The 72,089-nt window shown below is 40.3% G+C and overlaps 2 protein-coding genes across 14 annotated transcripts in view; both read right to left on the bottom strand.

Annotated features, from left to right (window-relative positions):
- Positions 1 to 16,060: 16,060 nt before the first annotated feature.
- LOC122561120 (dihydropyrimidinase-related protein 2-like) lies at positions 16,061 to 53,938 on the bottom strand. Of its 2 annotated transcripts, none has more exons than XM_043712564.1 (14): positions 53,489 to 53,938; positions 43,238 to 43,326; positions 36,070 to 36,254; positions 34,796 to 34,966; positions 30,438 to 30,499; positions 30,269 to 30,349; positions 29,790 to 29,858; positions 28,200 to 28,320; positions 26,116 to 26,272; positions 25,624 to 25,765; positions 23,831 to 24,001; positions 20,959 to 21,138; positions 19,582 to 19,747; positions 16,061 to 18,058 (listed from the first exon to the last, which is right to left on the bottom strand). In XM_043712564.1, exons 1-14 carry the CDS (start codon positions 53,831 to 53,833, stop codon positions 17,967 to 17,969), a joined length of 2,031 nt encoding a protein of 676 aa, XP_043568499.1. In that variant the 5' UTR covers positions 53,834 to 53,938; the 3' UTR covers positions 16,061 to 17,966. The 2 variants fall into 2 exon arrangements, with proteins under 2 accessions (XP_043568499.1, XP_043568500.1); XM_043712565.1 differs by lacking the exon at positions 53,489 to 53,938 and adding an exon at positions 51,796 to 52,114.
- Positions 53,939 to 58,860: 4,922 nt separating this feature from the next.
- Positions 58,861 to 72,089, bottom strand: part of jakmip3 (Janus kinase and microtubule interacting protein 3) — a 379,633-nt gene continuing 366,404 nt past the window's right edge. For 8 of the 12 annotated variants that reach the window (XM_043712579.1, XM_043712578.1, XM_043712577.1 and 5 more), the window contains 3 exons: positions 69,737 to 70,160; positions 64,289 to 64,480; positions 58,861 to 62,692 (listed from right to left, as the gene is read on the bottom strand). The gene's annotated coding sequence lies outside the window, so the exon portion shown is untranslated. Of the gene's footprint in view, positions 62,693 to 64,288; positions 64,481 to 65,232; positions 67,365 to 69,736; positions 70,161 to 72,089 lie in introns of those variants that run through there. The other 4 variants (XM_043712569.1, XM_043712570.1, XM_043712572.1 and 1 more) reach the window with 4 other exon arrangements.

Here is a 72,089-nt window from a genome sequence, read left to right on the forward strand (position 1 = left end):
CTTAGCCTGCTTGGCACACTTTCCTCATTCCTGAAGAAGGGCTTATGCTCAAAACGTCGATTCTCCTGTTCCTTGGATGTTGCCTGACCTGCTGCGCTTTTCCAGCAACACATTTTTCAGCTATGATGTTTCATGCCTTGTTGACCCACTGACTTGATTTTCCTTGTCACCTTTAACAATTTGTGCAAGACAACCTCTAGGTCCCACCTTTCACTCACTTTAGAATTGTATCCTTTATTCTCTGTTGCTTCTTGTTTTTCATCCTACAAGGTATCACCTCACATTTCTCCATATTAAGTCTCATCTTCCATGTATCTGCCCATTCTATCAGCCTGTTCCATATCCTCTTGAAGTCTCTCATGATCTTTCTCACAAGTACAATACTTCTACATTTTGTGGTACCTGAAAATTTTGAAACTGTATCCTATATTCCCAAGTCTAAGTAATTAATATAATCAATGAGTACAGTACTGACACCTTGGGAACCACACTACAATCCTCTGTTTAGACAAACAAAGTCTTATGCCTAAAACATCGATTCTCCTCTCCTCGGATGCTGCCTGACTGGCAGTACTTTTCCAGCACCACACTCTTGATTCTGATCTCCAGCATCTGTAGTCCTCACTTTCTACTAACTATTTATAACTATACTCTTTTCCCTGTCACTCATCAGAGAATTCATGATGCAATTGCTCACTTGTTCTAGGGGCTTCCATTTTACCTGACAACCCTGTTGTGTGACACTAATTCAAATGCATTTTTGAAGTCTATATACACTCCATCAATTGTATTATCCACATCAAAAAAACCTTAATCATGTTAAATAGACATGATTTGCCTTTAAAATGCCTCGCTAGCTTTCTTTAATTCAATCACATTTATCCTTGTGACTTGCTGACTATTTCAAATGTTTTCAGTTTTTATTTCGGATTTCCAGTATGTGCAATATTTTGCTTTTGGTTGTCAAGGTGCAGTATAGAAGGGCAGACAGCTGGGTTGTATCTCTTCCAATGTTTGACAATTCCCAGGAGAGGAAAGCTCCTCTTATTTGCAGAAGCACATACATTTCCTGGAAGTTGGCTGCTGATCAGCGAGGTGTCTCTTTTTTGGTGAAAATGATGTGAGTTTCAATTTTTTCACAAATAATCACCACTTTTTATCCACCAACTCATTTGTTCTCCAATTTAAAGGAAGTACTGTTGACATTCATCAATAGTGTGTTGTATTTTGTTGAAAATGGGGGAAAAAAAGGCTTGTCAAGTCAAAAAAGTGGCTTATTACCTTTGGTACCTAACCTAAAACAGAGTAATCAGCTGATAAAAACAGCAACACAATTTCTCGACCGACTTCTATTGCTAAATCCTAATATTATGTGGAGGTTCATTTCTTGTTCAAAATGATAAAGTCTCTTTTTCAGTGTAACATTGCCTGGTTAGTCATCGAAGCAAATTTAATATAGCTTCGTGACAATTTTTAAAAGTTAGCCTTTCCAGATTTATGATGATTAATCATTGAGGTTGGCACAGTAATAGGAGAGGAATCTAATTCCCACAGTTGAATAAATTATGCAAATCAATGTGTTTTGAATAATTAAACAGATGCAATCATTTGTACTTGGGCTAGTGTAGATATTGGACTAAAAGTTGGTTTATCCCAGTTTTCTTAATTGGGAGCTGTAATTCCAAATCTGCCCAAGATCGCAACATTGAAGGTGACCAGCACCTAATCAGTCGGGGCATTTCATTCCCATGATTGTGTGGTGGGGCTGCAATGCCTGCTGTTATGCTGAGTGCCTGGCTGCACAATAGGGGGCCAGGCAGCATGTGAGGCCAGCATGTGTTGAAGTTAGTCTCCAGCTCTAAAAGGCGGTCTCTGCTACTTAAAGCGAAACTTCATTACCAGCTGACAGAAGACAATTTTGAAACAACATAGACCGACAAATATGGTGAAACAGGCAAAAATGACAGCTCCCAAGATTTAGTAAAACTGCATGGAAGGAATTAGCAGATGGAACTGAGATGAGTATTTGTAGCCCTCACTTCCACTATGGCAATGGTGGCCACCTCCATGACTTCACTCGAAGGCTGACCATGATGAGACATCTGGCAACCACTGCCTCAGCTTCCATTGCTCCAAAGGCAGAAGCTTCACACCATAGGAAGGTCACACTGTAGGCCCACAGCTAGAAATCATTCATTTTTTGCAATTTTATCTTTTGAATCTCATTTCTGTTTTGCTTTTGATCTTTAAGTACTCCTGAACCAGATTCCCACTTTGGTCAGTTTGGTTTAAACCCAAGTGATTGTGCTTCGAGTCAATCAAATTCATCAATTATGTGCTCTGCAGCAACATTGTCTGTTCATTGATTTTAGCCCTATTCCCAAAGCTATCCAGCTGGCCATGCTCATTAGCAAATACAAGGTCCAGAATGGCCCTTCCTCTAGTTGACTATTTACTTACTGTTTCAAGGAACCCTCTTGGATGTACTTAACAAATTCTGCCCCATCTAAACCTCTTGCTCTAAAGATATTGAATTGAATTGTACCGAGGCACAGTGAAAAGCTTTGTCTTGCAAGCAATACAGGCAGATCACAGAGGTAAATTGCATAGATAAGTAAATAATAGGTAAACAGCAGCAAAAACAAAAACACAGGTACAGGTGAATGTTAAGAGTTTGCGAGTCCATTCAGTATTCTAACAACAGTAGGGTAAAAACTGTTTTGAAACCAGCTTGTGCATGTGTTCAGGCTTCTGTACCTTCTTCCCAATGGTAGAGGTTGTAGAAAAGCATTGCCAGGGTGCGATGGATCTTTGAGAATGCTGGCGGCCTTTCATTGACAGCGGGCCTGGTAGATGGGAGGTTGGCCTTTGTGATTGTCCGGGCCGAGTTCACCACTCTCTGTAACCATCTCCGATCTTGAATGGTACAGTTGCCATACCAGGAAGTGATACATCCAGACAGAATACTCTCAATGGAGCACCTATAAAAATTGGCAAGGTATTCACCATCATGTGAAATTTCTTCAGCTGCCTGAGGAAGAAGAGACTGTGTTGGGCCTTTGTAACCAGTGTGTCCACATGAAGAATCCAAGAAAGCCTGTTGTGGATGACCACTCCCAAGAAGCTTGACGCTCTCCACTCATTCCACCTCTGTGTTGTTAATGTGTGGGGGGGCATGTATAACATCCCACCGAAAGTCAATAATGAGTTCCTTGGTTTTGCCGGCATTGAGAGCTTGGTTGTTCTCAGTGCACCTTTTTCCTAGGTCTTCCATCTCCCATCTGTACTCTGTTTCATCACCATCTGAGATTCGACCGACTATGGTAGTGTTATCAGCGAACTTGTAAATGTCATTAGTCTGGTATTTGGTGATGCAGTCATGGGTGTGCAGTGAGTACAGTAGGGGGCTGAGTACGCACCCTGGGGGCTCCAGTGTTGAGTGTTGGTGAGGATGAAATATTGTCCCCAATCTTCACTGACTGTGGCCTATGGATCAGGAAAATGAAGTTGCAGAGAGTGGGGCTCAGTCCTAGATCACCAAATTTAGTAATCAGTCTCAAGAGGATAATAGTGTTGAAAGTTGAACTGTAGTCAATGAGTAGGATTCTTATGTAGCTGCTCTTGGTGTCAAGATTTTCTAGGGAGGAGTGAAAACAAGTGATATGGCATCTGATGTGGATCTGTTCGTCTGATAGGCAAATTGGAGTGGGTCAAGAGTAATGGGAAGGCTGGGGTTGATTAATGCCATGACCAGCATTTCAAAGAACTTCATGACCATCGAAGTTAGGGCCACTGGGCGGTAATCATTGAGACATGCTGCATGAGCCTTTATAGGCACAGGGATGATGTTGGCCCTCTTGAAACAGGCAGAGACAGTGGCCTGCTGCAGGGAGAGGTTGAAGATGTCCGAGAAGACCTTTGCCAGTTGATCTGCACATGTTCTGAGTGCACGGCCTAGTACTCCGTCTGGTCCCATCACTTTCCTTGGAGTCACATGAAGGAAAACTGCTCTGACCTCTGATGCAGTGAATGTTGGGATAGATTTGTCAGGACATGTCGGAATAGGTGTTACCTCTCCGCTGAAATTCTGCTCAAAGTGAGCATTGAAGGCGTTAAGATCAGGGAGGGATGTGTCATTGTCTGCTATCTTGCACTGTCTCTTTTTAGAACCTGTGATGTCATTCAGTCCTTGCCATAGTTGCCGGGTGCCTGTCTGGGTCTCAGGTTTGGATCGGTATTGGTCCTTGGCTGCCTTAATGGCTCTGCGAAGGTCATACTTGGATTCCTTGAGTGGGTGTCTTGATCTGAAGGTCTCACACCTGGTTTTTATCAGGTTCTGTATGTCCTGATTCATCCAGGGCTTCCTGTTGGGGAACACCTGGATTGACTTCCTCAGTATGCAGTCCTCCACACACTTGTTGATAAAGTCTGTGATAGTGGTGGTGTACTCATGCACGATACCTGCGGACTGTTTGAACATGTCCCAATCAGCCAATTCCAGTCAGCACCAGTATTGATCCTCTGTCTCCTCCGAGCAGCACTGGACCTTTATCCGCGAGGGGGTCTCCTTGAGCTTTTGACTGTGAGCTGAGAGAAGAAACACGGCATTGTGGTCGGAGTCCCGGAAATGAGGGCAGGGGACGGACGGGAGGCATCTTTCATAGTGGTGTAGCAGTGGTCTAAAATGTTCGGGCTCCTGGTGGGGCACATAATGTTCTGGTGGTATTTGGGCAACACCTTCCTTGGATTAGCTTGATTGAGGTCGACAGTTACAATAAATAGGGTCTTGGGGTGTTCCGTCTCCAGGGTGTTAGTGGTGGAGTACAGCACATCCAGAACTTCCTCAACCTTTGCTTATGGTGGTATGTACACAGCAGTTAGTATAGCAGCGGTAAATTCCCTTAGTAGATAAAAGAGGCAGCATCTGATGGTGAGGAATTCAAGGTTTGGGGAGCAATGGCTGCCCAGGGTTGCAATGTCTGCGCACCACAAGTTGTTGGTTAAAAGTTCCAGTCAGTATTGGGAAAGTTAAAGTCACCCACTATGACAACCCTGTTGTTCTTAAGGGCCTGTGCCCGAAACGTCGAATCTCCTGTTCCCTGGATGCTGCCTGACCTGCTGTGCTGTTCCAGCAATAAAGTTTCAACTTTGATCTCCAGCATCTGCAGACCTCACTTTCTCCTTGCATCTTTCCATGCTTACATATTTGTTCCTCAAAATCTTGGTGGCTATTCGGGGGCCTAAAGTATCAGCCTATCAGAGTGATTGCACTCATCTTCTTTTTCAGCTGTACCCACATTGCCTTTGTACATGAGCCCTCCAGTATGCCCTCTCTGAGTGCAGATGTGATATTTTCCCTGATTAGTAATGCAAATGCTCCACCTCTTTTACCTTCCTCTCCTTCATCATTTAAGAAATGTACAGTACAACCTTGATTATGCAAACATCAATTATCTGAGTTTTGGATTATCCAAACAAGATCTCAAAGTCCTGTAAAAATGGCAATAGGCATTGGATGTAGGCTTGCTCACTGAGCTGGAAGGTTCATTTCCAGACGTTTCATTACCCTACTAGGTAACATCTTCAGTGGGCCTCAGGCGAAGCAATGCTAAAATTTCCTGCTTTCTATTTATATGTTTGGGTTTCTTTGGGCTGGTGATGTCATTTCCTGTGGTGATGTTATTTCCTATGGGTGAAGTCACTTCCTGTTCCTTTTCTCGGGGGTGGTAGATTAGGGTCTAACTCAATATGTTTCTTGATATCAAAACTTGCTACGGGATTAGGCGACTCAGCAATCTGTTATCAGTTAAACAGCATATGGTGTGCATTGCCGGATAACCGAGAAACGTTTAATAACCGGCATTCAAATTACCTCTTGTTTATGATCAGATCGATTATCCAAACGATCAATTTTCCAAACAAAATACTCCCCACCCATCTCCTTTAGATAATCAAGGTTCTATTGTAATCTGTCCTGTTTCTCTTGCAGAAAGGTATTGTCACAGTGGTGGTAAAATGTCTCTTTCAGACAGGTTGATGAACAGCTTTGAGTGTTTCCTGGATGTATTTTTTTAAAGTGAGACAAAAGCATCATCAGTGGACAGGGTCAAGCTCACAGACTGAGAAGACTTTAGTTTTCTTTTCAGTTAGTTGGCCAGAGTTTTGCTTGCTGCTGGAGGTGAAAGCTTGAGTTCTCTGCTGCTAGAGTGAAGTCTTAGACAGAGAGGCTTCTTCTTAAAAGTCAAAAGGAGCAGCTTGTTTCTTTTGGTGCTTTTGGACTGGAGAGAGACAGCTCGTGAGAATTATGTGTGTTACTGAATTGCCTTTGCCAAGGTTGTGTTTATGGGATGCTGCCTATATTGGAATGGTTAATGATTAGTGGTTAAATAATAGATTATTTTATTAAGTATAGAGTAAAGTTATGCAAATTCTTCTTTCTGCTGTATATTAACTGCGTTGTAAGAATAAAGTGCGTCTTGATTAAAGCTTAGTGGTGGACCAATTGATTCGTAACAGGAACACAGCGCCTTACTCTTGCCTTTTAAAACATAAAATTAGGGTCTGGCCTATCTCCTTAACATATATTGTGAGGGGGAGGGGTGGGTCTGGTCTGGGCCATAAAATCAGACTTAATGCTTATCATACTTTATTTACTTTTCAAGCCACTTCATATAATTCCATATTGGATCAAATACGATCCTTAATTTGTTAGCTATTATCAGGTCATTTTCCTTGTAGTTTTAGAGTCATAGAGTTGTACAGCCATCCATGCTGACCAGATATCCTAAATTAATCTAATCTTTGCACAAAGAATATGTAACTGTTGTAATATAAACATTTGTTCATTAAATATTAACTACTATTTATCTACTGTTATGCCTTTCAATTAAGTTACCCAATTGATTACAACCAACTCAGACTCATATTCATTGTTTATTTATTTATACTTAGGACCCTACCCTCAGATTAGACCACTTCACTTTTTATCCCAGTAAAGAATTATGGTCACTCTTCACTAAAGCACTCACACAAAAGATTAATAGCTAATTCCTTTGCATTGCACAATACCAAATCGAAAATTTTCTGTCGCCTCGTCAATTCATCAATACCTAAAATAAAATCTTGTATTCACTCGAGGAATTCATTGTTCACTGATATTGCAGATGTGGGTTGCCATAATTACAATTATACCATTGCAGTTTACAAATAGAATAGAATAGTGTGGGAGCAGATCATTCAGTCCATCGAGTCCACACAGACCTTCCAAAGAACATTGCACACTTCCCATAACCCTGCATTTCCCATGGCTAATCCACCTAGCCTGCACATCCCTGGATGCTATGAACAATTTAGCATGGCCAATTTAGCGGGAGTAAACCGGAGCACCCAGACAAAACCCACACAGACACAGGGAGAATGTGCAAACTCCACACAGACACTCACCTGAGACAAGAATTGAAGCTGGGCCCCTTGTGCTGTGAGGCAGCAGTGCTAACCACTGAGACAGGGGAGAAAGTGAGGTCTGCAGACGCTGGAGATCAAAGTTGAAACTTTATTGCTGGAACAGCACAGCAGGTCAGGCAGCATTGCCACCCCTATTTGTACTGTTAATTTGTCCACCTTGCTGTAACCGCTCCATGCATTCAGATGCTGACCCTTTAAATTTATCTTTTTAATATTTAATGAGAGAGCAGCTCTATCTTCCTTTAAGACTATGGCTTGCATTGCACTGTAGCTCTTTTGCCACAGTAGTATTATCCCTACCTCCGAATCAGCTGTGCGCAGATCATTCTTCTCTAACATTATGATTGCATTCTCATGAAACCCTGCATTACAGGAAAATCACTGCACTTAAAATATTCGCAACGTAATCATGTTACAGCCAATACATGTGTTAAACAAATGTGCTTTAGAAACTGTGTCCCCAATTTGCATTACAGCGAATTTGCATTAACAAAGTGCGTGTTATTGCAGAACGACCAGTAATAGCGTATCTGAATGGGTTGATAATAAAATATCTGTAGACAGGAGCAAACTGTATTGTTCAATGAAGAGATTCATGTTTGTAATGTACATCTCAGTAATTCAAAGCTTTTAAAGTATGGATAGATTGGGCTCCCAGTTCTATCCCTATCTGAAGTACAGCAACTTTTATTTCAAGTGCTAATAGAGAGGATTTCTTTTCCTCCATGTTCTGCAGCTGCCTCTGAACCTCTCTCACTCACTCATTACTGAAATATTTTCACTCAACCCCTTTACACACTAAATCAAATTTACACTAATGAAAATCATAGGATTCCACAATCTCTTATCACTGAATCAATAAAACGCCAAATCAAGCCACCATCCACTGTTGTGACAACAGATCCTATTCCATTCCCATCTCGAGACCTCACTCAGGCAGAACCAAACTGTTCAGAATCTTTGTTTTCAGTTTCACTCTGATCTGAAATTTACATTCCATCTTCTGTCCATCACCAGCATCACTCACTTCCAACTTCCACTCTATTTTAACCCTCACCTGTTATTTAAATCCCTCTGCACTGCATTTAGTATTTCCAGATGAAATTCCTTGAACACCTTTCTTTAACGTCCTGCCCATTACCCTCAATAAACTTCAACTTTCTCTTGTACTTAACCCACATTGAACCACCCAATCACAAAAGACTGTCATCCTTGCTAATGCAATCTTCCACACTATCTCCTCAATGTATTCAATTCAAAATTAAATTCAATTCAAAACAAATTAAATTTGTTATAAATCCCTTCATGACCTTGTTTACCCCAGAGCCAGAATCTCCTCCAACCTTCTGAATGTCCTATTGCTCAGATGTCCATGTACCCTGCCCTGTAGCATTACTATCAATGGAAAAGTCTCCAGCATTTCTACTCTTTGACATTTCCCCAGCATCAAATGTCTCCTGCCTCCATTAAACATCCTTAAAATCAGACTAGTTTTTATTGACTTTTCCTAATCTCATCCTACCAACCTCCATGTGTGCATTTTAATCATGCCCTTTTGATGAAGTGCCTGAGCTCTTTTTGTGCTAAAGGTCAATTTTTGTTTTAAAGTACATTATTGTTAACTATTAACATACAGAGATACAGAATTGTATTTTATTAAAAGAGAATTTTTCTGCTATGGCAGTTACCTTCCAACATTGAAAGCAACTTGTTTGCAAAAATATGCATGTAAGTTGTGATAGTCCAGAATGATTAAGAAAATAGAAAGTTTCATAAGTTAATGAGAAAATGTAAGCTTTGAAAGATATTAGCAAGTGAAGAAAGCTTTTGTGTCTATGTTGGATATATTTTCAAGTGAGATTGTTGCACTGAATGAATTATCACCATCTGCTGGTGGTCCGTAACAACCATTTGATGTTTATGAACTATTTCAGATGCAGTCTTTGCAACTGTGATTTTGTTAATTTCCTTTTGTAAAATAATTCTAATTGATTCAGATTTGTGGACTTGGATTAGGTTTTGCTTTTTTTTATGTCATATTATTGCACACAACATGATGTAAGGAGGCTAAGTTAGTTCAATGTAACAGACTTAGCCACACAAAACAGTATTTGTCATCCAACAGTAGCATCCACTAACTGAATAACTAATCACTTCTGAGAGTTGTAAAATGTATATAATCTGTCGCCAAGTTATTCATGACTATTTTGAGGATTATATAACTTTATTCTGTGCTTAAAATATTTTGTATTGTTAGTTGGCAATAAAGATCAATAGAATTCATTTTAATTCCTCTTCATTGCTTTTCCATTTTGATATATTGCCACAGGATGCTTTGGAGGCCAGGTCATTAAGTACACTCAAAGACTGAGATAGATAGGTTCTTGATTGTCAAGGGGATCAAGTGGGAGAATGGGGTTGAGAAACTTATCAGCCATGATTGAGTGGTGAAGCAGACTCAATTGGCTGAATGGCCAAATTTCTGCTCCTATGTCTAAAAGTCTCTTATGGTCTTATTTCAAAGCCTGCTTGTTTTGGGGGATCTTTTCCAAGTTCTGAGAGCACTCCTTCACTTGTAGCATTTCAATCTGTCCTCCATTCCTACCCACTACTCCAGTTCAGTCATGTACTGTATTTATGAGCATTCACCCTACCCTTAAATAGGGCCAAAACTCAGCTTTGCCAACTGGTACAGACCCCACACATCATTGAGAACTGCTGGACTAAACTATCCAAGCACTGCTAGATGTCAGTTTAGATTAGATTACTTACAGTGTGGAAACAGGCCCTTCGGCCCAACAAGTCCACACCGACCCACTGAAGCACAACCCACCCAGACCCATTCCCCTACATTTACCCCTTCACTTAACACTACAGACAAATTAGCATGGCCAATTCACCTAAACTGCACATTTTTGGGCTGTGGGAGGAAACCCACGCAGACACGGGGACAACGTGCAAACTCCACACAATCAGTCGCCTGAGGCGGAAGTTGAACCGGGGTCTCTGGCGCTGTGAGGCAGCAGTGCTGACCATCTAACAGATGTAAATTCCCTAATAGCAATTAATACTCTAATTGCCTTTTCTAATCATCTTAGAGATAATGGAAGGAGACCATTAAACAGCAACAATAATCAATTCTTTAATGTTCAGTTTATGCTTCACCAGAACTTCTCCCACCTCTGAACCAGGCATGACCCCAGAGTTTGAATGCCATAAATAACCATCCAATGCCCTCGTGAATACCCGAATTGAATCTGTGGTCAAGGCAGCATTTGACTGAGTATGGCATAAAATACTCCACTTAAAGTTCGGCCAATGTGCGTTGAGGGAATAAATTGCTAGTGATTAGGTTCATATCTGACACAGAGAAAGAAGCTTGAAGTTGTTTGCAGCCAATCAACAAAGACATTATTACAGTAGAGCATTCAGGAAGCTTCAGTAATGATCACCATTTCATCATCAGGTTAGAGTGTTAGAGTGTAGCTGTTTGTTTAAAACCCTCAGTGGGAAATTAATTTTTTTTTGAATTGCATCATTTTAAACATTGCACTAACTTACACAAATTTTCCGAGGATCTGACAGTGTTGCCAGCCACTATCGACACAACTCGCATGTCAATGAAGAATCCCAAAGTGTCACTACGTGAGCAAATTTCTCCCTCTAGTGTTCAACTCAATTGAAAATTTATTTTATATACAAACAACCTATGTTATGCTTGAACAACATCACAGCTTGAGCTGGCAAATGGCAGGAAACAGTCACACCAATATTAACCACATCTAACAATAAAAATCCCAATCATCAACCTCTGCTCCTTGATGGTGCCTTCAATTTACAGTCTCATTAATATTCTGGAATCACATCAACATTTTTCTGAGAAATAGAGAAGAGAGGCTGGGCAGACTGTGCAGCAATTGACCTTCTGACAAATTTCTGACCTTTCCCAGCATTTCTGTCTTCTCAGAGACTCAGGTTAGACACAGAATGGAATTTTCACCATTTGCGTTGTTGATGGAGCTATGTCAACATGATAATCTTGACCGCATCCAGGGCAAGGACATACAGTCATAGTCATAGACATAGAGCTTTACAGCATGTAAATACATCCTTCAGTCCAACTTGTCCATGCTGACCAGATATCTTAAATTAATCTCGTCCCATTTGCCAGCATTTGGCCCATATCCTTCTAAACCCTTCCTATTCATATACTCATCCTTTTAAATGCTGTAATTGTACCAGCCTTTACCATTTCCTCTGGCAGCTCATTCCGTATAAACACCACCCTCTGCGTGAAAAGGTTGCCCCTTAGGTCCCTTTTAAATCTTTCCCCCTCACCTTAAAAGCAATGCCCTCTAGTTTTGGACCTTCCATGGGGAAAGACTTTGCCTACTTATCCTGTCCTTGCCCCTCATGATTTTGTTAGCACTGCTGCCTCATAGCACCAGGGACCCAGGTTCAATTCCCACCTCCGTTGACTGTGTGGAGTTTGCACATTCTCCCCGTGTCTGCATGGGTTTCCACCGGGTGCTCCGGTTTCCTCCCACAGTCCAAAGATGTGCAAGTCAGTTGAATTGGTCATGCTAATTTGCCCAAAGCATTAGGTGTATTAGTCAGGGGTAAATATAGGGTAGGGGAATGGGGCTGGGTGGGTTACTCTTCGTAGGGTCTGTGTGGACTTGTTGGGCCAAAGGGCCTGTTTCCATACTGTAGAGAATCCAATCTAATCTAATCCAATCTATTAAAGTCACCCCTCAATCTCCGACGCTCCAGGAAAAAGAGCCCCAGCCTATTCAGTCTCTCCCTATAGCTCAAATCCTCCAACCCTGGCAACATCCTTGTAAATCTTTTCTGAACCCTTTCAAGTTTTACCTAAATCAGTCACCCCATGACTGGATTCCATCTGACCTGTGCACCATTAAAATTTTGTCAGCTGTTGTGTGAATGTTGTAAATTTTATGTCTTGAATCACTAGAGTTGACACTTGCTTAAAAATATGCAACCAGCTTATTTATAAGAGTTTTAAAACATCTTTGCAATCACAAAATGTCCGTAGTTATGTTTGCAGCTCACCTTCCTGTAGCTTCTGTTTCTTATAGCTGTGAATCATCCCCAAGGCTTAACTAATTATGCATAGTGAACATACATCAGTTATCAGACTCATAATCAAACAACAATTAAACCATTAAACAGTATATCAATATTTTGGAAGCTCAGCAGACACAGGCCTGGTTGATACATGGCTGGGCAAGAAATGCAAAACTTGCGCCCACACCTCCCTCCTTACTTCCCTCCAAGGCCACAAGGGATCCTTCCATATCCGCCACAAATTCACCTGCACCTCCACACACATCATTTACTGCATCCGCTGCATCCGATGTGGCCTCCTCTATATTGGGGAGACAGGCCGCCTACTTGCGGAACGTTTCAGAGAACACCTCTGGGACACCCGGACCAACCAACCCAACCACCCCGTGGCTCAACACTTCAACTCCCCCTCCCACTCCACCAAGGACATGCAGGTCCTTGGACTCCTCCATCGCCAGACCATAGCAACACGACGGCTGGAGGAAGAGCGCCTCATCTCCCGCCTAGGAACCTTCCAACCACAAGGGATGAACTCAGATTTCTCCAGTTTCCTCATTTCCCCTTCCCACACCTTGTCTCAGTCCCAACCCTCGAACTCAACACCACCTTCCTCACCTGCAATCTTCTTCCTGACCTCTCCGCCCCCACCCCCTCTCCGGCCTATCACCCTCACCTTAACCTCCTTCCACCTATCACATTTCCAAAGCCCCTCCCCCAAGTCCCTCCTCCCTACCTTTTATCCTAGCCTGCTTGGCACACTCTCCTTATTCCTGAAGAAGGGCTCATGCCCAAAATGTCGATTCTCCTCCTCCTTGAATGCTGCCTGACCTGCTGCGCTTTTCCAACAACACATTTTCAGCTCAGACCTCCTGGGAATACCAGGTGTAGCAGGGAGGGCTGTTGTGGTGCAGTGGTAGCATCCTTATCTCTGAGCAAAGAGGCCCAAATTCAAGTTGCACCTACTCTGTGTTCTCTGTGTAGAGAAGTGTGTTCTAACATCTCTGAAGTTTGATGGATAAAAGGAGGCTTCTTCTCCTACTGGCAGTGACTTTTGTCACATTGCCAATGTCACTTTAAGATGAGTGAAAGTAAAACATTGCACGCTGAGTTCTCTTATGAAGTGTGGGTCAATTGTAATGGATTCACTACGTACCAGATGATAATATGCTTAACAGTGACATTCTCATCACTGATCTTAGAATATGGAAAATCAGTCCATTGTGCAGTGGCATCCATCAAACTGATAGGTGGCAAGAATGTTATCTTTATTTAATTTTGCATCTGTCTTGATTTTGTCACTGCCACCACCCCAGTTTTGTCTTATTCCATCGCACTCCTTATCAGTCATCACTGGAGAATCTTATATCTTTGGAGTTCACAGTACAACTAGCTTATTCCCAAAGATCCTTTACAATGATCATTCAGCCAACTGCAAGTTCTATAGATAATACAGAAATACATATTTCCCAAGTTGTAATCACACCTTTCATTCCAAGAAACCAACTTTTCTAGTCAAAATGATATTCATTTATGAGAAAATATTTTTGATATAAATGACAGGGTAGACCCTGTGATTTAAAAGTGATGTGAAAAAGAAGCAAGGGTGAAGTGAGAAAAACTGTATTCACTGAGTAGATAGTTAGGGTATGGAATCCACTGCTTGGAAGTGTGGTGGAGGCAGGTTTAATTCAGGTATTCAAGAGGGCATTGGATGGTTATTTAGGTAGAAATGATGTGCCAGGATTTGGGGAAAAGGCAAGAGATTGGCTCTCGCTAATGATACTTGTTTGAACAACCAATGCAGGCATGATGGGCTGAATAGCCTTCTCCTAACACCATAACAATTCTGTGAAAATATCAGTAACCAGAAATTCAATTTGGAAAAACATCTGGTAATGTATTTGGGGAGAGCAACAAAAGGCAAGGAATTAAACAATAAATGATTAAGATAGTAAGTGTTGAGAAAGACAGCGCATGATCATAGATCCCTGAAAGGCAGTAGTTGAAAGTAGATAAGGTATGTAAGAGACCATTTGGGATTGTATCCTTTATTAGTCAAACATTAAATATAAGAGCAGGAAGGTTATCCTAGAACTGCACTAGATAGATCATAGAGACAGTTTTTTTCCCGAGGAATGAAGAATATTAGCTATGAGGATAGACTGGATCAGCTGGAATTCTTTTCCTTGGAACATAAATTTTATTTAATGCATTAAAATGATGAAGGGCCTCGATACAGTTGATAGAAAGGTACCATTTGTAAGAGTGGTTAATAGGCCTGGGGAATGGAGGAGAAACCTTTCAGCAATGTGCTGCTTTGAAGCATGTGAAATGTCGAAACCCTCATTGCATTTTAAAAATATAACTTCGATAAGCACTTTGGATAACGTCACCTTGACATCTGAACGCAGTACTGAGAGGTGGATGAAGCTGGACAGCTCTTCTTCTTCCTGGGTCCAATCTCTTTCTGCTCTCTGTGGATATTCCACATTTCCACGGGTGAAATTTAATGTCCCCTGCATTCACCATAAGGCAAACTGGGAGGTGGAGGGCATTGGTTTGTGAATGAGGCAACTTTCCTAAACCCCCATTCTAATCAAACTCGGGAATGGAGGGGGGGGGCAGAAACTCCCTGCCTGGAGGCCAATTGGCAAAGGACTCTCCATCTGGGGAGGCTTTGCGGCAAATCCTATCAGGTGTGCCAATGGCCTACGTGAATTAGATGGCAGTCCGTGCCCATTCAAGGGAGTGGGGAGTGCCCTTGCAAGCAAACCCCTTGCCCTGCTTCTGACTTCCCAGTATGCTCTTTGTCACTGATTGCCTTTCTGTGACCCCATCCAACCTTTGCTTCAATCTCGGGATCCATTGCTGAACCCTGCTGGTCATGTCTAGTAGTGGCTGTAGCATTGCATACAGTGGAATTACTGGTACTAGAGAGCTGCCAGCCTCTCGCTACCCAGCAACTTTCAGGGATGGAATGGCTCTTGCTTAGGGACCTAATTAAATTGAATGCCCAAAGTAATTTTCCAGGAAGGTACACTTCTTTCATAGAGAAGAGACACAGAGCTCTCACCTCTGCTCCAATAGATAGGTGTAATTCACTTTGCACTCATTAAGTTCCTGCCTACATTTCTAAGTATTGTAATAATACCTGTGGCTTAAAACACGTTAGTGTTGTCTTCAAAAGGCATTCAGAGACAGATCAGATTTTTATTGAGAATGTCTTCCCAATTGTAATTCAGAATAATTATCAATCAGTAAATAAAATGAGATGTCTATATACAAAAAAAAACATGTTTGAGAAACTATTTTCACAAAGCTTGTTTAATGTGTTTACACTGGCTGAAATTAGGTATATGAGAAAAGAGACTGAAGAAACCAATTCCAAATACTTGCCCATTTAAATCAGGACACTGAAACGGATTCAGTCACTTAAAGCACTCTGATGATAAACTATTGGTTCAGTGTCCATTGGTGTGTGTAAAAATGAGGGACATTGAGGCATTCATTTTCCATAACATTTTTATTTGATAAGGATGACCCATTAGATTGAAACAAGAATTTTCAGGCTTTTGTATGTTCTGTAAAATTCATTAGTAACTCTAACTGTTTTTTTAATGAAATTTGAAAGCTTTGGCTTTCTAATCAATGTAGATAAACTATAGATGGTCATCAACGCTAGAATTCAGTTCAAAGCATTTTATTTTCACTTGAATTATCAAATTTAAGTGTAATACTGCGAAATAAGACAAATGTCTGTTTGAGTTGAAAGTAGTTAACTACATGTTTGATAGCAATTGATTAGGTTTTCCATAATCAGATTAAATTTGACTAAATATGAGACAGTTTTGTAAAACATTGCTATTTCCATGCAACAGATCTAATCTGATCATTTCATTCAGCCAGTAAAGGGTTCAACGGTTAATATTTCACACTCTAGCCACCCAATACAAAAAGCTCCCATTTTTGTTACAAGCTACTTTCAAATTATGCTCTGATTCAGTTAAGATCAACCATTTTTTAGAAATCTTAAAATCATAAAACAGTAGAAGCTGCTAATGTCATAATAGCAGAAATGAGCCAAAGTCAATTGAGAAAGAGTTAAAAATGAAGCCTGCACAACATATTGAAACTATTCAAGCCTTCTCAAAAAGTTCAAGGTACTCTAATGACATTCAAGCAAAAAACATGTTAAACATACAAGACAACACCACTGCCATTTTAAGATATTACCATTTGGGGAAATTACCATTTGGGGTTTTGTACAAAGACCAATGTTTTGAAGTTCATGGCATTCTTGACTGTCACTAAGGCTAATAAAAGATGGCGAGCCTGACTCCTCCATTTAGTAAACTAGCACAATGTTTACGACAATTGCACTAGTGATAAATGGCATTTAAATCCTGGTAAAGGGAAAGTTATTAGCTAAGTAAACTTAGATAAATGAGCAAGACTATACTCTTATCTTAAGCATAATTATTTCCATTATACAGAGAAGCAGGAGAAAGGGATGATGTACAAGGGCAATTCAGATTAATTGGAGTTAGGTTTCACTTTCGCTGACTTGGTAGATTGCCATATGTTATAGAAGGTGCCCAATTATCACTGCCATTGATTATAAGGGGCAAAAAAAAGAATGAAGTTCTATAACAGACAGCGGAGCCACTCTGCTACTTTACTTGCCCAAGTGTTCAGGTAGAAACACCCCTCACCATGTCAACCAGGTCACCATCACCAACACTTGACAAACTTTCACAGCCATACTTAAGATCGAACCCCAAAAAATGCACATTTGATGTGAGGAAAGATTATACTTTTTGGTTCACTAAAATGTACATCATGTTAATTGGTAAAAACTTTGAAAGGTTACCCTGTAAACAGTGCGTATATATGAAACACTAAACTGCACCACAGCAGCTTGAATTACAGTTGACATGTGACTGTAGAAAGTTATTAAAATACTTTAGAACCTCAATACTTTTGCAATCAATGTATGTCTTACATTGCTTTAGACTGTCTGACTCCTGTGGTAGTACAAAGGAAATTACACATTACTTTCAATATCACTATCATGCTTTCAAATGAACCACAAATACAACTTTACGTAGTCACAACAATGAAACAACAGTTGTCTCAATGCTTGTTACACACTTCCCAATTAAGTCAAATATTAATATAAATTAACGGGTTTTTTTACAATACAAAAAACTGTACCTCTGAATTATCGGCAGATCAAAAAGTTTTCAAATGCATCATTTATCAGCTAAAGGCAGTGACTTCATGACCATCTTTGCAGCAAATACTGTACTGCACACAGCTGCTTGTGAGAATATATCTGAGCCTCGGATGACAAAACCTGCAGCAATATTAGGGCTCTGAGATTATCATTTTAATCAGGTTGTTCTGGTTGAAGTTCAGCCCAGAGTTGTTATGTTCGAACGGCCACCAGGGGGTGCACTGATACGCTGGGTGGGACGACGAGGAATGTGATCATCGGCCTGCGTCCCTATAATGGATGAAAAAGCAAATTCAGTGTCACAGAGGAGTGATGATTTTAATACTGTTGTGTTAAACCATTTATATGAAAGTTAATCTATTTTAAAGAGGTCATAAGATATAAATTAAGAGAGATCAGTCTCAAACTAGTACTGATTAAATTTAAAATGGTATATTTTCCCATGTAATTCCAATATGCCCAGTCTTTCCATTGTTGCATTCATTTTCTCCAGAAGGTGTAATGCCTCCACTCTGCCAGGAGAGGACACTTACGAGCATTCTTCAGCTGAGCATAAAGGGAACCACAAAGAAAGAAGGAATTTCATTTGTTTATATAGTTTCTTTCTTGTCCTTAAGACATTCTACAGTGCTTCATAGCCAGTGAGATCCTTTTGAAACGTAAAACAGGAAAGGACAGGAGCCAATTCACACACAGTAGGGTCACATAAAAAGCAATGTGCTCAATGACCAGCAACTCTGTTTCAGGGGTAGAAGTGGATGGATAAATACTAGCCAGCCCACCCGCTCTGGTCTCCTCTGAGCGCTACTGTTTTACAATCACCTCAATGGGAAGTTGGGCTTTATTTACTGAGGAGAAAGTAAGGTCTGCAGATGCTGGAGATCAAAGTTGAAACTTTATTGCTGGAACAGCACAGCAGGTCAGGCAGCATCCAGGGAACAGGAGATTCGACGTTTCGGGCACAGGCCCTTCTTCAGGAATGATTCCTGAAGAAGGGCCTGTGCCCGGAGCGTCGAATCTCCTGTTCCCTGGATGCTGCCTGACCTGCTGTGCTGTTCCAGCAATAAAGTTTCAACTTTATTTACTGACCCACATTGAATGTTCTTATTGTGAGGTCACTTTGGTAATTGCTTCAAGTATATTACTCCTTTGGGCTGGACATCACCACATCATCACCAAATGTCAGATCAGTTGGCAATAAAGGTTCTGTCACATGCTGTCCGTGAAACATGTTGAGTGAAGTATTTGATGACATCAAAATGCATTCATTACCTAAAACATCATAGTCGTACAGCATGGAAATGGACACTTTGGTCGAACCAGTCCATGTTAAACATAATCCCAAACTAAACTAGTCCCAACTGCCAGCTCCTGGCCCATAGCTCTTCAAACCTTTCCTATTCATCTTGACAAGTCTGTTTTAACATTCTTTTACAATTTTGATCATATTTTGCATTTTCAACAGTATGATAATGACGGATGGATGAAGCCATAGAATGTATATTTTCAAATGCATTCCAGTAACATAGAACATAGAACATTACAGCGCAGTACAGGCCCTTCGGCCCTCGATGTTGCACTGCTTTCATACTAATCTGAAGCCCATCCCACCTATGCTATTCCATGTACGTCCATTTGCCTGTCCAATTCAACTTGCTTACTTAAGAGGCCATGTTACTGAATTTCATTTGAATCTGCGAACAGTGCAGGAGATTTGTGCAGGAGATCAAATTTGAGAATTAAAGTTGTACCTTAACCATTTGTTTAGAAATTAATGGCAAACACTTTATTACCAGCTAGAGTGAATCCAGATTGGTGAAGGTTTCGTGGTGGTTGAATCGGTTGTTTAGCTGGAGACATCCTAGCTGATGGAATGGGTGTCATAGCTCTTGGAACCACAGTGACATCCTGGACGGGACCATCATAAATCCCCCTGGGAACACCTCGGATTTCAGCCAACTGCAAAAATGGAAGTGATCTTTGATACTGCTCTGCTAATCTCTAACTAATACGACACTTTACAAACACAACACCACATCAGACAATTTTTAAAGGCAAAATCCCGGAGGCTTTTCAGTGTAACCAACAATTCAGATTTCCATTCTAGCATTTAATTAGAAAGTGACTCACTATTCAAGAAAACTCAGTTAATAGTCATCCTGCAGCATGTGAGTAACATTTTGCTGATAACTACTCACTTTTAAAGGGAATGTGTTCGAAATTTGTGTGCAAGCAGATTTAGAATTAATCTCCATTGTTTATTCATTTAGTCATAAGGAAAAAGATGTCAGATTATCCAAATTAATGTGCAGAAGAGGTATTTACAAGATTAATAGCTATTGCAGTTACCATGCAAACTAATATATGGAAATATTGGTGGTCACCAAACCAGATACATTATCTCAGTAATTGTTAGCCATGTTCCTTGGCTTTGCAGAAATGTGCACTCTCAGAATTATAAAGTGATTGCACCTAGGCTGAAAAGATTGATCAGTAGACAGGCAGGAGTCTGGAAGAACAAAACAAGCCAGGCAGAATCAGGAGGTGGAGAAGTTGGCTTCTGCAGCTTCTGGTGCTGCCTGGCTTGCTGTGTTCTTCCATCCTCCTGCCTGTCAACTTTGGATTGTAGCATCTGCAGTTTTTTTTTTGTCTCTATCTGAGAAGATTGATCAGCAATCTCCAAACTAAAGCATGAGATCAGTGGTATACTATATTCTACAAACAAATGAAGTGTAAAATTGGCAGATCTGAAAATTTATGGAAGAAGAATTCTTTCACTGAATTAAATTTTAACTTGAACTAAAATACCCAAATCAGAATCAAAATCAAAGAAAAAAAATATGACAGTTCTAAGTAATGGGGAACTGTATTTATCCTGTCCACTGAGTATAGAACATGTACAAAATGAAATGTAAAATAATTATGCTATTGAGTATTTTTGGATAGATCTTAAAAGGGAATGATTTAATCCCTCCTTATTGAATATTTGATAGTTAATCCAGGTTTCTGGACTATTATGACAGTATCATAGCAATACACTCTCATACCCAAAATAATCCAATGTGCAGAGGTTTTACTTGAGCCAATTGTAGAGCTATCCATTCCAAGCATATATTTGTAATTAACCGTCCTCACATGGCAATACTTTTGCAGAATGATTAAACACGTACCTTGCTTCTTGCTTTTATTCTTTTGTAAACATAGTCTGGGAATGTCTTCTTGGGAATGAAGCGCCCTGAGCCCTCTGTGGCATGAATGGTCCCATACTCGAGTACAATTTTACCTTGACTTACAACAACAGAAGGAGCACCACGGCATTCCATTCCTTCGAATATGTTGTATTCGATTGCCTAAGAGATACAATTCATAAGTGAAGCAAAACCCATCACATTGTAGCCCAAGTGAAACTGCGACTAAACTCCCTATCGCTGCACAAAATTTTTTTTTTCATTTATTTGTAGATTCGGGGTGCTTCTGGCAAGTTCCCATCTCTAATAGGTCTTGAGAAGGTGGAGGTGAATTGCAATCGCTGAAGGGTGCACTCTTAACTTTCAAAGCCAAACCACTCCCTTCTGAACAAAAGAACGGCAATCAATTCCTGCAGCAAAACAGCATGTCCACTAGCTCTGCAACTGCAAAAAGACACAGCAAGTAGTACCTCCTGACAATTGAATGCTGATGTCTTTAAAGAGCACTGCTGGAGTTCTCTCATGCAGTCAAACACAAACTTAGCTTGTGTGTGTGTGTTAAATGGACAGATGGGGTGCCAAATCAGTCTAACTTGCTGACTTGTTACAGTCCATGCTGTCTACATGCATCCACAAAACACACACGTGAGCAAACTTCAATACATTGCAGTTGGCGAAACAGTGAAAAAAATAGGAAGCAGAGACCATGCCATTTTCTCATCAGCCAATTCCCCAACAGCACTGAGACCAGTGGTCCCAGAGAGCCAGATTTTAAAGAGATTCTACCAAGTCGATGACCTTCGGTCAGTTGGGTGTGTTTTCAGCATTTCTGTATTAATTTCAGATTTCCAGTCTTTTGATTCTTTTCTCTTTGTTGTAATTACTGACTGCAGAGGTAGAATACAAATTTCCCTGAGCTTAACGTGAGTTGTATTTTGCTATTCTTGGTGTACCACCCTGAACAATTTTCAAAAAACTGCTCTCAAAGCAATCTAAATGATATACTGACAGGAAATAAATCTTGTATCCAAATGCCATGCCTGAAGGTCTAACAGATATACTCAAATCATCAGGTGAGGAAACTTTCTTCCCAACATATGTACTGAATTCACCTCCTTAAATTGTATCTCTGAGTTCATAGATAGCACAGCAATTAAAGGCAGCGAAAGAGTACTACATCTACGTTATCACATGGCCCAGTGAGAGAAGAACATCCTCAAATATGCATTAATTGTCATGTCAGGAAATGTACTTTCATTTTCCTGGCTTATGCTTTTGATAACACATTGGGTATCATTTTCTGACATCCAATGAACGCATGTCATATTCATTAGTTTTAAGATACAAATTCTGTTGGAAGTGGACAAACATTGGCCAGTGAAGGTGACCTTTTTGTCATTTGGAGGTGGATAAGGATTACCTGACATGTCAAAATAAGTCTGGAAAGTCACTGAAATGTTGAAGGACAATGGGCGATAGATCTTGATTTGAAGGCAATAAAAATGTGAAACTACCTGTGAATTTGCACTTCCACTACTTGGCTATTAACCAAAGCTCAAATTCAATGGTTCCACATCTCCCCTGCCCCAGAGTCACTTTCTGCAAACTTGAAATTTAACTAAGAGAAGTGTGGAGAAATCAATGTATCACAAGCAGGTGTGAACAGCCAACATCCATCATTCACTGCCTGGCAATTGTTTCTAATGTTAAGTCGTGTGTGGACAATGGAGGTAACGATTGTGTGGTCACATGATCCAAACTCAACTCAGAAAGCAAATACTATAACCCCAAGAACCAGCCATAGACAAGTTAGTCTGAAGACCAACAGGACTCATGAAAGACGTTAACTCAAGCAAGGTGACAGAACCCTGCTTAACAATCAGTCAACCAAGACTGTGAGACAGGAGCTAATTTGTCCCCATCTGCAAAAAATGTTTTTCTTGCTTTTTCTACCAAGACTCGGCAACAACTTTGGATGACACCCAGAGACTTCCAAATTCTATTTATCTTTAAAGAATCACTTGAGAAGACCCCACTCATCCTGCATTAAGTCCAACTTAAATAACTAATTTAATGTCATAATGCATTTTCTTGTTATTCCATTAAAAGTTTCATTAGTAATAACGTAAATATTTTGTTGCATTTACATTCTGGGTATGAGTAAATGTCTATCTTTTCTTCTCGCTTGAACACCCTAAAGAATGTTGCATGCTTATTATTAAAGTTCACAACAGGCAAATGGAGTTCAATAACACTGCTTCCAAAAATATACATCATGTTGCAAAAACTGAAAAGTGAGGCAGAAAGGGAAAAGTTATGCTCTTCACACCCAAACAGTGAAACTAATCCCAAACTTCAGGAGAAACACATATTCTTAGATGAGGAAACTGAAAGCACATAGTAGTCGTCAGATTGCCAAAGTGCCAAGAAGCAACACTCTCATTATATTTGAAGCATATAAATGGGGTTTTGGGTTCAATACCCTCAGTTGTCACAGATATTAACCTCCTACTGAAATACACTGCACAGTCAAATTTCTGAATTGATCCTGGATTTGCAATAGCACTTTCGTTCTGAAGAGGAAACCATTTTATACCAAAAGAAAAGCAGGAATAAAACCAGACATTAGAAACCATCAACTGGCAAGTTGAATGTGTTTATAGATGTTGTAAGAAAATGTTATTTTAAGACCTTGTTAATGAATAACTCGCAGCAATGGCTAAGGCAGTCAGCAATTGGGCTTGTCAATAGGTTGAATTCCAATGATGAACAAATTACGAATTCCAATGATTTATAATTATCTGGAAGTTATACCCAGTAAATACAGGATTAATTAGGAAAGAATTAGAATTACCAGATTGTGTGTCTTTGCTGAAATGATTTTGACAGCCTCTGGATCCCAGATCACCAAATCAGCATCAGAACCAACAGCGATTCGTCCCTTTCTTGGGTACAGATTGAAGATCTTTGCAGCATTGGTACTTGTAACTGCTACAAATTCGTTCTCATTCATTTTTCCTGTAGCCTAGAATATAAAAAAATTCAAATAAATCACAGAGGTTATGTTGTTTGAATGTGAGTCTCCAGTTATTTGGTATGTGGCGTTTTCTTTATACATTCCTGGTGAAATATGTCCAGGTGACTGCTGAATAGAGACCAGTTTCAATTTGTGGTCATTTAAAAATCTTCTTTTCTTGGAGTACTGCACAGGAGGAATTATTTTCCAGTTAAACAATGGGAAAACCAAAGTCTTTGTCTTTGGTCCCCACTTTTAAATCCATTGCCTAACCATTGTCTTCAGCCTTCTCCCCGGTGACTGCCTGAGACTAAACCAAGCATTCTGCAATCTTGGTGTCATATCTGACTGCCAAGATCAGCTTCTGAACACATATCCATTTCACCACCAAGATCACTCAGTATCCCTTCTGTAACATTGCCAAATTCCACCTGTGCCTCAGCTAATCTACTGCTGAAAGTCTCCAGCATGCCTGTGCAACCTTTAGATTTGAGTATTTCAATGCTCAATCTTTGATCCTTCACAAATGTGAGTTTATTGAAAACCATGCTGCTTGTAGCCTGAACTGCACCAACTCCTGATCACCCAACGCTGACTTATATTGACTTCCAGTCAGATAATCTCCTCAATGAGATATCATTGCTTTCAAATTCCTTTATCGAATCATCCTCCTTATCTCAGTAACATCCGTCCAGTCTGATAGCCCTCTAAAATCCTTCTGCACTTTTCCAGATCTACAACATGAGCATTCTCAGTTCTTAAGCAGACCACTGTTAATGGGTCTCGCCTTCAGTTTCCTAAGCTTATAGCTCAGGGATTCTCTCTGATTTCTTTACTCTTTTCTTCTCCAATAATGCAGCTTAAATTGCACTTCTTTGATCAAGCTTTTGGTCACAAGTCCTATTATTTGCTTATTTGGCTCAGTGACAAATTAGGTCTGATTCTTGCTCCTGTGTGGTAACTTGGGATGCTTTGTCATATGAATGGTGCTACATGAATAAAATTCATTGTTATTGTATTTGCATGTTTAAATTGTTCTAACAGTTGTGAAGGCAAGGGAATCTCAGAGGTACTGTGTCAACAGATTAGACTCAGTGGAAATTCCAGGGATGGGAATTTTGCATGTTAGCCATGGTCTATAAATTTTCACTAATCTACCCTTGCAAGGCAGAGTAGAGCATCCAAGGTACCAAGTGAAACAAAGGATTCTTTTTAAAAACTCTTTTGATTTTTATGGAATGCCCCACTCCAAATATCAGGTTACTCTAGCAAGGTTTTAAGGACATTAATGGGCCCCAAAGGGAATTTCCCCAGGTCTCAAATGCCTGAGTCATCCTCCATGGGTGTAAAGAAGGAATTTTATCAGAAATGTCAAGGATTACTCCTCAGTAAACCTCCTTGATAAAGGACATGCATATGGAAAATCTGACCATCAACCACTCTTGCCTCACTTTCTCTCTTCCCAGAAATTTTGGATCTCTGTGTAGGTCATTTCAGAATACCATTATATTTGGAGTACTTTGGTGTTCAGCTACCGATAAGCAATAATGTATTGCCATTAACAATATTTCTTAAAAAAAAGTTCAACAGCACATGAGTCTGCAGCAACTACTTTGATAAGATTAACATACCACAGCCTTATCCCAAATAATTGTCATCCTTTCTTCAATACCATTAACTCCCTCCGGGATCAGTCTGAAGTCATCTTTTCCGACTGCTTTCTGTGCAGTAGTGAAGGCACAGTGAGCACTGCCAGTAACCTGCAGATCCCCACTGTATTTAGGAAATAAATCAGACCCATATTATCATGTGTCAGAATGAACAGAATCAATTCAGCACCGTGATTCCAAAGGAACCTTTGTACTTCTTGTAATCAACTCCAATAACATAAAATAGGTTACAATTTCACTACAGTGACTGCCCAAAGGAAATTCTCTTACTTCTTCCCAATGAGTTTCTGTCATTAACGCTTATCCAATAAACAATTAAAGCACAGATTGTAGTTTTTCACTCATCACAAACTTTACAATTTGTCCATTATTATCTTCTACTGTACGATCAGCATTTCTAAGATACTATATCAGAAATATTCGTGAATGGTGATTCAGTCTACATATTCATACCAGGAGAGGAGAGAATTTAGGTAATCAGGGGTAGACGTATCAACGCTGAGTGGAGGAGAAGTGACAAAGGCTGCAGCTTTAGCCCAGTTTTTACTCCAGTAGTGGGATCCGTCAGTCCCAAGACTTGCTGTGACAGGCTCTCCATACACGACTGCACCTGTCAAACCATACAAAGAACTGACTTGTACCATGACCAAATTGGGTCCATTAGGTCATAATTCTCAAGTCACAATGGTTTAACTTAAACAGCTTATTGAAAAAAAAATCTTTTAATGAGACAGTAATCAAACAAAGCATAAGCAAATATTTAGGTAAAAGTGAATTTCTTTGAACATTCTAAAAACACACATTTAAATGACTACTGTAGACACTGTGGAGGTGAACAGTTCAGGTAATCCTGCTAACAAGGCAACTTGCCCACCATCAGGTAGAACATCATTCTCCCTCCTCAATTGCCTCAAATGTACTAGTCAAGAACAATGTCCTGTAGCATTGTGAATACCACAGATCATCCCAGATATATTGCTTTCCTTATGAGCATATCAGTGGGCGGCACGGTGGCACAGTGGTTAGCACTGTTGCCTCACAGCGCCAGAGACCTGGTTTAATTCCCGCCTCAGGCGACTGTCTGTGTGGAATTTGCACATTCTTCCCCTGTCTGCGTGGGTTTCCTCCAGGTGCTCCGGTTTCCTCCCACAATCCAAAAATGTATAGGTTAGGCGAATTTGCCATGCTAAATTGCGCGTAGAGTTAGGGTGAAGGGGTAAATGTAGGGGAATGGGTCTGGGTGGGTTGCGGGTTGGTGTGGACTTGTTGGGCCGAATGGCCTGTTTCCACACTGTAAGTAATCTAATCTTAAAAAAAATGTTCTTCCAGCAGAATTACTTCAAAACTCCAAATTATAATCTTGGAAGGAGCTATGTTTTAAGAAAAATGTAATTGTTTTTAATGAAACATTACGTTTTAAATCACAGAACAGTTAAAGATAATCAAAAGTTTGGGCTTTTCTTGGAAGCAAAGCTAAACCCAAATTAGATTGTGGGACACTAATCAAAGTTGGTGAGTAAAGGTTGGTTTTAACTTATTTTTCTAATCAACATGTTACACCTCTGGAGCAGGTGCACTTGAAGCCGGCCTCCTGGTCCAAGGGTAGGGAAACCACCCCAAAGAGGGCCCCAAAACTTGGCATGAATTATGACTATCAGAATTACTTCTTACAACCTTTAATTAAAGTGATAAATCACAGGAATTCAGAAAGCAGTAAACCTGAGAAATAGTCTAATCGATCTGAAATTGTCTTCAGACCAGTGGTGTCCTCAGAATGGAATTCCAGCAAAAAAATGGTATTAAAATAGAATAGGTCCTTGTAATATTTACTTTCTGTCCAAATAGCTGTGGGGTCGGAGCCAGAGCCATGAACAAGCACCAGGTGCCGGGGTCAGTGAGAAGCTCTGCCTACTCTCTGGAAGTTTGGCATGTAAACAGTGAATCATGGTGTTTCAACCAAATCACCTACTCTAAGCTCCAGCAGACACAAACCCAGTTTATCCAACTTTTACTCATTCAACAACCCACCCATTCCAGGTAGACCTTCTGTAAACTGCTTCATAAAATAAGGAGAGCAATATCCCAGATGTGGTCTCACTGGTGTTCGGTAAAACTGCAAGATAACCTCCTTACTTTTGTATTTGACTTCCCTCACCATAAACAAGAACATTTTATTAGCTTTTCTACTTACTTGCAATATGTGCACCTTGCAGTTAGGACACCCAGATCCCGCGGCATCCTGAGTTTTGCAATCTCTCACCATTTAGATAACATACTTATTTTTTATTCTTCCTGCCGAAATGGACAACTTCACATTTTCCCACATTATGCTCCATGTGCCGGATTTTTGCCCATCATTAAAATATTGATATCCTGACACAGCCTCTTTACATCCTCTTCACAACTTACTTGTTCAGCAACTGTACTTTCAGTTCCTTCATCCAAGTCATTCATATAAATTATTAAAGTGTGAGGCTCAGCACTGATCCCTGTGGCTCATTACATCTTGTCAAGCAGAAACATAATTAGTTGTTTACCTTTCTTCCGAGCTTGTGCAATGATATCTGCAGCACTCTTGCTCATCACTTTGGTGATATACAGAGGGCAGTTGGCTTGACTTGCAATGGTTATTGCACGATACACTGCTTCAGCCTCAACCTTAAAGAAATGTTTTGATTAGGTTTAAACTTAAGTGAAAAATGTCTGCACCATGCCCTCCTACCACCTATATGACAAGCAGTTATAAGTAGCGCCAACCTTTTTTTCTAGATTTTCCACTATTTCAGAGTTCATTAGAAAGAATAAGCACACTTCCCATTTACAGCTCTCTCATCAGTACAATTTTAAAGATGTCCACATATGCAAATATTATCTTTTTCTTTGTTTAAGAATTTTGAATATACAGCAATCATTTGAACACTGAGAATGTCAATGATTAGATTCCAAACAAAGTCAAATATGTGTGCTCTAATACATAGACATTCCAAAGATAAGGTATGGATCTGAAAACACACTAAATATGCTTTGTTTTTAATAATATTGCATTGCTATCTGATATTAATAGAGAAACTAATTTTGTTTATCATTTTCAGTGTTTGTTTTTATTTTAAGCTTCTTTAAAGTTCTCCATGTGCACTCCTAGACAAAATGATAGGTCACTTGCTCCCAACCTATTGGCAGTACTCTGTGGTCTCAAGTAAAGAGATCCTTGATTTCCTTTCAGCAGCTTTTGGTCACCATCCTACTGCCCTTTTGGAAAACCAACTGTCAGCTTTCAACACAGGGATGATTCCAAAAACAAATTTGTAAATCCAGATATGTAAACTTGAAATGATAAGCCACATCTCACACTTCACCACCCAGGTTGGCAGGTGGCAGGGAGTGGTGGTGAGATGCAAAAAATAAGTGCAATGGTAGGAGTGCCTACAAGGAGCTGGGTGGTATTGGATGGCCTGTCCACCATTGGGCTCATGGGATCAATTAACAATCACTTAAGAGACTTTTCTTGCTGCACTGGTATTTTACCAGTGGATGGAGTAGGCCTCAAATCACACATAACCTGGTGCACTGACTATAGTCTTGGGGTAAAGAGGGTCCTTCCTGATTGGGGACTCCGTACTGCACAAGGATGCGTATAATGGGAAAGGCCCTCTCCCATAATCAGTCACCTCTCTTTGAAGCCTACTTGACAGGCTGTAGTTAATTCACAGTCAAAACATGTGGCACTGGAAAAGCACAGCAGGTCAGGCAGCACCCAAGGAGCAGGAGATTAGGGCATATACCTGAAACATTGACTCTCCTGTTCCTCAGATGCTGCCTGACCCACTGTGCTCTTCCAGCGTCACACTTTTCGACTCTGACTCTCCAATAACTGCAGTCTTCACTTTTTCCTTGTGGATAATTCATCCCAATTACCTGCTTCTCTGGCCTCCAGGTGTGGTAAAAGTCGTGACCTCAGGTGAAAAGTAGCATGATAACTGTAAAATCAGGTTGTGGCTCACCTATCCCATCCTTGATGCTCCCAGAGCATGGTCACCATTTCCGTATTCAATTCTAAACGCTTCCTGAATTAGAAAACACAATCTCCTGATACAATCACTTCAAAATGTGACAGAAAATTGTGTTACCTCTTCTGGCCGACTAAGAACATGTCCCTCTGGTCCAGTAATTCCGAGCTCAAGCATCCGTTTCTGCTCCTGAAGAAAGATAGAAGTTTTAAATTTACAAACAGCAGTGCTTTAGTGCTGCGAAAGAACTGATGATCTTGGCAGACTTTCATTTATTCATGGTAAAGCTACAGAAAAATTGCAAGAGTGGTTCCAGGATTGAGGAAAATTAGGTGTGCACATAGATTAGAAAATTTAGCATTATTGATTTCAAAACAACATGTTTGTGCATTCTGCTAATGATTGCAATGTAATGGAAATGTAAGTGCATCCACTTCAACCTCTTCACTAAGAATTGTAAGGTTCTGAAACCAAATACTGTGTGATTGCTGAGTTCTGCTAAGCCATGTCAAATGTGTGCATGGGGACTAAGGAGGAAGGCATAGGAAATTAAGGAACAGTTATGAGGTACTGTATTGATCGTCATATTCTAAATTTACCTCCTGAATGATATCTCCATTCTCGGCATGCACTTGTGCTACAGCACCCAGATCTCGGATGATGCTGAAAATTTCATATATCTGTCACAGAAAACAGACATTGATATTGTAGGGAGCATCCTTAGCCAAATAGTTAGTGCTAATGGTTTAATTATCTCTGAAGCATTACCTGTGAGTCGCTGCACTGATATTGGTCTTTGTAGGCCATGAATACGAGAAATGAATTTATACCTAGATGAAGATAAAATAGTGAAAATGCCATACAGAAGTTATAAGTTGCAATAAGCATTTGATTTCAATATTTCATCACTGAAAACATTTTCACATGATTTCAATATTTCATCACTGAAAACATTTTCACATCCATTACTCGGGTTGGATTTTCAAATTAGTGCAGGATTTGTAGTAATTCCAAAATTGCAGTCACAGAGGTTGTCTCAAGATCCTGACTCTTCTGAGACAATTTGAAATAATCAAATGCTACTTGAGAGATGAGAACACTTACCACAATTAAGGGCTCATTTAGCTCCTTTGGAAACTTGCCAGCATGATGGGGATTGTGATTTTTAAAGGTTTCTTTGCCAAATCTGAACAGTCTCGAGCACATTCATGCCCAGTTGCTGGATTCACTTCAGGACATGAGAATATTTTGTTTCATTTGTGGAGAACTGAAGCTTCATGGGCCAAGTTGTGTTGTTTTGATCGCTGTACTTTCACATTGCGTTCATGGGTGTTGAGCTCACCTCCTGCCCAATTATATTGGGGGCTGCACGGTGGCACAGTGGTTAGCACTGCTGCCTCACAGCGCCAGAGACCCAGGTTCAATTCCCGCCTCAGGCGACTGACTGTGTGGAGTTTGCACGTTCTCCCCGTGTCTGCGTGGGTTTCCTCCGGGTGCTCCAGTTTCCTCCCACAGTCCAAAGATGTGCAGGTCAGGTGAATTGGCCATGCTAAATTGCCCATAGTGTTAGGTAAGGGGTACATGTAGGGGTATGGGTGGGTTGCGCTTCGGCAGGGCGGTGTGGACTTGTTGGGCCGAAGGGCCTGTTTCCACACTGTAAGTAATCTAATCTAATTTAATCTATATTCAGAGATAGTATTGCAAGAATAACACAGTTCAGACATTGGAAAAGAGAAAAATTAATCAGTCCAGAATGAAAGTACATCTATGAGTTCTAATGGTGCATTTAAATGCCGTTTCAGGACAATCAGATTAGTCTCCATTCTGGAAGTGGTTAAAAATGTTGAAATTGCTTCACCAATGGTGTGCAATTTCAATACCTTAGGGGCAGTCGACAGGGCTGTCCCTTAGTACCATTGCTTTTTACATTGGTGATTGAACCGCTGGCAGAGGCAATATGTAGGGATCCCAACATTATCTGCTCCAGAAGTGTGGACAAAGTCTCATAAGATTGCATTGTATGCAGATAATGTTCCTGTCTTTTTATTGAACCCAACAGTTTTGGTATAATGCATTAATTTGTTTGGTGGCTTTTCGGATTACAAGATCAACTTTACAAAATCGGAGGCCACGCCCATGGGAGGTCTCCCAAAAATGCCTGGTCTTAAGGACAAATCTCGATTTTCCTTTAGATGGTCACAGGAGGGCTTTCTCTACTTAGGTATATTCATTACTTCTGTCTTTGATCTGCCTTTTAAAACCAATTCTGCCCATTTATTCGACAAAATCAAACAAGACCTTCGAAGGTGGGAGGTGCTTCTGATCTCTTGGTTAGGTCGGTTAGCCCTCATTAAAATGAACATTCTGCCCTGTCTGCTGTATCCTCTGCGAATTCTTCCTCTGCTCTTTCCTAAACAAGCATTTAGAAGACTGATTGGCTGGTTCAGTTCCTTTATCTGGCATCAAAAGCGACCCTTCGTTAAACTGACTAAACTGCAGCTACCCCACAGATTGGGAGGAGTGGACCACCCAAATATTAAAAACTATCAAAAAAGCTTGTTGCTATCTTACATGAATGACTGGGCCCGGGAGGTCCTGCTTTCATTATGGTTGGATATCAAAGCTTCTCAGGCAATATGCCCCCTTACTAGCTTGCTGTTCTTGGACAGTTAAGGAATATTGCCATAGCCCAGTATTAATTAATACTGTTAAGGTGTGGAGGGCAATGCATCAGAGTGAGGGTAATATTGCCAAAACATCATTTTTTATGCCCATAGGTGGTATGCCAGCTTTTCAGCCAGGGACGATGGACTCGGGGTTTAAATTATGGGCAGCTAAGGGCGTGTCTTGCCTCAGTGACTTATTCAAGGGGGACATACTGATGTCCTTTGACAAGTTGGTTCAGAAATACGAGTTGCCCAGTAGGGGCCTCTTTCATTTCTTTCAAATTAGAAATGTTATACAAAAAGAGACCATGCTTCTAACTGATCCTTATAGATCTGACACAGAGAAGAGGGTGCTGAGTACTGAGATCAGCAATATCTATCACCTATTGAGAGAGGGTCCCTCGGTCTATAAGGTATTGGACAGGGAGCTGGACGCTGAGATCCCTTTTGAAGTATGGGAGGGTATCTAGGAAAATGCAAGGAGGATCTCAATTTGCAACAAGACCTATGCCTTCCAACTGAAAATGTCCACAGGGTCCACTTGGCTCCAGACCCACCTGTCAAAATTTAAAGTGGGAGTATCTTCAATGTGTCCTAAATGCAAAATGAGTATAGGTACTCTTACTTATTGTCTATGGACCTGCCACAGACCATGGGCATACTGGAGCACTGCAGTAGGTGAAATAGAGAAGGTCTTGGGGACGGAGGTGAGACGGACCAGTACCTCTTCTTCTTGGTCTTGTTAACCCACTTCCATTTGATCCACACAAAAAAAAGCTTTTCAGCATCCTCACTTTATGTGCAAGGAAGAACATTCTATTAGGGTGTGCCTGAAAACCCCCTGGGGCTGTCGGGCTGGCATATGCTAGTCATAGAACACAGCCCTTTGGACTTTCTTACAAGTATGGTGCACCATATAACTGAGAATTTTTATAAGACATGGCGGCCCTTTTTGAACTACTTGGGTACAGATTTGTGTGCCATACTAATAAGGGCCTTTATATACAAAGAACAAAGAATATAGAAAATTTACAGCCCAGGAACAGGCCCTTCGGTCTCCAAGCCTGAGCTGATCCAAATCTACTGTCTAAACCTGTAACCCAATTCCTAAGCATCTGTATCCCTCTGCTCTCACCTACTCATGCATCTGTCCAGACACATCTTAAATAAATCTACTATGCCTGCCTCGACTATCTCTGCTGGCAACACGTTCCAGACACCCACCATCCTCTGTGTAAAGTACTTGCCGCATGTATCCCCCTTAAACTTTTCATCTCTCACTTTGAAAGCGTGACCTCTCATTATTGAATCCTTCACCCTGGGAAAAGGCTTATCGCTATCTACCCTGTCTATATCCTTCATGACTTTATAGACCTCAATCAGGTCCCCCCTCAATCTCTTTTTTTCTAATGAAAGCAAACCTAACTTACTCAACCTCTCTTCATAGCTAGCACCTTCCATACCAGGCAACATCTTTGTAAATCTTCTCTGCACTCTCACCAAAGCGTCCACATCCGTTTGATAATTAGCGACCAGAACTGTACACAGTATTCTAAATGCGGCCAAACCAACAATTTTACCATGATCTGCCAGCTCTTATACTCAATCCCCCGTCCGATGAAGGTAAGCATACTATATGCCTTCTTGACCACTTTATCCACTTGTGCAGCAACCTTCAGGGTACAATGGACCTGCACTCCCAGGTCTCTCTGCTCATCAACTTTTCTCAAGGCTCTTCCATTCACTGTATAATTTGCTGCTCTAGAATTAGACTTGCCAAAATGTTTCACCTCACATTTGCCTGGATTGAACTCCATCTGCCACTTTTCCACCCAACTCTCCAGTCTATCTATATTCTCCTGTGTTCTTTGACAGTTCCTTAATGCTTTCTGCTACTCCACCAATCTTTGTGTCATCTGCAAACTTGCTGATCATACCAACAGTGCTCTCTTCCAGATCATTATGTATACCACAAACAACAGTGGCCCCAGCACTGATCCCTGCGGAACACCACTGGCCACCTTTCTCCATTTCGAGAAACTCCCTTTAACTACCACTCTGTGTCTCCTGTTGCTCAATCAGTTCTTTATCCACCTAGCTAGAACACCCTGTACACCATGTGACTTCACTTTCTCTAATGGTTTACCATTGGAAACCTTATCAAACATCTTACTAAAGCTATGATGATTCTGTTTAATGAATCTGATATCCAGAGAGAGGGAACTACAAACACATGAATACGTACAAATTTATGCTCTATTACTATGTTTTATTGAGCTGTATTATTATTATTATTATTATGACTGTCATTTTTTTTGGTTAGTTCCGAGCTATTATTTATTTATTTATATAATTTGTGGGTTTCTTTGTATTGTTTTGTTCTGTATTTGTAGTGATATTTTAAAAATTATTATTTTTTCTTTAATAAATATACATATTCTTTAAAAACTTGCAATTTACCTTTGTCCTTGACCAAGGTTTCCATCTCTTCACGCAGAGCCTCATGCCAACGTGTAATATCTATATGCAAAGAGTAGTCACAACAGGATTTGCTGTCGGCCCATTCTCTCCACTGCTCATAGGCAGAAATCAGGCTTGATCCAGGTTCAGGTTCAGAAAGAACATGATCCACTACATTAGACAGCAAAGATATAAACATATGCAGTTAATTTAAATTACTGTGTATGCTGTGTCTTAATCATGTAATTTCTCATACGAAATAGCCTCATTATCTTTTCCTGTGACTCAGTGTTTCTCAATGCAAGACCTATTCTGTCATTGGATTTGGATTGTCTGTAACATGAACATCTATACAGTTCTGGCTATTATTTTTCTGACCAGCTTATGTAGTCTAATTCCGTTCAATTCAAATATTGTGTTCGTGGAGAGACTTCCTTGTGAAGTTCAGCAGTAGAGTGGATGCATACAGTCTAACCAGCTTTGTCCTAAAAGGATCCTGATTTGTATATTGAAAGCAGTCTTGCATCTGAAATAGGCAGACATTTTAGCCAAGTAGAAATGGATTGAGCCAAGTAGAAATTGAGCCAAGTCTCAAAAAACTGCAGTCGTTTCACCCATTATTAATGTAATAGCAACTCAATTCAATCTATTCCAATATTGGTGGCACAGTGGCTTAATGGTTGGCACTGCTGCCTCACAGCAGCAGGGACCTGGGTTTGATTCCAGCCTTGGGCGACTCTCTGTGTGGAGTTTGCACATTCTCTCTGCGTCTGTGTGGGTTTCCTCCCACAATCCAAAGATGTGCAGGTTAGGTGAATTGGCCATGCTAAATTGTCCATAGTGTTAGGTGCATTAGTGAGGGGGAAATGGGTCTTGGTGGGTTATTCTTTGGAGGGTCAGTGTGGACTTGTTGGGCTGAAAGGCCTGTTTCCACGCTGTAGGGAACCTAATCTAATTACTGTGAGATGTTGATGCTGATTTTGCAAGTTAAAATTGATCTCTTGAGGCTTGGATCAATTGTTAGGCAAGCAATTTCAACAAGGCATCACTGTGCTATCACATCCTCTTTAAATACATGGTGCATTTTTCTTTCCCATTTCTTGTATTGTAACTCATCAACTGTTTGTCATCTATGAAAATATTAATAACACTATTAGACTAAATAATTTAAACCAACAGATGAAAATAAGATTCTTCAATGTATTATTTTTAGTTTTCTTTATATGTCATTTTTTGAATCAATTGCAGTGAGTAGAAAATTATTTGTTTCATACTTATCATTGTGGTTCCCCCAGCCAGTGCAGCTTTTGTTCCTTGGTAGAAGTCATCAGCAGCGGTCATGCCCATGCATGGCATTTGCAGATGAGTGTGGACGTCTATTCCACCAGGTATTACCATCTGTCCATTGGCTTCAATTGTCTTTACACCTCCAGGGACAATCAGATTATCTCCAAGTTGTCTAAGAAGTCATTATTCAAACTGTTAGGCTTTTGACCAGGCTGTACCAAAAGGAGCATTCATTTGTCTTAAGTGTGGCCTTTTACAAACCAAATTTGATTTACAACACCAAGTCTTCATCCTTTCTAGCTTTCTATTAACTGCTTAAATATCTGCTCCTATGACTTAGAAGATAAAGTATCAATTTCAATTATTTCCTTCTTTGTCTTTTTCTTTCATTTTTCCCCTAAACTTTGTCACATTCATCCCTCCCAAAATCGTACTGTTAAAACTGTACTAAATTGTTCAACCTAATGTATGAATGGAACAGTAAATAATCCTCTTTCTCTCCTAACAACCAATGAGTTCTGTGACTCACCGAGTAAGCTAAGCTCAAATCAATGCAGAACTGAAATGAAAACACAGCCACAAGAACTCCAGGGCCAAAGAAACTTTACCATTATATTGTCTGACAGGTCAGGATCAAACCTGATTTGCATGAATTCATGCTTTTTACTGTACATTGTCAGGAAAAACAATTTTTAATTTACTTAGCAGTAGATATTGGGGACAAAAAAATTGTTTCTGGGGTGGATACACCCCTGGAGAGGAGCTCCTTTTACCCATCTTCCTGACCCTGTCCTATTTTCCTGGGCTGGCCCTATCAGCTTTACTGGACAGGCACCCAGATGAACTTCTGCTGTATTAAAGGAACCTGGTGTTATTTTATACTTGGGATTTTAATTATTGCAGTGATTTAAGGCATCAATGCAGTGTAGTTTCTTCACAATACAACGGGTTAGCCACTGCTTTGCCAGCATTGTTAGTAAAACAGATACATAATCACCACAAGAGACTTTCTAATGTTTTCTTTTAGGTCTCAGATAATGCCATGTCTTTTTAAAGGTGTGGGCAGGAATGGAGAAGAGAGACACAAATGACCTGTCCCTCCAAATAGCTACTTAGTGGTTTTTCTGTCACTATTTCAGGGTTATCACCACGCCTTCCTGACAGCCTTCAATGGAAGGTGAGAAGGGGCAGGAAAGGCGAACAGATTCCCAGGCTCAGTCTCTGAACTGTCATCTACACAAAGTGGGTTGCTGACCAAATTTGAGTGCGGGCAGGAGACATCAAGATTCTTGGAAGTGCTAACAAGAGTGAGGATGTGGCTTTAGGCCTCCTTATCCCAACTGCTGAGATTTTTAATTTTGGTTCATACAGCAGAAGAAATTCTAGTCATAAGTCACTGCTGCCTTTGATTTTCCATTGGCATAACTTTAAAAACGAAGAACAGTACAGCACAGGAACAGGCCTTTTGGCCCAACAAGACTACATCTTTTGCCTCTACGTGGTCTGTATCCCTCTATTCCTTGTCTATTCGTGTATCTATCAAGATGCCTCTTAAACGTTGCCATTATATCTGCCTCCACCATCTCCTCTGGCAGCGCATCCCAGACACTTATCAGCCTCTGTGAAAAAAAGTTGCCTGTCACAACTCTATTTTAGCTTAAATCTATGTCCACTAGTAATTGACATTTCTTCCCTGGGAAAAGATTCTGACTATCCATTTTATCCATGCCTCAGAAGTTTACAAAATTATATCAGGTCGCACCTCATCCTTCAACATTCAAGTGAAAATAATGTCCAATCTCTCCTCCCAGCTAATATCCTCCAAACGAGCAACATCCTGTTTCTTTACCCTCCCCAAAGCCTCTACGTCCTTCTACTAGTGTGGCCACCAGAACTGTACACAATATTCCAAATGTGGCCTCACTAAAGTTCTACACAGCTGCAACAAAACTTGCCAATTTTTATACTCTGCGCCCCAACTGCTGAAAGCAAGCATGCTCTTTGACTTCTTGACCACTTTATCCACTTGCGTTGCCAATCTCCAGGAACTGTGGACATGTGCACCTCGATCTCTTCATATGTTGATGCTACTAAGGGTTCTGCAACTTACTGTATACTTCCTTCCTGCATTAGACCTTCCAAAATGCATCACCTCACGTTTGACAGATTAAACTTCACCTGCCATTTCTCTGCCCGTCTCCACCCTATCTACATCCTGCTGTATGAAATGGCAATCCTCTTCACTATCTGCAGCTCCCCAATCTTGGTGTTGTCTGCAAACTTTCTGATCAGGCCACCTACATTCTCCATCAAATCATTTATATATATCGATCACAAACAAAAGGGTTTGTTGACACCACTGGTCACAGATCTCCAATCTGAAAAACACCCTCCCACTGCTATTCGCAGCCAGTTCTATATCCACAGTACCAACTCACTTATGATCCCATGTGACTTCATCTTCTGTATCAGCATGTCTTGAGGAACGTTGTCAAAGACCTTGCTAAAATCCATATAGACAACATCTACTACCATGCCCTCATCAAACATCTTTGTCACTTGCTCAAAAAACTCAATCAAGTTTGTGAGACCTTCATTGCACAAAGCCATGCTGTCTATCACTAATAAGCCCATATTTTTCCAAATGTGAATAAATCCTATCCCTGAGAATCTTCTCTAATAATTCCCCTACAATTGACGTAAGGCTCACTGGCCTGTAATTTCCTGGATTATCCCTGTTGCCCTTCTTAAACAAAGGAACAAAAGTGTCTCTTCTCCATTCTTCTGCAACCTCCTCTGTGACCACACGGGATGCAAAGACTTCGTACAAGACCCCAGCAATTTTCTCACCCGCCTCCCTCAGCATCCTGAGATAGATCCAATCAGGTCCTGGGGACTTGTCTACCGTAAAGCTTGTAAAAACACCCAACATCTCGTTTTTTATGCTGACAAGTCCCATAAAATCAACATACCCCTTCCGAAAATCACAATTCACCATGTCATCCTCCTTTGTAAATACTGATGCAAAGTATTCGTTAAGGACCTCACCTACTTCCTCAGGCTCAATGCATAAATTCCCTCCTTTGTGCTTGAGTGGACCTGCCCTTTTGCTTGTTACCTTCTTGCTCCTTATATACGTATAAAAAGTCTTGGGATTTTCCTTAATCTTGTTTGCAAAAGACATTTCATGGACGCTTTAATTCTGGTGATGCTTTAATTTCATTGTTACTTAATTTAAAATAAATGAGCTAACAATGGTATTCAGTAGAACTGACTGAAAAGAAGGGCTTACAAGTTTTAATAACATATATTTCTCATCATGTCAAATCGGAGGTAAAATGCATTGAAACGACTAATATTCTTGACACTGGAGTTCAAGAAGTTTGCAACATTAGAGCTTGGAGCATAAACAACATGTGCAATTATGTACAATCTAATGACCAAATAGAGGACGTACTTAAGGTGGGAAGGTTTTGGTGAAGAAAAGCAATGCGTATTATGGAAGTCCTAACTTAGTCCTACATGACTAATGAAACACTCCAAAGGAAGCATCTGGCTCTCCTGCAATGCAGCAACTAAAGTGACAAAGTACAAAGTCTCACTGCTGCAATTCTTTTAATGCCAAGATGTGTAAATCACACTGCCAAAATCTCAGGGGAAAGAATGTAAGACGAGACAAGCATGTTATTATAGTCATGGAGACAAAGCAAGATAAAGAAAGAGGTCTTTTAAACACAATGATAACCCATTAATCGTAACAGTCAGTTGTGGAAAATGACATGCCATGAAAGTCACTCCTCATTTTTATGAAGTAGAGAGTAGTAAAAAGAATGGTGAAAATATTTTGAAAAATAAAAGCAGCAAGTTGGATCTAGATTCAAAGAGAGGTACATAATGTTACAGTTCAGTTCAACAAAAGTTACTGACATCATCAACAGATGCCGTGACTTTCAATCAATTATAAACATATACACAGTGATTAACTTCAAGAGGTAGCCCCTTATCATTTGAGCACACAATTGAATTAGGATTCGGACTAAATCATTTTTATGTTGTTTGTGATTTGTGGAGTTAAAATAAAGTCCCTACTTATTGAAGTACATCTACAATAAGAGGATTCATTGTATATCTGTGTACTGATAGAAATATTTCACACTTCAAAGAAACATACTTGCAAGTACTTTTGGTAACTTGTCTTTATAGGTCTTGAAATACTTCAGTCAATTACAGTTTAACTTCAGTCATCTGCAGCTAATTTGTCCAAAATGGGCAGACAAAAGGGAATATTCTGGGTAAATGCCTAACCTCTCATTAATGCCACCCTACTGCAATGTAGCTGAGATCTAAATCCACCAGTTTGAGAAGCTGACAATATAAAACTATCAATTATTTTGTTAATGCTTTGAATTATATAGCAGTAATTCAAACACAACATAGCTTTTAAAATCTATTCAGTTATTTGACTACTGAAAGAACCTATGATTTCAAGCATTTAGCCATTCTCCATTTACATTTCTTCCTCGAATGGTATGACTTAGGATTAAAAGGTCTTTTTTGGGGGGGGAAAATGATATGTTAAAAGACAATCTAGGAATATCAAAATCCACTGATGGGACATGTTGCATTGATGGGCAGCTGAAATTCTCTACTTGCTTGTGCTATTGTAATGACTACTTTCCATTCAGGGAAAAAATGTAGGCAAAAGTGAGTACTACAGGTGCTGGAGATCAGAGTCAAGATTACAGTGGTGCTGGAAAAGCACAGCAGGTCAGGCAGCATCTGAGAAGCAGGTAAATCAATGTTTCTGGCAAGAGCTCTTCAACAGGAATGAGGCTGGGAGCCTCGGGGATGGAAAGATAAATGGAAGGGGAGTAGGGTTGGGTGGAAGGTAGCTGAGAGTGCAATAGGTGGATGGAGGTCGGGGTAAAAGTGATAGGTCGGAGAGGAGGGTGGAGGGTAGATTTGGAGTGGATAGGTGGGAAGGAAGATTGACAGGTGGGACAGGTCATGAGGGCAGTGCTGAGCTGGGAGATTGAAAGTGGGGTAAGGTAGGGGGAGGGGAAATGAGGAAACTGGTGAAGTCCACATTGATGCCATGGGGTTGAAGGGTCCCGAGGCGGAAGATGAGGTGTTCTTCCTCCAGGCGTCGGGTGGTAAATGAGTGGCGATAGAGGAGGCCTCAGACCTGCATGTCCTCGGCAGAGTGGGATGGGAGTTGAAGTGTTCAGCCATGGGGCGGTGGGGTTGATCGGTGTGGGTGTCTCAGAGATGTTCTCTGGAGCACTCTGCCTAGTCACCCCAATGTAGAGGAGACTGCATCGGGAGCAACGGATACAGTAAATGACATGTGTGGAAGTGGAGGTGAAACTTTGATGGATGTGGAAGGCTCCTTTGGGGCCTTGGACAGAGGTCAGGGGGAAGGTGTGGGTGCAGGTTTTACAATTCCTGCGGTGGCAGGCGAAGATGCCAGAAGGGGAGTGTGGGTTGCTAGGGGGCGTGGACCTGACCAGGTAGTTGCAGAGGGAGCGGTCTTTACGGAAAGCGGAAAGGGGTGGAGAGGGAAATATATCTCTGGTGGAGTCTGTTTGTAGGTGTAGAAATGGCAGAGGATGATGCAATGTACGCGGAGGTTGGTGGGACTCTTCTGTCCTTCTCACAGTTGTAGGAGTGGGGTTCGAGGGCAGAGGGGCAGTATGTGAATGAGATGCGCTGGAGGGCATCATCAACCATGTGGGAGGGGAATTGGTGATCTTTAGAGAAAGAGGCCATCTGGTGTGGTCTGTGGTGGAACTGGTCCTCCTAACAGCAGATGTGATAGAGGCGGAGGAATTGGGAATAAGGGATAGTATTTTTGCAGGAAGCAGTGTAATCCAAGTAGCTGTGGGAGTCAGTGGGTTTGTAGAAAATGTCAGTGTTGAGTCAGTCACCGTTGATGGTGATGGAGAGGTCCAGGAAGGGGAGAGAGGTGTCAGAGATGGTCCAGGTGAATTTAAGGTCGGGGTGGAATATGTTGGTGCAGTTAATGAACTGTTCAACCTCCTCGTGGGAGCACGAGGTGGCGCCGATGCAGTCATAAACATAGCAGAGGAAAAGGTGGGGAGTGATGCCAGTGTAACTCCGGAAGATAGACTGTGCCACACAGCCGACAAAGAGACAGGCATAGCTGGGGCCCATGCGGGTACCTGTGGCTACCCCTTTCGGCCAGAGGAAGTGGGAGGATTTGAAGGAGAAATTGTTGAGGGTGAGGACCAGTTCAGCCAAACGAATAAGACTGTTAGTGGAAGGGTGCTGGTGGGGACACTGGGAGAGGAAGAAACTGAGGGTTTGGAGGCCCAAGTCATGGCGGATGGAGGTGTAAAGGGACTGGATGTCCATGATGAATCCATGGAGGTCCATGGGGAAGAAATGTAACCTAGCAAAGAACTGGCAATCTGAAACAAAAGCAGAAATTGATAAGAGAGAAAAAGGAGTTAATGTTTAAGAGTCTTCAGAAGAGCCACTGGACTCAAAACATTAGTTCTGCTTTCTTCCCACAGATGCTGCCAGACCTGCTGAGTTGCTCCAGCGATTTCTGTTTTTGTTTCAGAAAATGTAACTCATACAGGCAATCTGTTGCAGGCACCTCTGGATATATCTCATTATTAATATTATAATCACTTGCACTTTCTTAAAATTGACAATGTTTTGTTCAGGAGTGAAATTATGCAATTTGTTGGCAAACTGGTCATTCGCTGTCAGGTCTGAATTGGTCTTTGTGAAAAAGGATGCAATGCTGAGGGTAAGAATTTCACATCTGAACCTGTGATAAGAAAATTCTGCATAAATCTTGGTGTATTACAGAAACTAACTATTAGTTGTCATGTGGTGTCCCAAGTTTATAAATTCCATTAAAAGAAACCACTGAGTTGAGAAATAAAAGTTGCAGATGTAGAAGAGGGCCTCGAGATCATAACAGATCCTGTTAGGATTAAACTAAGTAATAATTAATTCAGCCACATTGATCTTGGAACTGAAAATACTTGAAACTTAATTGAGTTACATACAAAGATCTCTATTCAAGTCATTCTGTTTAACAATTTAGGACACCATATAACAATTCACCTATTTATTAATTCACATACAGAAACAATTTTAAAGCAATATTCTCAAACTTACTTTATAATCCCATCTTCTAAGTAAATATCAGCAAAAAATGACTGGTCATCGTTGACTATTTTCCCTCCTTTAATCAGTAAGCGATCACTCTGGAAGGAATATTTAAATAATTAAACAGTTAAAATGTGCTTTTACTGAATGATGAAGAAAACATTGTAAACATCAATATTGTGAGTTTACAATGTTCATTAAAGCAGATTATTTGAGTAAGAATACAGTATTAGCATCCAGAGTTTCTTTAATATTGTTATTTACTTTATTCCAGGGATTTGGTTGGCTTGGATGCAGTGTGATGCTAATAACATGCGCTTAATTCCCACATCAGCTGAGTTGACCATGCAGGATTGTCCTTCTCACCCTCTCCCCTCACCTGAGGCGTGGTGAGCCTCAGGTTAAACCACCACCAGGTGTCTCATTCTAATGAGAGAGTGCAGCCTTTTGGTTTGGTAAGACTATGGTGACTTTACCTTTGCATATCTTTATAAATGAGAACATCACTATGAAGATCATTTTCCTTTAGTTTATTCATGGAATGTGGGCACAGGTGAGCTGAGCCAGCATTTATTGCACATCCCTAATTGTTCTTGAAAGGATGGTGATCAAGTTCCTTCTCGAACCACTGCTGTGGTTTAAGTAGACGCATAGTACTGTTAGGAAGCAAGTTCCAGGATTTGAACCAGTAATAAAGAAAGGAACAGTGATACAGTTGCAAATCAAACTGTGTAGTTTGGAGGGAAACATGCAGGTGGTAGAGTTCCCATGTGTCTGCTCCCTTTGTCCTTCCACAAAGTTGAGGGAGTGGAAAATGTTGTTGAACAAGGCTTATAAATGTTGCACACTGCTGCCAGTATGTGTCAGTAGTGCAGAGTATGAATGTTTAAGTGGTTAATGTCAATCAACTGAGCTGTTGCATTCTGGATGGTGTCGAGCTTTTTGGGTGTTGTTGAAGTTGCACTCGTCCGGGCAAGTGGCAAGTATTCCATGACATTCCTGATTTGTGTCATGTAGACAATGAATAGGCATTGGAGAGACAGGAGGTGTGTTACTCATCACAAAATTCACATCTCTATCCTGTTCTTGTAGCCACAATATTTGTAGATATTTTTAAATTAAGCGGTTCCCATGTCTTATGGCATAGAGGTAGAGCCACTACCACTACACCATAAGTACGGTTCATAGTATTTATATGGCTCATCAAATTACGTTTCTAGTGAATAGTAACCCCCAGGATGTTGATGATGAGGGATTCAACAGTGGTAATACCACTGAATATTAAGGGGAGATGGTTAGGTTCTGTCTCGCTGAAGATGGTCAACAACAGGCACTTATCCAGTGTGACTGTTTCTTGTCATTTATCAGTCCAAGACTGCATGTTGTCCAAGTCTTGCTGCTTATGGACACAGAAGGGTCACAAACACTGCAATCATCAGCAAACATGCCTACTTCTGATCTTTTGCTGGAAGGTAGGTCCTTAATTAAGGCACTGAAGTTGGTTGGATCTACAACATATCCTGAGGAACTTTTGAACAATATCCTGGAGCTGAGGTGATTCACCTCCTACAATCATTACCATCCTCCTTGGTGCTAGGTATTACTCCAAACAGCGGAGAGGCTTCCCCCATCTCCAATTCCCATTAATTTCATTTTTGTTCAGAATCCTGAAGTATAACCTAGGGAAAGACTTGTCTCTTAAAAAAGGAACAGTAAAAAAGGGTCCATTTTTGATAGACAATTTTAAGCATATGTTTTTAAATTTCTCATCCTTTCCTTTTTCTATTGCTCTTCTCATGAAGTACTCAAAAATGGTAAGTCCAGATGCATTTTTGGACCTTTAGAAGAACAACACAATAATGAAGATGAAACTACATAATACCTTATCATGGGCACATTCATACTTTTGTAGTACAGGCACTACTGTATGTAGTACCGGCACTATTGTATGTAGTACAGGTACTATTGTATGTAGTACAGGCGCTACTGTTTGTAGTATGGGCACTATTGTATGTAGTACAGGCACTATTATATGTAGTACAGGCACTACTGTATGATGGGCAGATGAGGCTGCCAACCTGTACACAGCAAAATCCACAAACAGAAAATAAATGAATTAAAAAAAATAAAAATGAACTGTGGATGCTGGAATTCAGAAACAAAAACTGAATAAGAACTGAGGAAGAATAACTGGACCTGAATCATTAACGCTACTTTCTCTCCACAGATGATGCCTGAACTGCTGAGTTTCTTCAGCAATTTATGTTTCTGTTTGTGAATAAAAAATTAATCAGTTTTTAATGGTTTTCGTTGAAGAAGGAAAGCTGACCAGGACAACAGAGGAATTTGACACTTTTCTTTGAATAAAATCAAGTGACCTTGAATATTCCCTGAGTTAATAAAAGAGGCTTTGGTTTTATGTGACTTCAGAAATATGGCATCACTGTGGCTCTTACTATTGAGTTTGGTGTTACAATCTACTTTATATGTTTAAATCTCACAATCTTTTCGCTCTGAACGTAGCACTGTTCCAACCAAAACCTGAAGTTTGATGAATACTTATGCAGTGATTTAACTCCAAAGAATTAGAAATGATTCATTCTGAGACTCTATGATTGAATGACCTACACATGGAATCAAAACACATTCTTCTACTGCTCTTCACAGTGGAAAATAAGGCAAGATGCTGGTCTACTGGCTCCCATGACTCACCACTGTTGTATGACTTTCCATTGTATACCAAAGCAAACACTGGTGCATATTCCATTATTAATAGGAGTTGGAATTCCTGTTGGTAGTGGAGATAATTAATTACACATCATTAACATGTCAATTTTATTATCTGAGAAAGGTTTCCAACATTTCCTCTGATGTTGTGGAAGCAGCTAGCTATACCGTCCAGAATAGGGCATTGGTGATACTGTTATTATGATGAGAATACATCAGACTCTTCTACTAACCCAGAGTTGCAGCAGCCAGATCAATGAAAGATATTTGAAATGTCAATGAGTTTAGGGCTGTGAGGAATTGGCATGAAAGAGGAGTTGAGGTCAGGGCAGATCAACCATGATTTTATAGAATGGCAGGACAGGCTTAGAGCTGAACGGCTCACTGCACCCATTTTTTTATATTCTTGTGTTAACCCATTCAAGTCACTAGTCATATAGATGTACAGCACAGAAACAGACCCTTTGGTCCAACTTTGGTCCATGCTGGTCAAATATCCTAACCCAAACTAGAACCATTTGCCAGCACTTGGCCGAAATCCCTCTAAACCCTTCCTATTCATATACACATCCCGATGCCTTTTAAATGTGCAATTGTACCAGCCTCAAGAAGTAGTCACTTTAACCTCAGCAGACTCATATTGATGCTTATGCACAATGCTTGCAGATTACAAAATATGGCTCCTGACAGTTGTTGCTTACACAGACAGCATGCTTGGCATGGTTTGGATGCAGCTTTTATCAGATTGATGCAAATAACAGATTTAAGAGGTTTATTTTGGAATAGTGAAGTCATTATAGCTGAAAGCATTTGTACAGAGGATATGAATTTATCTAGAGACATTTGTTAATGTAAGGAGAGTTTTTTTTGGGTTGAGATCTCTTGTAAAAGCACAGCAAAGAGAAGTTGCAAGCACAATGTTTTCTTCTGCTTCCTTTTCCTGTTTATGAGCTTTTCAGAATGTTTTAGACATTGGGTCTGAGGGCATTCTGCCTTCATAATCTCTATGATGCCTCTTTGCAAGGCAATTTGTGCAACATACAATAGACACTAAAAACCACAAACTATAAGAATATGTTGCCAAAATTGCTGGTTACATCCAGGCGTCAGAGAAAATTAATGAAGGACTGAATAATTAATAACTTGATGAAAGTCAGATTCTTTGGAATCTGTGTCAATATATTGCCGATTAATTAGAATGTTTTCAGTACTGCTTAAGAAAGGTAGAACTGTGAATGAATGAAACTGATTTACTAATTACAAGAAAATTTTAAAAATGAAAATTGAGAAAACCTACAACATGTATCAAGGTATTACGTATTGTTTTGTTTCCCACTGATATGCATACTATATCATGAATGGTTATATTTAGGTAATCAATGCCGAAGTAATTAGTGGAGGTTGGTTTGCTCAGTTATACAGTCATAGAATTATACAGCATAGAAACAGACCCTTTGCTCCAACTCATCCATGCCAACCTCTATTAGGTCACCCAGTTGGCTTAAAATGCAGAGTGATGCTCAACAGTGTGAGTTTAGTGTGTGTATCTGTCTGGGTCTCTATAAAGTTTCTACTTTACCCCACAACTGAGGCACAGTAACTCTCAGGTTAACCTGCCACTAGTCATCTCTCCCTGCTGAGAGAGCAGGAACAGGGTGACTTTGCTTTCACTGATATTTAGGTAGCATGCAAGAAATTCTGACACGAAGTATCTATTACAGTTCTGTTCATTCAATTTTTAGAAATTCCAAGATGTAATCGTCTGCTCATTTTCCACAGATAGTAATGGTTTAACATTATTGGTACGTCTGCACAATATTGTAATCACTTAGTTTTCCCTGTAAATGATATCTGCCAAAGTAGCATATTCAAATTAAAGTACTGCATTTAGAGTAAAATGGCTAATGTTGATTTGAAGGAATGAGTGCTGAAGTTCAGCTAAGTAGTTTTGCAGGGGATGAATTAGAAAAAGGGGGACAAATTTCTGCAGAATCCTTTTGAGCAGGTCCATGGAAGAGTAGATGTCTCCCACCCGTGTAGCTATAGTGTCTGTAAATTCAAAGGGCTCAATTTTAAATTATTAAACAAATGGATTTTGGGAGGGTCAGCATTGGACCCAGAGGCTCTTAAAGGCATAGCAACAATGTTTTAAGACACTATGGGTTTTCTTCTGGTTTTAATGTGCTGGACATAATGAACTCCACACCACTTTGGCACTTGTATTATGGGTTTACCTGTTCATTTATCAGCAGTTGAATTTATGCTATTATCAAATTTGCTTAGATTTGTGATAAGTCCTGGTAGATACAGAATCTTCCCCAAAATTGACTTTTCAGCATCTCATCTCCTGAGCAGGTAATGCAAATGAAAAACATACCAAATGCTCCACACCTTTTAAGACCAATAAAATTCTGGCAGCTTGATTTGGCCATGCAATGAAATATCCCCTTCCCCTCCAGGCAAGCCCTCTCTCGAGACTCCAGTATCATCATGGAGACAAGGTCAATCCTAAATGATTTTTCTCCGACAAACATCTTTCCTTTCCCCATTTTTTGGTTCTTACCTCCAAATCCAAATGCAAGGAGTTCATATATTTCTTTCACTCAAAACCTGTCATTCATCTACTTGGTGGCCCCATCTGGTTCTCCTTTTCCCCCCAACCCATTCTCCTTTGCTCCCCAGTCATACAATTCTCCCTCATTGCTCCTCCTACTCTCATCAGTCTGTTACCATAACCAAATCCTACTCCCATTCCCTTGACCCAATACTGATAAGAGTCCTAACCACTCAATCATCAACTACAATTTTTTTGACATTATAAGATATTCCTTCTCCAATAACCCCCATTTTCCTCATATTTAAAACCACTGCTATTCATTACTTCTCTATGCACTTTGAATACTCCTCCACTATCTTCAATTGAATCCCTATTCCTAACTTTGTTATTCTCTTAAAGAATCTCTAATGAATTAATATCACCTTTCTCAGTGCTTACCTCTCCCTTTGTTTGAATTCCTTCAGTGATATTTCCCATTTGTTGCAGATGTCCGCAATGAAAATCTTTCTGACTTAATTGCAACATTATCTCATTGTGACTCAACTTCTATGTGTTCTTTGTACAACTGACCATTTCAGGCTGATCCTTTGCTTTTCTCTGCAGTATCTCACACACACACACATATTTGCTCCGACTTGTCCTAATGTAACTAGTGTTTTTCTGCAATGTTTTCGCACCATGACCCCTAATAGTTACCCTCAACAGGATCCAGACAATATCCTTATTTTATTACTATTTCTTGGCTAAATGCTTGCACATAAATGGAGGGTAGTGTCCATATATACTTCACCCTTTCTTTTACATAGTTAACTCCAAGATTGTTACGATGCTCTGGGCAACATCTTGGCTGAAATTAAATCATGGGAAGCTAGAAAAATCTCAAACTTTACATCTGCAAAATTATCCTGTTTATCTCCTAACAGAAAATATATCCCTTGTCAAACACTTTGTCTGTTGTTTCTGACTGAGCTTGATGCAACAACCCATTGTTCTGTTTAACCTAGGTTGAGCCTCAAACTTCAAATTCATCACAAGAGTTAATTTTCCCTTCAAAAATATAGCTCATCTTCCTGCACCATTATCACTGAATGTATCATCCATTTGAAAACACAACTTCATCCATATTCCACAGGTTGTTGTCCCCAGCTCCAATTTATACAAATTCCAATTTATCCTTTAACTAGGAGTTGTCCTATAATAAGACCCAGTCATGTAGCTTTGCCACTGGCTCTCCACTCCAGAAAGCGTTAGTTGAAAACTGCCTTTTTATTCCCCTTTCACCTGGATCTGGTTCTACATTTAAAATCACTTCCAGACCAAAGGACCACCCTTTATTCTTTGGCCCCGATCGACTGTGTGGGCCTTTCCCATTCATTTTTACAAATGATAGAAAATTTTTCATTGCATCCAGCACAACTTCCCACAAAGCTTCACTGCCTTGATTCACATTTATTCCAAAGTCTTCTGAAAATCAAAATCCTTGGGATCATGCCTTCGATCACCTATCCTACTAGCATCAATTTCTAAAACTGAAAGGACTGCATACGCTGGAAATCAAAAACAAAAAGAGAAATTGCTGGAAAATCTCAGCAGGTCTGGCTGCATTACAGAGAGAAATCAGAGATAACATTTCAGGTCCAATGAGTTGGGTGGCACTGTGGCTCAGTGGTCAACACTGCTGCCAGGGACCCAGGTTCAATTCCAGCATCAGGTGACTGTCTGTGTGGGGTTGCACATTCTCCCCGTGTCCGCATGGGTTTCTTTCAGGTGCTCCAGTTTCCTCCCACAGTCCAAAGGTGTGCAGATTAGGTCACTTGACCATGCTAAATTGACCATAGTGTCCAGGGGTGTGGGGAATACAGGGGGTGAGTCTGGGTGAGATGCTCTTCGGAGGGCCGGTGTGGACTTGATGAGCTGAATGGCCTGCTTCCACACTGTGGGAATTCTGAGTTCTGAGGAAGGGTCATTGGACCTGAAATTGATTTCTCTGATGCTACTAGACCTGCTGAGCTTTTCCATCTATTTCTTCTGTACCCCAGTCGTTGTACGTTATCTTTGAACGGTTCTTATAATAATGCTAACATGCAAGTACAACTGCTTTGTGACACAAGGAGCCCTTTGTAAGTACAGTCGGACCACACCCCTCCTTGAGAAAAGAAATGGCCCATGTTACTGAAAGAAGAGCAAAATGCTATCAGATCAAACCTCAGTTTTGCCTTCACCCTTTTATCATTTCAAGGGCGGAAAACGATTTTGGGGAGAGTGGGTGGTTATTCAGTAATTACTTTGATCCTCCCCTTTGACATTATTATTTCTCTCTAACATTTCCAGGCAACGGCGCGAGACGAAAAGGGTGGGTGTGAATACTCGGGACTGTGGTTTGGTATTTTTTTGCAGCTTTAACATTTGCATTCGGTTCGCCGACCGGCAATCCAGGTTCAGTTACATCTCTAGAAATCGACAAAAGACGGTGGCGAGCGGCCGCAGATTCCTCTCTGGAAAACAGCAACTACGCCCAGTTTTTTGCAACAAAACCCAGCAAACACAAAGGGGGCGAGATGGAAAAGATGAATGGGCTGTGAGTGCGCATGCCCGCACCCTCCTCTCTTTCTCTCCCGTCTTTCTGTTTTTAAAAGAAAGAGGTGAATAATTCAGATGCAATCAAACCTGAAAGGGGATTTTGTTTTTTTCTTTTGGTTATTAGAGAGGGCAGCAACTGGTCGAGATGTATTCCCTCCCCACCCCAATAATTTATTGTTAGGAAAAACTGTAGCCAGATTTTGTTTCTAAGCCTTGACACGCACTTTTTGGGGGAGAGGAGTGGGTGGTGCTGAGGATTTCTTCAGAATGAAATCACTGCATTACACTGAAAATGCAAACTGTGGGGAGAACTTGTGAGCGAGTGACCTGCTTTTAGTGCGTATTGGATTCCTCCCCACCTCCCTCTGGCTGCTGGTGCTGGGGCAGCCCCTGGATGTGTCCGTTGAAGACGGCGCGGTCCCTCCGTCCCTAAAACACAGAGGCATCCTGCGTTTTTTTTTGTGTGTGTTGTGTTCACGTCCCGTTTTCCATCCCACCTTCTCCCTCAGCCCCCTCTCAGCCTCGCTGTTCATTACACACACGGCGCCATTTTCAGACCGATGAGGATAATATTAGAGGAAAGCATTGCTGTACAGGCTCCGGCACTCACCTCACTCTGAAAGCCACAGACAGACAGAGAGAGAGAGAAATCAGCCCCCGGGGGGGCTGTGCAAGCCGCACTGTCACTGAGGCGAGTCCTTACCGTGATCCGCGGGATATTCTTCTTGCCTTGGTAGGACAACATGTTTTTCTGAGCTCCGGCCGATTCTGATGCAGACCACTGGGCGCTGCTTTTTTGTGTGTGTGTTTGATTGCTGTCCTCTCTCCGGCTGTCGCTCGAGTGAACGATCGGTGAGATCAAGGTGGGGGGGGGGGAGGTGTGGGTTTGGGGGTAGAGGCAGAGAGGGAGTCGCTTTCTGATGTCTCTCTCTCTCTTTTTTTCCCGGTGGTGCTGAAAATGGTGCTTGCTCAGAGAGCTCCGCAGCACAGGCTTGGCACCGCCTCGACCCTGCTCCCCGCCCCCTTCCTCCAGCAAGATCCCAGACCATCTCCCTGATTAGCATTTCCCAGCTCCCCCCACCCCCTGCATTCAGCAGCATCGGAGAGTCCAACAGCAGCCTTGACGGTGCAGGGTGGAGGCTGCAGCAATCTCTCCCCACCCCCACCACCAATAAATCCATCACAGTCTATCGGCAGCCTTTTGTTGGCAATAATTTCCACTATTGCACAGGGAACCCATCCATTTTTAAAGAGGACTTTACCGATCGATGACAATACGTTAGCAAAATAATTCCACCTTAAGTATTAATTTAAAGCAAAAATTGAACGTAAAGTCAATTCAGTAGAATACTTATTGAAATGCGAATCATCCTAAGATTTAAAAGTGAATACATAATTTTAGATGGTTCGATATTAGATTATTTATTCTGTTTATTGTTAGATTTTTTTCAGTCGCTGGCTCAATCATAGTCTTTGGACAACAAGACCTTAAGGACTCCCAGTTTAATAAAAATGAAGAAACATCCTCTGTGTTTGTTCGTTATCCTCTGGGATTGTTAACAAACCCTCCTGATCCATCATCCACGCTAGAAAATGTCACTCATCACTGATTTTTTATAGAGAGAGATTTATTTATGCGGTTCCTTTGGTTTATGGTATGCACCGGATGATCAATAAAGATGGAAAGATACAGAATCTCTTTGGGGAGTCTCGTTCTGTCACAAACGGCTCCGTCCACAATCTGACAGTTGACCGACAGTAATGAAGGCTGGGTGGGGATCAGTCATATACACGTGAATGCCTTTTGTCCTAGTCTCTCTCCCGCCCCTCCAAACACACACACACACACACACAGAGAATAGCGGTATCCTGCCACTTTTTCCACAGTGGTGTAGTGCTGTAATAGACTCGACTCAGGAACTCGGGCCCCCGCTGAATGTTCCTGCACTCACTTCAGAATCACAAGGCAGAAGTTGCAGAGAAAGTTCATGGGCCGACACAGTGGGAGCAAAAGGAGGACCATCAGAGTCTCCACACCAATATTAAAACACAGACAACCACTCTTTAACATGGGACAGAAACTTTGGCTTCTAATAATAAAGCCCGAAGGAAAGCTAAGGTCTTGCCAGGCTAACATTAAAAGCTAAATAGCTGCACGTATGGGATAAAGCGTTTCAGTGATCAATTTCACAGCGTATAGTCACATATTATATACATATAATGGAACCCGGACAAGCGAATATCAACTGGGGTCCATCTCAATTCTAATTTGAAACCAATATATTCCCGTGTTCATATTTATAAACTTATTTTCCAGTTTTATAAGGTCGGTAATTTCATGCACGCGATCTCAGCTATTTGACACATTCGATGAGGAGTGATGTATTTATTGTTACCTGTGTGTGTTGTTGGGGGAGAGAGTTTCCTGCGTGCAGTCTCGGTGAGTGATCCCCGGTCTCAGAGAGACTGCACAGCTCACTGAGATCACTGCCGCTCTCACTCCGCCCGTCCGACTCCAGGGAAACCTGGCTCGTCTCGTTCCTGCCCGCACTCCGGCCGCTCCGCTTGCCCACGCTCAATGAGTCGAAGTCGATGGTTTTATTTTCGTAAGCGCCCTCCACATTGCAGAACATGCCCCCGTACTTCTGGCGGGGCTTGGGGCTGCTCGTGCCCAGTTTGGCGAAATAAACCGGCGGGTCCTCTGGCTCGTCCTCCGGAACCCGGAGCTGCTTTCCAGCCATGGTCAGGGTCAGCAATGGGAATCCTATGGGTCAGTTGCACCAGGCTGGACTGTGGACACACTGTCTGCCTCTCTCTTATCGCCCTCCTCCTTATCTCTCTCTGCCCCCTCCCTCCTTCTGCCTCTCTCCCCCCCGTCTCTATCCCTCTTTCCACCTGACTCTCTCTCTGCGTCCCTCTATAATTCTTTCTCTCTTTATCGCTCTGTCTCTCTCTATCTACCCTTCTGCCTCTCTCTCTGCCTCTCCCTGTCTCTATGTCTTTCTCCTCTCTGCCGTTCACTCCATTGCCTTCCCCATTTCTTTGCCTCTCTCTCACTCCATCTCTCTGCTTCAAACTCTTTGCCTTCCTCCCTCTCTCGCTGCCTCCCTTTAAAGTTACTTGTAGCAGGTCACTGGTGTGGCGGAAAGGACAGGCTTCAGCCGCCTGTGCCTCGCCCCCACTTCCTGCATTACTCTATCTCTTAACGAGAAACCGCCTCGACCTCTGGAGCCAGGAGCGAGAGGAGCTGTTCAGAGACTCTGGTGCTGATGGGAGACGATCCAGGAAATGACGGGATCTGTTTGGAACTGGTCATGAAGTAACCACAGAGTCTCCAACACGTGCTCACAATCTCCAAACTCAGCTCAGTGTGGAGCACCCACATTATCAAAGGGACGGAACTTCTTTGCAATAAGTAATTATGGTGGAGGGCAGCGTCCTCACTCCGGAAATACACCATGGTGACTGATAGTGTGCCGTTGATGAGCACCAACTTGAAATGTTGGAGGTTTCGTGGGGGATTTCGACAGTATTGATTACTTTCTGATATAACGTTTTCTCCAACATGCTCACGGCTCCATTCTCGGAACAACCACTCTCTTTCACCACCAATGCCAAAGGTTGTTTTGAATTCTCGGCTTAGGCAAGGAGTGAATTAATTAACAATGAATATCCACACCAAAAAAAAAATCAAAATCTGGTCCCAAGCCATTGGCCAAACGTTAGGCTGATGTTGTGCGCGGTCACCGAGCAACGGGCACTGTTTAACCGCCGGTGTGCCCCTTTTCGGTATTAATGTCGTTAAAAAGGCAACGCTGCTGGAACGCATGGGTTGTGTGCGCAATGTGTTTTTGGGGACAATTTGGCTATTTACTGACAATTAACATGCAGCAGGTTCCGAGGGCGCCTGTCACAATAGCACAAGTCTGAAAACCCGTGTTTACAGAAGAGATGATTAATCAAATCATTTAATCTTTTAAAAGTTGGCCATTCCTGATTCGTTCAGTTGAAATCCAATGAAAACAAAGTAAAAGCAATAGGAACGTTGCCTGGTGAGGAAAATCCAAACATGGCACATATAAGTAAAATGCAGCTGAAAAGAATGTACTGAACAAGTTGCATCTTAAGATCATTTCTGCTCGTTATTCTTTCATCCTTTAATATTGTCCACCAGCTTTCTTTTTCGTGTGTGAGCAGGAAGGAATCCTCCAAACCCACATAGAACTAACCTCTCTAATAATTGTTCGCTCCTATAAGTCCATTCATTTAACCTTCTCAGTTTTGTCGCCCTTTGTACAATGTCTTTGTATCTATTCATGTTGCGAGGAGCCGCATTAGCCAGTAGCGAGTGAATATTACTCATGTTGCCTTATATTCTATAAGATTGCTTCTAGTTTTTAACATTGACATTTTTACAATACACTATGACACTTGTATGACCGCGATTTTATGTTCAAGGAATTATTTTTATGTATATTTTAGCTCTAGATTTTGCTAAATAGTTGATATTCCTTGGTGCTATTGTCAGACATTTCTATGAAAAATGATTTGATATGACATTATCTGGTTACTAAATCTTACTCAATCTTCTTCAACATTCCCTTTCCCATTACTTGGCGACTTCTTGATACCCACACATTCGGTTTATGGTAAATTGCAGAATCCAATGAATAATATTGCACAGAAGAGGAAATCCACTCAGCCCAGTTCAATCAGGCTCTTGGAAACAGCTGTCCAATTAATACAACTTATCTGCTGTTTCTCTCTGGCCTTGCAATTCATTTTGCCCTTCCAGAATTCAACTACCACCACATTCTCAGGCAGTACATTAGAAGTGCAGAAAGGTAACAGCACAGAAAAAAAGAAGCCAATTGGTCCATTGTGTTTGCACCAGTTCATTGAGTTTTTTCCCCCTTATCACTGGTGATTCCATCACCAGTTGTACCCTATTTCCCTTGGTTCTCAATGGGTGCAGTTTCTCTCTCTGTATAGATCTGACATGATTTTGAACATTTCCACCAAATCTCCCCTGAACCTTCTCTGCAGAGAACAATCAGTCTATTCAGTCTTCTCCGGTCTTCTTTATGTAACTGAAGTCTCAGAAATCTCTGTTCTGTCCGCTATAAAGAATTCGCCTCCCTCGTAAAGTGGTGTGCCCAGAATTGGACACAATACTCTGAAGCCAAGAATGTGCTTTATAAAAGTTAATCATGAGTTTCTTGCTTTTGTACTCTCTGGCTTTATTTATAAAGTTCATGATCTTACAAGGCTTCTGAACAGCTGTCTCAGCTTGCCTTGCCATCTTCAATGACTTGTACATAAAAGTGCCCTACTCTCTGTTCTTGCAACGTCTTTAGAATTGTATTCTTTAATTTATGTTGCTTCTCCTCAATTTACCTCACAAAATATGTAATTTTACACTTCTCTGGGTTGAATTGCTTCTTTCACATATCTGCCCATTTCACCAGTCTGAATTATACCACTGCCCTCCTCATGGTCAACAGCATTTTCAAGCCGAGAATCAGATGAATGTTGTGAAACTTGAAAGGGTTTAAAAAGGATTTACAAGGATATTGCTGGGGTTGGAGGGTTTGAACTATAGGGAGAAGCTGAATAGGCTGGGGCATTTTTCCCTGGAGCGTCAGAGGCTGAGAGGTGACCTTAGAGAGGTTTATAAAACCAGGAAGCACATGGATAGGGTGAATAGACAAGGTCTTTGGCCAGGGGTGGGGGAGTCCAAATCGAGAGGGGAAAGATTTAAAAGGGTCCTAAGGAGCAAAACTTTCAGGCAGAGTGTGGTGCATGTATGGAAAGAGCTGCCAGAGGAAGTGGTGCAGGCTGGTACAATTACAACATTTAAATGGAATCTGGATGAGTAGAAAGGGTTCAGAGGGATAAGGGCCAAGTGCTGGCAAATGGGACTAGATTAATGTGGGATATCTGGTTGGCATGGATGATTTGGACCAAGTGTCTGTTTCCATGCTGTACATCTCTATGACTCTACGACCCAATCTACAAATTTTGAAATTCTGCCCTGAACACCCAAGTCTAGGTCATTAATTTATATCCCTCCCTGCTCTTACATTACTGCATGGACTACAAATGTGCCACAGTGTGACTCACCACCTTACTAACCCATTGATCACAGAATGACAAGAACTGCTGACTCATAAGTGATTCCCACATTCCATCAATTAATAAAATGAACCCGAGGGAATCTCACTGGCACAAATAAAATTTCTCAGCACTGCCACTCAGCCAACTTTGTATTAAATTGCCACTGCCTCTTTTAACATGGGCCTTGCCTTTGCTAGCAAATTTAGTACAAGGAAGTTTATCAAGTGTCTTTTGCAAATCTGTGTACACTACTAAAATACCTTACCCTTATCAACTTAATAAAAAAAAACAATCAATTTAATTAAGCATAATTTCCCTTTTACAAACCTATGCAGGCTTTCCTTAACTAGTCAGCACTTGTTCAAGTACAATGAAGTTTGCCCCACATTATCATTTCTATATGTTTTAATTCCCATCAAGCTTAAGCTGATTAATCTACAGTTCCTGGATTTATCTGTACAATTTTTTTTAACATTAGCAATTTTCCAATCTTCTATCAGTACCCACATATCTTAAAGAGGATTGGAATGGCCCTCTGCCATTTCCATTTGTACTTCCCTTCAGAATCACGTCGTTCATCTTTTCCTAGTTGCTTCTCAACATTATATGCAGCCTATTTTGATTCTTTATCATCTTTTACTCCATCCAGTATCTCCTCTTTTACTCTAAACATTGGTCATATGTTCTTCCTATGAATTAACTAATGTCAGGCTAACTGGACTGTAGTTCTGTGTTTTTTCTTTTCCTCCTTTCTTGAAAAGCCACTTACACTTGCTAACTTCCATAATCCAATGGAATCTATAGAATTTCAGAACATCATGCCTAGCACAATCATTGTGTCTGCAGTTAGCTAATCCAGAACACTAAGATCAATCCATCATGTCCTTTGTTGGACATTAATTCCTTGGTGTTACTCCAAAACTTTTTCTCTGCCAATACTAATTACCTAAATTTCCTCACTCTTTTTAGCTGATAGTGTACCTTTTATTTCTGGTTTGGACTTTATTTCTTCTACCGTGAAGACAACAGAAAATATTTTTTTATTGCCTCTTCATTAAAAATTCTTCTATCTCTGCTTCTGAGTGACCAATATTCACTTTAGGTATTCTTTTCCATTTGATGAATTTATAAAATTCTTAATTTTTTTATGTTATTGTTCAGTTTCTTTCTCATTTTATCAATTTTTTTGGTGGCTCTTTGTTACTTTTGAAAACATTCTCAATCCTCAGACTTGTTCATGCTCTTTTCAGATTATAAACTTATTATTTTAATCTAATACAATTTTTATAGAAAATAGAACCACAATACCAAGAGGTCAGAGAAAAATAAAGTTAAAAAGACACACAGCAGCTACTCCCCAAAACTCCTTGAACCGAACTTTCTAAACTCATGACTCCACAACCCAGAAGGACAATGACAATGAAAGTATGCTAATACTGTACTATGATCTGTAAGTTCTCCTCCAAAACAAATACATCCTCACTTGGAAAGTCGTTCCTTCATTGCTTTTGGATTGAAAAGTTGGAACTCCCCCTCCTAACAGCATTATGGGTGCTCTTGTATTTCTGATGAAGGGCTGATGTCTGAAATGTTGATTCTCCTGCTCCTTGGATGCTGCCTGACATGTTGTGCTTTTCCAGTGCCACACTTTTCGAATCTGATCTCCAGCATCTGCAGTCCTCACTTGCTCCTCCTTCATCCCTGCTTTTACATTACTGCATGGACGGCAAATGTGCAAGAGTGTGACTCACCACCCTACTAACCCCTTAATCACAGAACGACAAGACATGCTGACTCATAAGTGAGTCCCACATTCCATGAATTAATAAAAATAAATTACAAAAGCAAGGATACAATAAAGAGAAAATTGGAGAATGTACAAAATTTGGAAGAGAAGTGGAAAGGAGAGATTTGGAACTCTCTGAAGGATTATAAATAAAAAAACTGATGTTCAATATGAAGGTGGAATTTATATAAACTCACAAGCAATAGAGTGGTGGAAAAGCATGATGAAAAGAATTGCTGATGTTATGATAAATACACTGGTTGTGTTACTTAATAAACATTTTTCATCAATTTTCACAGAAGGTGTTGAAGGTAAGAATGCTAAATTCTGAAGGAAAATGAGGCAAGATTCACGGCTGAAGCCAGATATATAAAATGTAACAAGGTTAAAGCACTAAAAACAGAAAAAAAAAATTAGACAGTTTGCATTGAAATTCTGAAGAAAGGAGAATGGAGAGATACTAACCGTAATCAACAAGAAATATTTAGAAACCAGTTGTAGAAAGAATAGCAAATGTATCAAAAGGCAAGAGAGTTTAGTGATTTATGGATCAATTAATCTTAATGGAATTTGTGATGAAATGAAGACATATTGTGGACCTATATGTAAGGTTTTCAGAGGATTTTGATAAGATTGCTATATATGTAACTACCAAAAGAAAGGTGGATAGGGGACTATTTTTTGAATGAATGAATGTTTGCAAATATATAAATGCTTTCTGAATGAAAGAAGCTCTGTTAGGAAAGACAATTCAAAATAATTCAACTGATAATGTTAAAAGGAATTAACACAAATGGATTTAGAGGTGTCTACAGATTAAAAGTCAATATTCTGCAGAAGTTCAAAATCTGAAATAAAAACAGAAAATATGGGAAATACTGAAGCAGGTCATTTAATATGTGTGGAGAGCAGAGTTAACTGATAAAAGATGACAGATTATAGAGGATGCTAGGTGGAATTTTCTGCTCCTTGAGTGAGCAATATTGAGGAAGTTGGGAAAATATTGTGAAAATGGAAAATTGAGATTCTTGTTGTTGAGAAAAAAATTCTGAATTGCTCCTTTAGGGTTGAAATGGTGAGTTCTGAATCTCGCTAATGAACGGCATCTACTTTATTTCTATGCATTTGAAAAACATTATTAGCTAAATTTACCTCATTTCTATGCAGCCCCCAAATCTCTTCTCCTTTCCCAAGAAACTAGATAGCACCAATTCTCAACATGAAAGTAGAGTGGTAACCTGGCAGCAGCAGCTCACTACTTGCTTCACCTGGTCTTAAGACAACTCTGTCTGGACACCACTGTACCCTGCCTTCATCCATTCAAATCAGTTTCCACAAACTATCAGCCTCACCACATAATCATGGCTGCTTTTGGACTAACTCACACTCCAGTTCAGCACCTCAAGACTTTATCTTGGAGTTCAACAATACTTAGAGGTTTGGTCTGGCCACAGGGACATACATCAATCCTGCGCACCTACATAGGATGCATCGTGTGGCTCTTATACTAGTTTCTTATTGTTCACTCAAATTGCATTTCCTTGGAGTATGCCACCCTACTAGCCTGCATTGCCTTTTACTTGCAGAGGTTATTCAGTGCTAACTGACAGGCTGTTAGCCTCTGTGCTTGCATTCCATTTTTTGCACAGAGGGACAGACAAGCAGATGGTCATGGTTTGAGAATAATTTCGAGCCTCAAAAATGAAATGAACTTCCTTTCCAGTCGTGAAGATCTGGAACAGTGATATTTTTATTAGAAAAGTTACAATAATATATGTATTTTACAAATGGATAGAAATATCTGCTAATATACATGAATCACAATACAAAAATATGTGTAAAATTTGTAGCTGATCCACTTACAATCCTTATTTTCAGGACAGCAATTTACTGTTTTAGTACTGAAACAAAGAAATAAATATTTACGATATGGGTATACAGAGATTACCTTACAGAGCATGTAAATCAGAAACCCATGGCCTTCTGGCCACAACTGGCACTATCTTAATAATTTATATTTCTGCATAAATTTACAGTATACTTATAAAAATGTACAAGAAATCAAGGTTTTATGAATCATTACACATATTCACAGCATGATTTCCTGAGTCTAAACTAAATCCATTCACAATGCAAATAAAATTAGTGTTTAGGCAAAACACTATTTTAATGCTGACATTATAATATTTTGGAGTTAATTAACTTTCAAATACCCAAACTAATGTATGCTACATTTGCCTGGCTTTGCTGCCCTACATCGAAGGCTTATTTAAAAATGCACCTCTTTAAACGTTGTTAATTTTCTTGTTAACAAGCCATGTAAGGCACTCTGGAAATCTTTGAAGGCTTTGTAATACTGGGCATATTACTGTATTTTGAATAAACCACTATTCTTTAACAGCTTAAACAATACAATAAACAAACCTTTTATGGACAACATTTGGTGGGTATCAGTTATTATCAGCGAATTGGGTCAAAATCTAAATGGAGTTTAGTTTAGACGATTCAAATGGTCAAAATTGAACTGAATACTGCAAATAGACGATGCTTTACTAATTATGATTAAAATAATCCCACTGCAGCTTTTCTGTACACAGTACAATTCAACTTTGTACATATAAATAATAAAAAAGCATTCTAATCCAACTATCACTGGATCTATCTCATGCTTCATTGGTTTCTCCTGTACATTTCTTATCAAAAACCTTCTGTTCTTTTGCAGTTATAATTTCTTTGTGCGTGAATCACTATTTTAACAAACTGCCAGTCACATATTTACAACATGCACAAACATGGCCTGACTAATTCTTCTCATCAAGCCAGGATCAAACAATCTGCCCTCAATTGTTTGTTAACATAATTCAAATATCATCCAAGTTATTGGTGTCACAGAAAACCTTAATGAACTATGTGATTCCAATAGTAGTAGTGCTTTCCTGCATTTATGCAGTCTATGGGCTTTTTCTAACCCAAGGCATTTAAACAAGATACTTAGTAATTTCAAAATTTCTTCACCAAATACAGATTTTTTTTGAAAACATTGTTTTCTTGTGAACTCACATCACTATATCCGTTATGAATTGACAAAATTTGACACTATAAACTTGACAGCATTATTTCATATTTAAATAATACTTGAGAAACTTAACCAATGTGACAAGTTTCCAAATTAATGATATGTTATTCATTTATTTTGAATTTGTTGTTCTCGGTTAATTATGTCATTGAATTTCTTTACTGAAAGATCGTAGTTGGGCCTTTTAACAATATAATGCATTTTACCTGCAGCTTTTGTGTGTAAAATCTTATCATTCAACCTTTTTCTAATTGCGATCATTCCCTTTGTAAATAGCAGCAATATGTTATTTCAGTTTCCTTCACTTTAATACAAAGAACAACACAAACTGGAATTTTTCTAATGTCTGACTGGAAGAGTGCACCTATTTGTGTTCACAAATTTCTTAAGGAATGCATCAGATGCTGGAGTAGTAGAGGCACCTCTGAGGCAAAAATGGGAATTTTGAAATATACAGAGGAAAATTACACGGGACATAATGGATCGTTACAACATGAGAAATAATTAACTGTACTTCAGCACTTTCTGGATTCTGGCAGTCATAGAGCTGGTTCACATTGTTTGATGAACTTTGGCTATCTTCAGAAGTAAGGCTGAAAGCAGAGAGACGTGCAGCAGCTGCTGAAAAGATTAAAAATTAAATAAATCATTATAAAATGACATACACAAAATTATAAACAGAACTTAAACACAGCATGTATTTATCATTTTCAGTTACTTTTAGAATATTTTTTGTTACATATTGTTGATAGCACTTTCTATAACTACAGTCAGTAAGTATGAATAAAGTCCACAACAACAACTTGAATTAATATGGCACATCTAACATAATGCAATGTCCCAAGGTGCTTGTTCAGGGAGCATTACTCAACAAAATTTGACAATGAGTGATACAAAGTGTTCTTAGGATTGATGACCTAAAGCTTGGTAAAAGAGGCTGTTTTAGTCAACATGTCAAAGAAGAAAAGAAAGGTGAAGGGACAGAGAGATTTAGAAGAGGAATTCTAGAGTTATAGTCTTGACAACTGACGACATGGTCACCAATGGTACAGCAATTAAAATCATGGATGCACAAGAAACCAGAATAAGTGGAATATAGATACCTTGTAAGATTGTAGGGTTCATGGACATCGTAAAGACAAGTGAGGGGTGAGGCCATGGAAAACATTTTGAAACAGGCATGAGAATTTTAAACAGGCATTGCTTAACCATGAATTAGTATATATCAGTAAGCACTGGAATGGTTGGTGAATGGGAGCTGGTTAGCATAAGGATGTGGTCAATAGAGTTTTGAATAATCTCAGATTTACAAAGGCAGAATGTAGAAGCCAGCCGTTGCACTATATTAATCAGTTTTAGAGGAAAAAAGACATTGATGAAGGTTTCAGCAACAGATGAGACATATGTATGAATGAATGAATAAAGTTATTTATAACTAGTACTTATAACTTCAAATATCTCTCCGTTCATTGTACTGTGAAACATTATGATTAGAGTTAGTTTTTCTCACACAATCCCTGATACAATTATTATCAAAAATTTTACAATTTCAATGTTTTATTTTTAAACTTGATTTTTCAGATCTGCTTTCCCTTGTGATTTTGGAAATGAAACACTTGAGTACTGACACACCTTTCTAATTTTGCAGTTTGTGGCAATATCAAGCTCTTTGACATCAGCTACAGATGTCCAGTTGCCTCTGTCTTGCAAAAAATGATATCCCCAATTCCAGGTATAGCATCTCTCCTGTGTTCCATTTATATTTACTCTTCCTACATTAATAATTTTCAGGGAAAGTTTGAAGCTACAAATTCCATTCTCTAATTTTATTGAGGTCAGAAAGGCTTGGGAAATTCTGTACATGAGGCAGAAGCAGATACAGAAACTACCTGATGGTCACAGAATAGTACCTTTTATAGATTATTGCAACTATTATGGACACTGCAATTCAAGATAAGCTGGGAAAAATAGATCTCTTTGTCACTAAAACATTCATATCTGAGCTAAATATTCTTGACTTACATTATCTGCATGTTGAATCTGTGGTTGGTTGACATGGAAACCATGCTTATACAAGCTGAGCCACACTGTGAGTTGCTTCACCAACAGCTGTAACATGCACCAGAACTCTACTAATTGCTAAGGCCCACATTTAAGATTATTTCATCTTGTAACATGAGGACAACCATATACAAATATGAGGTTTGCTTCACTTACACATATGCATTGTTCAGATCAATGACAGGCTTGTGAAGATCCCATCCCCAGTGGTTTGAATGCAGCCCAGTTTCCTGCTGTAAATCTTGAGACAGAATGGACCATCTTAAATGGCAGAGTGGGTGACCTCGGCTCAATGGCATTCTCTTGTTCCTATTTCCTGTTTCTCTTTGATCACATTTTTCCACAAGCCTATGACTGAAACAGTGTTAAACTGACCATTGCCTTTGAACCAGCTAGAGGTCAACAGTCAGATACATTAGCTACCAGTAGTACTGTTGCTGTCAATTTTATCAGTGACAAGGTAAGAGGAGCACATCTATTTGCATAGAAGGATGTAGTATTACAAAAATTAGGGGCATGTTTCACACAGTCAAAGATTGTAGTACGTGAGTAAATGGTAACATTTTCAACTCTGGATAAGGGATTGGATATAAAACTCCTAGTCCAAAGACTTGAGGAGATAACTCATGCACTATTAGAAATGCTATCTTTCAGATAAGATGTTAAACTGAGGCTCATTTGCTTCTTAGGTATTTGAAGAGGATTCTATTTTACTAATTCAAAGGAGAGTTCTCCTTGGATTTCTGGCCAGTTTTATTTTCTAAGTAGGACAAGCAGAAAATCCAAAAAAAAATTCTCTGAAACCAGTATTTTAGCTAACCAGTCTTTTAGCTAAAATTGATTACATTTGAAAGAGAAACTATTCCTAGAGATACATAATAATTGATATAATGTGAAAATATACAAGGAGAGCTAATTAGGAGAAAGTGAGGACTGCAGATGCTGGAGATCAGAGCTGAAAAATGTGTTGCTGGAAAAGCGCAGCAGGTCAGGCAGCATCCAAGGAGCAGGAGAATTGACGTTTCGGGCATGAAGAAGGGCTTTTGCCCGAAACATCGATTCTCCTGCTCCTTGGATGCTGCCTGACCTGCTGCGCTTTTCAAGCAACACATTTTTCAGCAAGGAGAACTAATTGCCAACAAAGACTGCCCAGGCATGAGGTACTTTCTTTCGTCTCCGAAGCTGTCCTACCCCAAAGTGGCCTTCAGTCACAATCTTGTAACCGTTGATGGTGGAACAAAATTGATCTACATAATTATAATGGAATGACCTCATAGCAAACAGACAGCCTTTTTTTTGTTGCACCCATTCACTGAAATTAACTGAATAATAGTTCAAACTGTTTTGGAAAGTTATTTACAATTCTCACTCTCACTCATAATTTAATGGAAAGTTGAAAAGTAGAAAGGCATGCAAAAATAAATAAAGATACAAAACTATAATGTCCAAAAGGCTGCCAACACATTAAACAATTTGGGAAAGAAATAAGTGAATGCATTTTATGATGAGATTGTTGTAAATAAATGGTGATTTCAAGCATGTGAAATAAGATAAAATATGACCATATCACCACATTAATCTGGCCACTCTTCACAGTTATCCGAAAACATGTTTCATATGTTCTTTTTCAACAAGAAATTATTTTTTATTATTTGCACTTCATGATCCATGGGAGCATTTCGCTTTAAACACGATTTCAATGCAAGATGTTCCAATTGTGCTTTAGGACCAGTTTGGTGAGATGTATGTTTGACTTATTTTAATATCTTTTGTTTATTCTGGTAAATTCCCAAATATAACTTGATCAGTTTAGCTTGCTAACAAGTCTGATTCAACCAAATAATCTTGCATCTTTTAGTTAGTAACTACGATCATTAATAATCTAACAAGAATCAAGAAAATTACATAGCAAAAGATAAAAATAACAGTAAGACATTGCATAGAATTGTATAGTGGTCTGAATGATGTGGGCTATGGAGATAAATGTGGCAGAATCATTTGGGAAGTCCAGCTAGGTCTTTCACACCATTGAAACTAACTTGCTGCACCTTTGTACTAAGTTACAGGTATTGATGTGAGATTGCTGCTCGACAACAGGTTGCCCATTGAATGAGATTATTACTTGGTAACTTTATTTTGTTAACTACCTCATTAAGTGTTCATCTTGCCTCAATAATAAACAGTTTCCAATTGTACCATCCACCATGACCAAACTAAATGCTGCGCATTCCTTTGATACGGAGGTCAGGGTGTGTACCTGATGACTTAAGCTGCCTTAAGGTGCAGTCCTCAGTCAAGGGGGCATGCAGCTTGCTGTATGGCAATGTGCTATGTCTATCTCATCTGCATCACGTCAAAAGCTTACATGGCAAACATCTCAACATCTTGGCAACATTGTCCTTGCCAATGTCCATGGAGATAGCTGTTAGTCAGACAGTTCTGGTACAGTAGGTCAAGGACAGCCTCCCAAATAAGTCCAAAAGTGTGGCCATGGTTAGGAATCTAATCAGGGTGTTTTTAATTAGGACACCTGTACCTCTGCTGTCCAGGCAATGGGTCCACGATAAGTCCTATAGTTCCATAGTAGTCAGGCCAAGGGGATGGCTTACACAGTTGGAGAGACATACAGGCATCAGTCAAGGGTCTGGGCACTCCTGGTTTAGGACTCTCCAGCTTTGTCATTTAAGGAGGTGAAGTTGGTCCACAGAAACAAAGGGGAAAAGGGGTTGGAGGGGTTATAAGGAGCTGCTGTGGTAAGAAGACTCAGAACATATTTGTGGGGTTTCAGGGCTGCAGGTTGGTGAGGAGGGGGAAATGATAATTGTGAAGTGGGCAACTGTATTTGTAAGGGTAATATGGTAAATTATGGATGGGAACAGGATTAATGGGATGGGGGTTCATCCACAGTAAAGAGCAGTCTGGCTTCAATGGGAGGAGTGGAAAGCAGGGTTTGCCCATATCTGGTATGATCACCTTATAGGGCAGGGACTGCTGGGGAAAGATGGGCAATACAGGCTCATATAGACATGGGTTGGGTGAGGACCGGGGCAGGTGGAAAGCCTAGAGGTTTCACACAAAGGGCTATCAGGAAGGGGATTTGGACGCTCAGATGTTCTGAAGAAGTCATCATACTGGGCTTGAAATGTTAACTGTTTTTCTCTCTCCGCAGATACTGCCAGATGAGCTGAGTTTCTCCAGTAATTTCTGCACATCTGTCCTGGCGTTTTCTGCTCTGTTTTCAGATGAAAAAGATGAAGATATTTCAGATGAGTTCATTGAATATATAATGCCTGAGAAAAGGAAATAGAAGATATTTGACTGAAGGCCTCTGATTATAGAATGGATTGTGGCTATGCACTGTGGGTGCCTTAATTACACACAGACATGAGTGAACTGTACAGGCCTCACTCACAGATGAAGCAAACTCCATCTTTGTGGGATATTGATTATACATTTATATCACAAATATAATAGCAAATGACATTAAATTTATTTTTGTAATATATTTATTCGAAAAGACTTCCACTTTCTTATAAATTTCAAGGCATTAAAATAAATAGGGGAGAAATGTATCATGAGGTGCATGAAGTAAATCTAACTTGACCATTTGTGTATTTTATTTAGATTACAAGGAGGGACTCTATGCCTTACAATTTGACATGTCTTTCAAATCTGTCCAGGTTTTGCCCACCGAGTCGAAAATCCAATAAATTATAATCACAGGTTAAAAACATTGAGGTGTTCAAATTGCTCAACTGGGCATCAAACAATTTTGGTATCAGTATAGATTTCTGTTTTTTAATGCATTTTATCTTACTGAAGTATAAGCACATTTAATCAGACTCAACATATAGCCTTACAAGTCACCATTTTTCATTAAGGGCAAGGAGCTAAGGGGAGGTGATGGCGTAGTGGTATTATCAATGGACGATTAATCCAGAGGTTCAGGTAATGTGTTAGGAACCCAGGTTCAAACCGTGCCATGGCAGATAGTGGAATTTGGATTTAATAAACAGCTGGAATTAAGAATCTAATGATAACCCTTAAACCATTGTTTATTGTCAGGAAAAAACCATCTGGTTCACTCATGCCCTTTAGGGAAAGAAACTGTCATCCTTGCCTGGACTGGACTCCATATGATGGAGAAAGTGAGGACTGCAGATTCTGGAGATCAGAGTCGAGAGTGTGGCACTGGAAAAGCACAACAGGTCAGGCAGCATCTGAGGAGTAGGAGAATCGATGTTTCAGGCATAAGCTCTTCATCAGGAATCCTTCATTGCCCTTTGGCGATTCTCCTGCTCCTCGGATGTGGCCTGACCTGCTGTGTTTTTCCAGTGCCACACTCTCGATTCTGGACTACATATGATTCCTAACCCACAGCAATGTGGTTGACTCTTAACTGCCCTCTGGGCAATTAGGATGGGAAATAAATGCTGGCCTAGCCAGCGATGTCCTCATCTCATGAATGAATAAACAAAATTGTAAAATATCAGTATAGATTTCTGTTCTTTTTTGATGTATTTTACCTTACTGTAGTCAGAACCAACATACAGCCTTACATGTCACCATCTTTCATTTTAAAGTATATTAGTGTTGTGATCTTTAGCTGCTGACCTGGCTGTTTCCCTTAATACAGTGCATCCAAAACCTTGTCCCACTTGACCCCTTTCGAGGTTAGAGAGGGAGCACAGTTGTTATAATTCTGTTGAAGCTCCCCAGGGATCATTCCTGCCTAAGAGTTCAGGATCACAAAATTTCAGCTCAACACCCCCACTTTGAGAAGCTCTGCCTTATGACCACAGTCCGACTTGTTAAATCTTGCTACTCAACATTAGTTGAGTTGCAAACCTCCAGACTCAATTTAAAAACATGGAAGCAATGTTCCCAACAACATCACTGGCTCTCCAGGCCACAGGTTAGTGCAGCAATATATTAAAACGTAACAGTTAGTAATCTTCTCTCTGGAAGAACAGTAAAAATAAGATCTCCAAACTTTCAACCCAATAGTTAGCACACAGCAAATATTCACAAGTTGCCTTTCAAACGTTTAATGAATGAGTGAATAAATGACAACGAGTGAATAAATTTTTAAAAAATAATGATTGAAAAGAAATCCAAAATTCTATGTGGTCACTAAATATTTGTTTGAAACCCACCAACCTTGTCAAGATTTATGCCAAAAAGCCTTCAAGGTTACTACAGAAACATTCTTCAATCAACGTCATCTACAACCACCTTCCCACACAAGAAATGAATGATTACTGCGCAGAGTGAACCATCTACAAGATGCACAACAGCAACTTGCCAAGACTTGTGAGGCAGTACTGTCCAAATCCCAAATCTCTACCGCCTATAAGAAGACAGCAGATACATCGAGACATCACTGCTGGCAAGATTTCCTTCTATTCATATGCCATCCTGACCTGGAAGAATATTTGAATTGCCACTGTCACATGGTCAAAATTTTGGGACTCCCTTCAAAACAGCACTGTGGATATACCTACACCAGGTGGACTGCAGCAGTTCAAAAAAGTGATGCAAGGACAATCTAGTATTGCTCACATCCTGTGAATGTACCAAAATAAAATTGTAAGTGCTGCTTACCCAGAGCATTTGTAGAAACTGCTTTTGATTCCCCATCCAACTTGGATTATTCTTTTGGCATCCTTCCCACATTTGCTAATAAGCAGAATAGCTTGAACGTGAAGATCGCTTGAGTACATCAGTTCTGTTGTTCATTAGCATTAATGCCATTAAATATTGTTAAGCCTAAAGTCTTCAATGGCTTCGGTTGGAATCTGGAACCAGAGGAGAGCAGCTCCCCATTCAATGGACTATGTAACAGTGTAATTCTCCATCAGGAATCTGGGAGATCAGTATTTCTTCCTCGCCAATTGCCCTGGGTTTGAATAATCTTCTGCTTTCCTTGGCATCCTCTTCCTCCTTCTTCACTGTGATCATGGTGGCTAGTGTCGAATAGTCACCCACTGGTTCACTGTCTCTCCCTGGAGTTCTGCACTCATCTCTCCTGTATTGAAAGAGACAGTTATGGATGTGAAAAACAGATTGTGTGGAGAAGATGGAATGATGACAATTGCCGAAGGTGACCATGTGGGATGGGTGTAAGATGGCAATAAGTTGTGGGTATGTGAAAGGGTGGCAGTTCAACTGGGAATGTGATGATGTATCTTGACAGAGAGGAGTGGGTAGAGTTTCAAGGTATATTACCCTGAGGAGAGTTGTGCAGAAGACTGTTGGGAAATTCAAAGTGTGAACTTGGCACTTCACTTTTCCTGCCTTAATGAGGTCAATGAAACTTTTGAGGTTCTGAATCCAGCTGTGAGGCACTCTGCTCCTGCCGTTGCTGTTAAGTCCTGTTTGGTTTCTGAGGCTACACACTTTTACCATCTGCAGGCTCTCTCAGTCCACTTCATGGTTTCCAAGTAAATGTTAAAGAACCAAGGGGCAGCTTTCTTAAAAGTGAGTTGCTCTGTGGTTCCTTTAAATTGGATTTGTCCAAAAGAAAGTGCAGGTGTTATGCACCCATGTTCTGTGACTGGTCAGGAAACTGGAAAGAAGGATGTTAAGGTCATGCCTCAGTTAAGCAAACATGCAAAACCCATAACCACTCAGGTTTCTTGAACCACTGTTGGCTTTCCCTCTGCAAGCCCTTGACTTTCTTTCTATTCTTGAAGATGGAAACTAGGTAGTCATTCAATACTACATCAAAATAACACGCCATTCTTCACACAAAGTCAAGTGGGGGAAGGCAATGCCTTAGTTATAATATCGCTATACCGTTAATCCAGAGATTCAGATAATGTTTTAGGGACCCAGGTTCAAATCCTGCCAGGCAAATAGTGGAATTAGAATGCAATTGAAAAAAATTTGGAAGTAAGAGTCTAATGATGACTATGAATCCATTGCTGATTGTTGGGGGAAGCCCATCTGGTTCATTGATGCCCTTTAGGGAAGGAAACTGCCATCCTCACCTGGTCCATAGCAAAGTGGCTCACTCTTAACTGCCCTCTGAGCAATTAGAGATGGACAGTAAATGCTACTGAGCCAGCAATACCCTCATCCAATGAATAAATAAATAACACAATGAGTGCAGTTGCGGAACAAAGTATTGAAGGTATCTAACCTGCACTCATTTAATGTTTTCACATGGATTTTTGAGGAGAAGCCACTGAAGAGTAAACATAATTGGTAAATCATGCTTTTCCTCACATTCTAGTGTATGCTTTCTTTTGCGAAGTGTTATGGGTCTGAGAAAGTAGGAGCAGAGTGGTTTGCAGCATGCAGCACTGTGTTAAACTGTAACCTGGAACTCAAACTCATATTGTTATGAAAGAGCTCCAAGATCATGTGCTTGCTCAGCCTGAACAGTAAATGTTTCATGCCTTTAGTGTGCCAGTAGCAACAACCACTGTTGCAAAATATTCAGTTTAATGATGCTGTTGAGTTCTTGAACCTGGTTTGACACTGCATTGAAGTTATGTGATAGATGATGACAAGTTGAATCTGTGTGACTGCTTCAGATAGTGTGCAGCATCTCATAAGTATTATAACTGCAGAAGTTGCTTTTCAATCATTATTAATAATTTCCAACACACACATGGACACTGATTTATTCTTATTGGTTCGGCTTCATCTCAGAAAGAAATTGTGCTAATGTTCAGAACGAGAATTCCAAGCACATCCCTGCTCCTGATGTTGCATATGAATGTCGAATGGAGCAAGGTTTTCTGCATTAACTCCAGGAGAAATGCAGCTTTGACACAAATATCTATAAACCAATTGCTGATACACAGCCTTAAAGGTCTAATAGGTTACAGATCTGTTGATCCCTCATTTGTCACACTTATTTACTGCTTAAATTGAGAGCTGGCTGTTTTAAATTCTTATATCAGCTGCTCTAGGCACCCAGAAGCACCTAACGTTGATATCAGATATT

This window comes from Chiloscyllium plagiosum, chromosome 22 (genome assembly GCF_004010195.1).
Source record: "Chiloscyllium plagiosum isolate BGI_BamShark_2017 chromosome 22, ASM401019v2, whole genome shotgun sequence".
In the NCBI taxonomy this organism is placed as follows: domain Eukaryota; kingdom Metazoa; phylum Chordata; class Chondrichthyes; order Orectolobiformes; family Hemiscylliidae; genus Chiloscyllium; species Chiloscyllium plagiosum.

Excerpts from the sequence above, each read along its gene's own strand:
- LOC122561120 (XM_043712564.1), bottom strand. The coding sequence starts at position 53,833 with ATGGCTGGAAAGCAGCTCCGGGTTCCGGAGGACGAGCCAGAGGACCCG. Across the intron at positions 34,967-36,069 it reads TGGGGGAACCACAATGATAA|TGGATCATGTTCTTTCTGAA; the intron begins GTATGAAACAAA and ends TGTCTAATGTAG. Across the intron at positions 30,500-34,795 it reads AACCTTGGTCAAGGACAAAG|GTATAAATTCATTTCTCGTA; the intron begins GTAAATTGCAAG and ends ATCTTCATCTAG.